General features: G+C 35.7%; 1 protein-coding gene and 1 non-coding gene across 2 annotated transcripts; both read right to left on the reverse strand.

The window, feature by feature from the left end:
• Positions 1-2,210: 2,210 nt before the first annotated feature.
• TRNAL-UAA (transfer RNA leucine (anticodon UAA)) lies at positions 2,211-2,293 on the reverse strand. Its single transcript has one exon. It is a non-coding gene; the product is annotated as a tRNA-Leu (tRNA).
• A 12,462-nt stretch (positions 2,294-14,755) lies between these two features.
• LOC102803334 (obg-like ATPase 1) lies at positions 14,756-58,021 on the reverse strand. The gene is made up of 13 exons (XM_085496095.1): positions 57,934-58,021; positions 56,860-56,986; positions 52,236-52,306; positions 51,435-51,446; positions 39,484-39,544; positions 36,926-37,053; positions 36,466-36,641; positions 35,872-35,949; positions 32,222-32,319; positions 29,908-30,051; positions 19,017-19,113; positions 15,608-15,730; positions 14,756-14,958 (listed from the first exon to the last, which is right to left on the reverse strand). The coding sequence occupies exons 2-13, from the start codon at positions 56,955-56,957 to the stop codon at positions 14,848-14,850; spliced, it is 1,197 nt and encodes a 398-aa protein (XP_085352221.1). The 5' UTR covers positions 56,958-56,986; positions 57,934-58,021; the 3' UTR covers positions 14,756-14,847.
• Between the last annotated feature and the right edge of the window lie 14,068 nt (positions 58,022-72,089).

Below are 72,089 nucleotides of genomic sequence, written 5' to 3' on the forward strand. Positions count from 1 at the left end.
AATTTGCATGGATACATTTATGTGAAAATGTAAATCTCACATTTGTCTGCGGACTTCTGTTGTGGTAAGTTACAAATTTAACAAAACCATGTTAAACCATAGACAGTAGTAGAACATTAATACTGTCTATGCTTAAACTCGTCAGGGGAATATAATGTACTTCTCCTATCACGAGAATTTGATCGACTTTTTCCGAACCCTTTTCAGTTTTATTAATTAGAAAAAGCCGGAAAAAAAGGACCACAATACTCATGATTGCTATCAACCAAATACTAATAATTTCAAAACATTTACATGTAAACAATCCGAGCATTCTATATGTTTTCTTAAAGCGGGAGGGTCGTCACCTGCGCACGCGTGGGAATTGAGTCCCAAGCGACGATAACCACACATGCTAAAAACGCAAAGGCTCATGGGTAGATGTCGCATACGACTTATTTACCACTTCCGTGTCACTGAGAATGTTCTAGAACCGTACTGTGTCTGGGTGGAATATTCTAGATTTTTTTTTAGAAACTGGTTGAATAGGTAATAGAACACTGTAGGAGGCAATAGAAGGTAATGGGACATTCTAGAAATTTGTAGTAAGTTCCAGACTCATTATGTATGCTGATGTAATGGTCTATTTATAGACAGTGGGGTATATATAGGGGAGTTCTTCAGCACTGAGATCAGATCGGAGATCTCGTTGAATTGTATTGGAGTTTAAATATCTAGTTATTGGAGTAGTGGAGTTTTACCGCGTTAATATACTTGATGTTTACAGAGTATAATAATACCAGTACCAGTTGAAACCTCATCTGTTGGCTCCGTGTTCGTGTTTTATCATCGCCGCCAGGGAAGTCTTTTTGTTATTGTTGCTATTTTGGTATTTGAACCATCACACCTGTACTATACCAATTACGGTAATATTACGTTGCGTGTGACAGTAGACGCTTGTTTGTAAACAATGACACGCTATGGCCATCTGACGCATGCGCGGGTGACGACTCCCCCGCTTTAACGTAGTCACGTATAACAATATATTGATCAATGAAAATGCCACGTTTACTATTAACAAAAATCACATTTTGTAAGATTTAAACTGAGATGCCAGATGAAATACTATATATGAACACAGCGGTTGTCTTCTTGGAGATTGTTACAGTGATTGTTACTATGAATTGATCTGTATGGCGGCGTTTGTCTGGATTATTGGTGCCTGGGACGTGGTTATTTTCAGTATATCAGATGCTAAGGATTTGGCATTAGGCTCACCGAGGGGAGGGGAGGGACGTAATGTTCAGGATAGTGTTACTCTAAATTTTGTTTGTTCATAAATATAGTTTGGTTTGTCATTACTCATTGGCGGACGATGTTTTCATTCAAACAATTCTATTTTTTGCTGACGTCACGTCCTTAGTTTGTTTGGAAATATATAAGCTGGCTCAACACGTTGAAATTCCTTTCAATACGTGCTAAGCATCATTGAGCGAAAACCACCAATACAATATACATATAGATTCATATCTTTATTGTAACCATATATTCCTATGGTCTATGGTGAAACTTCCCTGCAAAGTAGTTAATTGACTACACACAATTGACCATATTTTTACAAAATAAAGTACATTCACTTGCGATCGGGGGTACCCCCTCAAAAGGCAAGAACCCATGCAATAAATTGCAATATGTTATTTTATATGATTTCCATTGCAATTTGGTATTGAATTGTACAACTGTTGGACCCCATGCGGCTCCGAAATTGAGGTGCCTATTATCAGACTCTCTTTTTAGGTGAAATATCTTTCGGTCAGTGGGCGTTTTCTGAGTGATTCAAATACTGCATTTCCGCTGAAGCACGATTTGGAATATATATATATGTCAAGATATTTTTTCAGCAAAATGTGATAACCCTTTATTAGATGACCTGTGAGACATTAAACCTTTGAAATTGTCTACATTTCGACTTTATTTTGGGAAGTGATGCATCATGGGAGTAAAATGACAGGCTTCATTACTAAAACATTTATAAACTAAACAACTAAATTTAATATTGCCTTTGTTTCTTTACTTTCAATTCAATAGCTTATGATCCTCATAATAGTGTCCACTGAGTCTATTTAACATTCAAAAACCACCAAGAAAATATGTGACAAACTGTAGCACCTGTCTCATGATTTTCAAAACATTTCGAGAATAATAAATTAGCAGGTGTTAATAAAATGGTATAGTGCGGATGGGATTCGAACCCACGAGGACTAACGTCCATTGGAACTTAAGTCCAACGCCTTAACCGCTCGGCCACCGCACTTACATGGAATACGTTAATTCCTAGGCATTGTATTCGGAATGTATAATTATATCACTTCAGTTGTCCAGTTGGGTCCCATGTGGATCCCATGTGATTTATTAATCACGTGTAACATTCATTTTTTTGGTTATGAAATTTGAGGCGCCTTATGTGAACAGTAATGGATATTTTAATGACAAAAATATAAACGTATTTGGATTCAAGTTGATTTTATTTTACTTACGAATCCATGTACACATTGACTAGCCTTTGACTAAGATATAAATGGTTTATTGGGATGCGACGTCACAGGGTTTCTGTCATTATGGATATCACGATGTCTTCCTCATTGGTAAACTTTATGTGGGAATATGATGCATCATGGGAGTAAAATGACGGGCTTCATTACTATAACATTTATAAACTAAACAACTATTTGCATTTGTTTCTTTATTTTGAATTCAATAGCTTATGGTCGCAATAATCGTGTCCATTTAATCTTGTAATAATAATAATAATTTATTAATTGTATAATGGCCTCCGGCCCATTACAATCATACAAATTAATTATTGAAAGAAATAAATTTATATTACAAAATATGTATGAAAATATAGATGTAGAGGGTGTCAATAGATAATATAAGCACTATATAATGTGATGGGAATATTAATATATATATATACATACAAGCTTATTGAATCTTTTTAATATACAAGACCCTACAAGGAATATATATGGTATAGTGCGGTTGCGATTTTAACCCACGAGAACCCCCTACATTGGAATCTAACCGCAACTACACGTACGTGGCAAAATGAACCAAGTAATGAACACTTATAACACTGCCGGCCACGTTAACAAGGGACGTACTGTGGTTTTTGAAGGTATGAAAATAAATTATCTATTTTGGGTTGGTCTTAGAAGAGAGTACTAGTATGTCAGCTGCAGAAAATGCACTGACTTTGAAATATTGTATATTATAGCAAAGTATATTACATTAAAGCAAAGCCTTTTCATATTTATATGTACAACTATTTTCGAATTGCACACAAACCATTTTTTGCGGCGTTTGGTTGGATTGTAGTGTATGAGATAATCTTTGAGATACAATCAGCTTAATAAGGTGGCCGTTAATCTCAATGCGGGGTAGTTATATTTCTTTGTTTTTTGTTTCCTTTCAACTAACAACAACTATCCCTTTTGTTCATAAATCTAGTTTTATTCTGTCATTCTTGTTCAACATTTTCTCTGTGCAGATGATTTGTTATTTCAAATTTCTCACCCCAGTTTAGTACTTGCTCCCGTTTGATTATTCAGACACATATTAGCTGGAACCAGACTTTGTAATTTCATTCAATACGTGCTAAGAATCATTAACCGAAAACCATCTGTATATTATATGGTACATATTAAAACATATCTTTGTTGCAACCATATACCCCTGGGTCTACGGTGAAACTTCCCGCATAGAGGTTAATTCACTTTAGACTCTTCATCGACTATTGATACAATTTTTACCAAATGAAGTATATCCAATTGCAATCAGTGGGGCATCCCTCACAAAGCAAAGATATTCTACACATTAACGGACCCATGCAACGGAATAATTTGCTATCCGTCATTTTATATAATTTGTATGGCAATTTGGTATTGAATTATGCAACATTTGGCTCACATGCGGCTGAGCAATTCAATTACTCACACTGCCATTTGTTGATATTAACCATATCCCACCTTCGAGAAAAAAGAAGAAGTTAAAATGGTTCTTTGTCCCCTAGAGTTGAAAAGTGCGGATAGTTGGAGACATTCGCTTTTTCTGCATCAAGGACAAATGACACGATGTCGCATTGCGGAACAATAAATACACAAATGTACATTTCATTCGCGAGATGTTTTCGACGAGTTTATTATATGTATTTTGACAGGATCGCACTATAATACAACAACATATGCATCCTTGTAGAAACGATACACGTATTTCACGAAACACGTTCTGAGATCCACCAGACACGTGGTGTTAGGTTTTGAAAAAATGTATTATTGGACGGGGATGATAACAACTGTCGGTTCTGTGTGTTGTGTTAAATAACCCGTGGATATATACTCTCATTTCAGTCCCTCTATCTCAGGGAATGTGCTCGTATGTCACATTTTAAAAGATAGTTCTCCCAAATCTTCCATTGAAGAAACAAAATATAATAAAAAGTATTGTGACGAAGTATTGGAATCTAGAAATATATATAAATTATTTTTCTGTCAAAATGCGAAAGTCCAATATCTGGATAAAGAGCCACCTAAGACAATACTTTCGCGCCTTACAAACAACATATACACTTGAATCAACTTTTGACGTATAGTTTTATAAACCTACTTGTATGTTGAATGTCCTTAGGTCAAACTTCATATTCACAGAAGAGACGCACAATCTGGCTTTACCATATACAGTATAGGTGGGTTTTACCAATAATGGGAAGACGATTGGGAACTTGTCTACCACATTACAGTTGAATAATATGATGTCTTTTATAGTAATTAAATGTGTAAATAACATAGTTATTATTCTATCGAACAAATTAACTGTGAGAGCTGTTTTTACCTATTTAGCCTTGTTGGCAACACTTGTAGGTTACTTCTGATTAACTACACTTCACCCATTAGTCTATGTCTGTCATACTATTTTAAAATAAGTTGGATTCGAAAGCCTTACCAAAGGGGAACGATTTAAAGGCGATCTCTTTTGCAATGCAATCAGTTTTGCCCAATACTCTCCCAATGTAATTGTATATGCTGTCTAGTTAGCTGTATTTGTCAAGAAGATGGGTACTTACAATTAAAATATAGGGTACTGAGGTGCAAGGTTGGGATAAGTGATGAAGGGCCGTAAGGAAGTCTTTTCCAGATGATCAAATGTTCTTCCTCTAATAATGAATCAATAGTCTGTTTATCTGTTAAAGTCACTTGATGTCATATAACCTATGATCAGTACATAGATCCTAGAAACAGTACATGAACCTACGAGTACCACTCCCTGTGAGTACATAGACCACAGGAACAATACATACTGGCACATATACTGCACTACTGTTCTTAGGGACAGTACAAAGACCGTACAGTACAGGGCAAAGATATAGTCAGTCATGTTACACAGGCAGACACAAAGCAGACCGAGGTCATGCCAGGTCATGAATGGATTGCCGAGAGCCGTTTCTACCCAGTTTCTACAGTTGAATACCGCCACCACTACGATGAATTGGCCCTATACATGGCATGATCTGGGATTGAACCCAACACAGGTTAAACTGAGGTGATCCAGAACAGAACAACTAGAGGCCACCTATATCACTGAAGTAGTATTGGGCTCTTCTGAAGAACCTTTAATTGACCATGTCTAGTTACGTTACGGTGTGACTCTATGAAAGAGATGACAGTATTCTGTGACAGCCTCACTCTGTGGCAGGCCACAGTGATACCCAGGCTCCACCTGACAGCCCGTTCAAGATATAGTCAAAGCAGGCCGCCTTACTATGACTGACCGGAATGAAAACGGTTGCACTGCTGCAATTATCATCCCCCTAAGGTCTCACTTGGGTCAATGCAATGCTGAGAAGTGCTTCACATTTTAGTGTGTACAGCTTTTGTTGTATGGCGACCCCATCATTGGAGGTTCCAGTAGATGTTACTATCATATGTGGGAAGCCAATCCCTGGCTTCTCTGAATGGCACCCAACCAACTGGACTTTCGCCAGATCTTATCGGTAATGATTTGAATGACTTAGGTGTTATGTATGGCTCTATTCTGTACGGTAAGATTGGATTAGAGACCCTATTCAACGATTTTCAGTAATTATATGTTCAACTCGTATGAGATAAGTATATCAAACTAATGTTTTTTTTTTTTTACAAACTAGACACAGTGAGTTAAGGCGGCAAATTTGGGGTCTTTAATTACTAGACTGTGGAGCGTTTGGACTGGGGGGGGGGCTGTCCCATCAGACTGTCACACCGAAAATATGTATTATTGGATCGAATGTATTTTTGGAGTATTATTTTAGTATTTCCTTAAACATTACCTACAAACTGTTGAGTACATTGTACCAAATGCCATTCAAATCCATCAGTGGTACTTGAGGTTTGACAGTAACATCTATATACACCTATTACATTACCTCTCTTTGTGTTCTCCACACACTGCAGCCAATACCAAATATAAACTGAATGAATTAATACATTCTACATATTCCAATATCAATCTTTTCAATGGCCCACGGTTTTAAGCAATATTGTATCACTTTTTAATCAGATTTAATCCATCAAGTGAATATCAGCAGTTCTGCTTAAGCATTGTTGATCTATACCTACAAAACATCGATGACAATATCCCACAGAATATGAACGTTTTGTTCGTCTGTTCTTTCAATCCCTGTGACATAGACCATAATATAGAGCAATACATAGTCTATTCAGCATGCTATTAACCGATTATCTTTTAATCTCCTTATCCGATTTAGAGCACAATAAATAATTAATCTGATAACAAGAGTATTTGGGATGCTTCTCTCACACCAGATTGTCAATATTTTATTATACAAAGGCTGAACCACGTAAATGTCACTCACATTCAATTGGTGCATTCAAGTTCATATGAATATTTGACAGTTAAACACGCTTTTTTGGTGAAAAGAATATTCCTTTCTTCCCAATCGTACATGTAACATAAAGGTACTTAACAGAGCATCAATAAGATTGTTTAATACTAAATTTATTAAATATTAGGCAAATGGTTATTTGGCGATGTTAATCCAAAGTTGCACCCTAAAGTGAATGAATCATAATCAGCGACTTCAACACACTCATCCAGGAAACATTTGACCGTGCCAATGAGTCTGTGGTACACTCATCCAGGAAACATTTGACCATGCCAATGAGTCTGTGGCACACTCACCAGGAAACATTTGACCATGTCAATGAGTCTGTGACACACTCACCCAGGAAACATTTGACCATGCCAATGAGTCTGTGGCACACTCACCCAGGAAACATTTGATCATGCCAATGAGTCTGTGGCACACTCACCCAGGAAACATTTGACCATGCCAATGAGTCTGTGGTATACTCACCCAGGAAACATTTGACCATGCCAATGAGTCTGTGGCACACTCACCCTGGAAACATTTGACCATGCCAATGAGTCTGTGGTACACTCACCCAGGAAACATTTGACCATGCCAATGAGTCTGTGGCACACTCACCCAGGAAACATTTGACCATGCCAATGAGTCTATGGCACACTCACCCAGTAAACATTTGACCATGCCAATGAGTCTGTGGCACACTCACCCAGGAAACATTTGACCATGCCAATGAGTCTGTGGTATACTCACCCAGGAAACATTTGACCATGCCAATGAGTCTGTGGCACACTCACCCAGGAAACATTTGACCATGCCAATGAGTGTGTGGCACACTCACCCATGAAACATTTGACCATGCCAATGAGTCTGTGGTACACTCACCCAGGAAACATTTGACCATGCCAATGAGTCTGTGGCACATTCATCCAGGAAACATTTGATCATGCCAATGAGTCTGTGGCACACTCACCCAGGAAACATTTGACCATGCCAATGAGTCTGTGGCACACTCACCCAGGAAACATTTGACCATGCCAATGAGTCTGTGGCACACTCACCCAGGAAACATTTGACCATGCCAATGAGTCTGTGGCACACTCACCCAGGAAACATTTGACCATGCCAATGAGTCTGTGGCACATTCATCCAGGAAACATTTGACCATGCCAATGAGTCTGTGGCACACTCACCTAGGAAACATTTGACCATGCCAATGAGTCTGTGGCACACTCACCCAGGAAACATTTGACCATGCCAATGAGTCTGTGGCACACTCACCCAGGAAACATTTGACCATGCCAATGAGTCTGTGGCACACTCATCCAGGAAACATTTGACCATGCCAATGAGTCTGTGGCACACTCACCCAGGAAACATTTGACCATGCAAATGAGTCTGTGGCACATTCATCCAGGAAACATTTGACCATGCCAATGAGTCTGTGGCACACTCACCCAGGAAACATTTGCCCATGTCAATGAGTCTGTGGCACACTCACCCAGGAAACATTTGACCATGTCAATGAGTCTGTGGCACACTCACCCAGGAAACATTTGACCATGCCAATGAGTCTGTGGCACACTCACCCAGGAAACATTTGACCATGCCAATGAGTCTGTGGCACACTCACCCAGGAAACATTTGACCATGCCAATGAGTCTGTGGTACACTCACCCAGGAAACATTTGACCATGCCAATGAGTCTGTGACACACTCACCCAGGAAACATTTGACCATGTCAATGAGTCTGTGGTACACTCACCCAGGAAACATTTGACCATGCCAATGAGTCTGTGGCACACTCACCCAGGAAACATTTGGCCATGCCAATGAGTCTGTGGCACACTTACTCAGGAAACATTTGACCATGCCAATGAGTCTGTGGCACACTCACCCAGGAAACATTTGACCATGCCAATGAGTCTGTGGCACACTCACCCAGGAAACATTTGACCATGCCAATGAGTCTGTGGCACACTCATCCAGGAAACATTTGACCATGCCAATGAGTCTGTGGCACACTCGCCCAGTAAACATTTGACCATGCCAATGAGTGTGGCACACTCACCCAGGAAACATTTGACCATGCCAATGAGTCTGTGGCACACTCACCCAGGAAACATTTGACCATGCCAATGAATATGTGGCACACTCACCCAGGAAACATTTGACCATGCCAATGAGTCTGTGGCACACTCACCCAGGAAACATTTGACCATGCCAATGAGTCTGTGGCACACTCACCCAGGAAACATTTGACCATGCCAATGAGTCTGTGGCACACTCACCCAGGAAACATTTGACCATGCCAATGAGTGTGTGGCACACTCACCCATGAAACATTTGACCATGCCAATGAGTCTGTGGTACACTCACCCAGGAAACATTTGACCATGCCAATGAGTCTGTGGCACATTCATCCAGGAAACATTTGACCATGCCAATGAGTCTGTGGCACATTCATCCAGGAAACATTTGACCATGCCAATGAGTCTGTGGCACATTCATCCAGGAAACATTTGACCATGCCAATGAGTCTGTGGCACACTCACCCAGGAAACATTTGACCATGCCAATGAGTCTGTGGCACACTCACCCAGGAAACATTTGACCATGCCAATGAGTCTGTGGCACACTCACCCAGGAAACATTTGACCATGCCAATGAGTCTGTGGCACATTCATCCAGGAAACATTTGACCATGCCAATGAGTCTGTGGCACATTCATCCAGGAAACATTTGACCATGCCAATGAATCTGTGGCACACTCACCCAGGAAACATTTGACCATGCCAATGAGTCTGTGGCACACTTACTCAGGAAACATTTGACCATGCCAATGAGTCTGAGGCACACTCACCCAGGAAACATTTGCCCATGTCAATGAGTCTGTGGCACACTCACCCAGGAAACATTTGACCATGTCAATGAGTCTGTGGCACACTCACCCAGGAAACATTTGACCATGCCAATGAGTCTGTGGCACACTCGCCCAGGAAACATTTGACCATGCCAATGAGTCTGTGGCACACTCGCCCAGGAAACATTTGACCATGCCAATGAGTCTGTGGCACACTCACCCAGGAAACATTTGGCCATGCCAATGAGTCTGTGGTACACTCACCCAGGAAACATTTGACCATGCCAATGAGTCTGTGGCACATTCATCCAGGAAACATTTGACCATGCCAATGAGTCTGTGGCACACTCACCCAGGAAACATTTGACCATGCCAATGAGTCTGTGGCACACTCACCCAGGAAACATTTGGCCATGCCAATGAGTCTGTGGCACACTTACTCAGGAAACATTTGACCATGCCAATGAGTCTGTGGCACACTCACCCAGGAAACATTTGACCATGCCAATGAGTCTGTGGCACACTCACCCAGGAAACATTTGGCCATGCCAATGAGTCTGTGGCACACTTACTCAGGAAACATTTGACCATGCCAATGAGTCTGTGGCACACTCACCCAGGAAACATTTGACCATGCCAATGAGTCTGTGGCACACTCATCCAGGAAACATTTGACCATGCCAATGAGTCTGTGGCACACTCATCCAGGAAACATTTGACCATGCCAATGAGTCTGTGGCACACTCGCCCAGTAAACATTTGACCATGCCAATGAGTGTGGCACACTCACCCAGGAAACATTTGACCATGCCAATGAGTCTGTGGCACACTCACCCAGGAAACATTTGACCATGCCAATGAATCTGTGGCACACTCACCCAGGAAACATTTGACCATGCCAATGAGTCTGTGGCACACTCACCCAGGAAACATTTGACCATGCCAATGAGTCTGTGGCACACTCACCTAGGAAACATTTGACCATGCCAATGAGTCTGTGACACATTCACCCAGGGTACATTTGACCATGCCAATGAGTCTGTGGCACACTCACCCAGGAAACATTTGACCATGCCAATGAGTCTGTGGCACACTCACCCAGGAAACATTTGACCATGCCAATGAGTCTATGGCACACTCACCCAGGAAACATTTGACCATGCCAATGAGTCTGTGGCACACTCACGCAGGAAACATTTGACCATGCCAATGAGTCTGTGGCACACTCACCCAGGAAACATTTGAACATGCCAACGAGTCTGTGGTACACTCACCCAGGAAACATTTGACCATGTCAATGAGTCTGTGGTACACTCACCCAGGAAACATTTGACCATGCCAATGAGTCTGTGGTACACTCATCCAGGAAACATTTGACCATGCCAATGAGTCTGTGGCACACTCGCCAAGGGCACGGTGGATTTTGTCTTCGCACTGTGTAACATTCACTTAGTGTACAGGGTATTTGGCTTTTTCACTGAGTCGGTGGCATAAACTCGCCCAGGAAACAGTGACCTACCTTTTTGTCTACAATAGTGGCTTAAGCCTTCCCATTGTGTCTGTGACACTCATCCAGATGGTTTGACCTTCCAATTGCCTCTGTGGCACACTCGTACATTGGATTTATCCTTCCAAACGAGTCTGTGGTTAGGGGGATCTGGCTTCTCCATTTAGTCTGTGGCACACTCGGGGTGGCTTTCATCTTTCTTTCTTTTGTGTTTGACCGCTTTGTTGAACCAACCAGGTCGAATTTGAACTGAAGATCAACAGATCAATGGTGTGGCAGCAACTTCCAATGAGCAACAGGAAGGTTACATATACAGATCTGAAATATTTTGTAAATCACTAATTGTAAATGAGACCTTGCATCTTGGATATGACTGAGCAGGTTCAATGAAGAAGCAATGTCTGGAGCTGACGAGAAGATAGACTTCTTCCACAATTACTGAAAAAGTCGTCCAAAGCAGGGGGTTAGAACACACATCAACTACAACAGATCTAACAGAATTTCTGATGGAAAAAAATGACAAAGTATGCATCTTTTGCAGTTATGTAAATTAACGCCCTTAAGAATTTACTCAACTCTGACCAAAAAAGCATGTTTTGATCTGTAAACGCACTTTCTCATGGCATTTTTTAATACGAATATTACAATTCTGATATTTCTGATCTAAGATTTTAACATATTCCAGGAAATGAAACACATTTTGAGCTGGACTATTTTGTGGAGAGAAGATGCACATTGCCAATGGTGGTGAATATGAATCCCCTTTACATCTCCCGATTCGCGCAAACTCAGCTTCCAAATACCAAGAATTGACTCCTATATCAAATGACACAGCTCTGTTGCAAACTCCTAGCTTCAAGGACTTTGGCTTCTTTGGCACAAGGCACTGTATGTACAGCAAAGAAAGTTCATCATCTGAAAATGTGTTGCCAAGCAACATAAAATCCATCACACGTACACGGTGTGTGATCAATGGAATTTATTTATCTTCATAATACTTGCATTAAAAAGTTTGAAAGTTTTTGTTTCAACAAATAAACTTGTTCTGCATCTATGAATGTTTTGTCACAAGCTATTTAAATGCTATGGCAGACGCATCACATGACAAACGCATCACATGGCAGACGCATCACATGGCAGACGCATCACATGACAAACGCATCACATGGCAGACGCATCACATGACAAACGCATCACATGACAGACGCATCACATGACAGACGCATCACATGACAGACGCATCACATGACAGACGCATCACATGGCAGACGCATCACATGACAAACGCATCACATGGCAGACGCATCACATGACAAATGCATCACATGGCAGACGCATCACATGGCAGACGCATCACATGACAAACGCATCACATGGCAGACGCATCACATGACAGACGCATCACATGACAGACGCATCACATGACAAACGCATCACATGACAGACGCATCACATGGCAGACGCATCACATGACAAACGCATCACATGGCAGACGCATCACATGACAAACGCATCACATGGCAGACGCATCACATGGCAGACGCATCACATGACAAACGCATCACATGGCAGACGCATCACATGACAGACGCATCACATGACAGACGCATCACATGGCAGACGCATCACATGACAGACGCATCACATGACAAACGCATCACATGACAAACGCATCACATGACAAACGCATCACATGACAGACGCATCACATGGCAGACGCATCACATGACAGACGCATCACATGGCAGACGCATCACATGACAGACGCATCACATGACAGACGCATCACATGACAGACGCATCACATGACAGACGCATCACATGGCAGACGCATCACATGACAGACGCATCACATGACAGACGCATCACATGGCAGACGCATCACATGGCAGACGCATCACATGGCAGACGCATCACATGGCAGACGCATCACATGACAAACGCAGGAGAAAACGCCCTCAGACAGGGGAATTAACATTTGTGTTGTTGATTTAAGAGATGCTGAACTGTTCTACTTCATAAACATTGAACCAAAAAATCAGCATTTACAAAAATTAACAAACCCTTATTTTAGAAACCGTGTCCACTTTTGCAAAGCAATGTCCAACTTTTAAATCTGTGCTCAATGAACTGTTCAGTGAAATTTAATTAACCAAACTTTGTGTCATTGGCAACATAGATTGTTTTTGTTGTTTAACATCCACCAGACAACACTCATTTCATGTTTAAATGTTGAGTACATACGTCACATGGGAGAACATGTTTCAATCTCGCTCTCGCATAAGTGTTCCCAACTCAGAACAATACGCATGTCCAAGGTAACTAGGATACTGGGAGGTCAAGGTGGATCAAAATAGCTGCTCACGATATGACGAATTACAAGAACTATATTTTCTGTACATTTTTGATGTATTACATTTTTTCACTATGATAGTGGTAAGTCATGTTTTATTGTTTTATCACAAACCTTGATATATGTCATGTCAGAAGGACATGGCATTAGTCTCGCTATCTACGAGATGAGACTTTAATGGGTTCTTGACATGTCATCATACAGTACTATGCAAACCCCAAGTAATGTACCTCTGGTTCAGTACAGTGTGATGACAGTTATCAAGATGACACTACTAAGTATGCACAATGCCAGTTCTGCATCCCCTTACCGACCATGCAGCAGAAGTCAATTTCAAACATATGGAAACTATGAAGATATTCTTCGACTAATCTTATCTCAGACACATGCCAATAATCTACTGCACGTGTTACATCCTCCAAGGTAATGGTTTCTCTGTTAGCATCATTATGGAAAAAGTTTTCACTGGAGGAAGAACACACTCAATTTTGGGGGTGATCTGGATCATTGTTAGGAATTTTTTGAAGATTTTCTTTATCATAGTATTTTTTGGAATATGTGTATAACTGACAAATGTACAGAGTGTCTGGCTACAACTTACAGAATAACATCCAAATAAATATATTAAAGTTTGATCTGGATCCTGGCAAAATTCTGGATACTATTATTCAGAGCAGAGAAAAATGAGGAAGGTCAGTTGATTTTAAAATACCAAACAACGAAACAGACACACAACTAACAAGAAATTGTCGCCAAAACTCTGCTGAATCAGTACAGACAACAATGTGATGCATCTTCAAGAGTTATAGAGCTTGATCCTAAATTCAAAAAATATAATTTTTTGGCATATAACTATTGAAATAATAGAGATAAAAGTAAAATTCCACATGCATAAGTTTTCATGTTCAAAAAATCTGATAATATGCATAAAATTGATGTAGGGGCATTATTAATTTTAGGTACAAGTTGCAATATTTGGAAAAACGTGCTGCTGGTGGATTGGTCAAAGTTTTGTTTTATCCGAATAAATTGTCAAATAATGAGTTCAACGTCAGCCGATAACCGCTTGAATCGCACACATACTTTATAGTATGATAATGAGCAACAAAACGCATATCATAGAACACAAGGTTATTTGAATCTTGAGAATTAATTCATCATTTTTTTTCATTTCAACAATATTTTGAAATTACAGATTAAAATTGAGATATCTTGATTGTGATTTACTTCTTCTTCTTGTCTGTTAAACCGGCCGCAGTGTTCGCTTTGAATAGAACGATGTCGCCATCTTCTACAACGTAGTTTCTGCCTTGTTGTCTGTACTTACCTGCAGCCTAAAATATAGAAAACATAAACATAGTATTGAGACATGCTAACGCATGATTTCAAACATCATGCAGGCCTATCAACTGGATTGCAAAACTTTGGGTTCGTCAAGACAGAGATGTGACGTCTACTAATAGTTCACAAATGTTTGGCAAAATTTAAACAGGTAAACGTATCTGTTTGGAGGATGTTACAGAAGTTTTCTTTCTGTTTCATGCATTGCATCATGGGAGAAAAGTGAACAAATAAGACATTTTTATCAAACAAAAGCCACAAACTTAGAAAATATCTTGTGACCTATTTCATCAACTAATAACACAATAATGGCAGACATAATAAGACTATTGCTGATTATCTTTTGCAACTACTGTATGTGGACATGCAAATATGCCAATGTTAGCATTACTTAGATAAAAGTTTTTTTGATATCTTTATAAAGATATAAACTGTATATAACTTTGAACGTAATAGATTATATAAACATTTCTTTGGCATTTGAAACAACTACTGTTACCTTTTTATTATTTATTACAATAAAAACATTGATTTTATGCACCACAAAGAAATGCATTTTAAGAAAAAGAGGACAAAGTGCGTTGACCCAGAAATGTTATCAGTTAATGTTGCGTTAAAAATACGATAATTTGTTATTCTCACCTTTGCTGCAGCTTCTGATCCCTCAGCTTTGAAATCCACATACTTCATAACTTCAGCCATAATAAAACCTTTTTCAAAGTCGCCATGTACTCGTCCGGCAGCTTGCGGTGCTTTCGTTCCTTTCTGATACAGCAAATAAGGAGATAATTTGATTATATTCTTTGCACAACTAATATTTCACCAGCAACAATTCAAAGTATCATGGCACAGTGTCATCAGTATTGCAAACTGTAACATCTGTTGTTTTTGTTTTCATCTCTGCATTATCGGAATCATAACATTCAAGGTGACAATGTGCGGGGCAATGTCGCTAATATACAATGAGTGTTTCGAAATGTACAACTTGAGTGTCAGTTGAAGTTTACTCACACCCATAGTTGTAATCTTCTGTACAAGCCAATATGCATCTCAGGAGGGAATTTTCCCTTTATAAATAAATAAACAAATCATCATGGTAATATTTCCTAACATTTATAATGTATGTACCAAAATTGAACGAAGACCGAAAAAGTACTGCTTATGTCATACATAAAGTACTATGCACATGCAAAAAATGAACATTTCAGTCCAGAGGGTTCTGAAATATGACTCTGGACAGATAGACCAGTCGGTCGGACAGAAAGAAGCAGAGTTTGAATGGGAACAAAAGAGGTCACTTCTTCAAGCATATCTTCTCTTCTGAAAGATTGCCCAATGTGTGGTATCGGAAAAATACAACACAAATGTGTTTAATGTATATTGATAAGTTTATTTAAATTTTGCTAGGGGCAGTAATTAAAAAAGAGTTTTTCTCCAATTTTGAAGTAACATATCGTCAATGCAAACATTCATCGACATATACATTAAACCATTTATTTTCACTGGCATTTTATTTCACTATTTTGAGCATAGTCACTGGGTTTAAGTTCACAAATTTTCCAGTGAGACAATGAGTTCTATTGATAGTTTTACATGTTGACGTTAATTTAATTAAGCAAAAAATAGTAGAATTCATTAACAATAAAATTTGTGCTCATCAAAAATTTGTAGTTGGCAACATAAATTTATTGAATAGCCATGCTTTCTCTCCTCGCTACTGACTTCCATTTGTCATGGACACACTGTTCTTCAATAGACTGACTATTCAAATCCATAGTAATTCCACAAATTCCATTCCATCAATAGATGGCGCTATACCGGTAAATTAAGTTGTATATCGTTCCCTGTAATCGCTGTACATTTTTAGACAAAAAAAGAACTGTCAGTCAGGCTTAGCTGGCTGTTATTAAATCAAACGGATTAAAAATTACCTATTGTAGTTCAATAAATGAAGACGAACAAATATTTTTATTCAGAATTTTGCCCATATTGAAACCCCAATGAAATGCTTGACCTTTAAGGGGATACTGAAACAATGCTTGGTTATCATGTAAGAGTTTTTCCCTGACACAGCTGCTCTGAGAAGGTTTATTGCCATAAAACAGCTGTCTTTTTCCAACACCAGGTGTCATTACAAGTTTGCTATCTGAGAGTTTGCGTAAACGCTGCCCCATCGTATTAAATGAGTTAGCAAGCAGCTATTGCGAAAATACAATAAAAATATGAACGCTGTATTACGCTGCGAGCTTGCACACACCTAGTTCAGCAAATTAAGTAACAAATCCTATCTAAACAGTATATAAAATAGATCAGTGAAATAAGACGATTTACTCAAAATTTACTGAGCTAAATACACAGACGTGAAAATATTTCAAACAAAATGTTCAAATTAAATGTTGTGGATCCTGGAAACTGCACCTCATAAGATCAAAGAAAGCTTAGAAAGAACTCCCGTGTGCTGAGAGTATTGAAGACACAGTAAATATTAATTCAAAATTACTTGTACTTGAGATATTGATGGAATAGCTGAAAACTAATTATGTAAATCAGGTAACTGATATGAACAGATTTAAGTGTAAAACTAATAAGGTCTGCACAATGTACCAAGTTTCATTGAAATGTGATTAGAACCCCAAAAATATTAATTATTATGCTAATTAGAGAGTTAATATGAACAGATTTTAACCCAAAATTAATCAGGCTGTCTATTGTCCTAGAGCATTTATGTACCAAGTTTTATTCAAATGTGATGATCAATACTTGAGATATCAGTATTAATTAATTATGTTAATTAAGTGATTAAGAAGCATACATATTTACCAAAAACTAATATGGTGTATAGTCCTAGGTTCATTGAAATGTGATGGGTACTCTTTAAAAGTTTCATTGAAATCCAATGAGTGGTTTGTAGACATCAGTGCAACAGCCATAGAACAGCAAAAAATTAACTAATTATGCAAATTAGGTAATTAATAGGCACAATTATTTATTCCAAAATTAATCAGGTCTCTGCATAGTCCGAGAAAATGTCGCAAGTCTCATTGAAATGTGATGATTAGTACTTGAGATATCAGGTGAAAAGCTGAAAATTAACTAATTATGCTAATAAGGTGATTAATATGCATGAATATTTACCCAAAAACTAATTAGGTCTCTGCACAGTCCTCAAGTAACTATGTACCAAGTTTCATTGATATGTGATCATTACTACTCAAAATATCAAAAGCTGAAAATTAATTAATTATGCAAATTAGGTAATTAATATGTACTGATATTACCCTAAACACTACCAGGTCTGTGCAGTGTCATATGACATCTATGTACCAAGTTTAATTGAAATGTTATGATTAGTAATTGAGATATCAGTGGAAAAGCCGAAAATTGATTAATCATTGTGTAAATTAGGTAATTAATAATATTAACAGATTTTTACCCAAAACTAATCAAATCTGCGCATTAGTTCAGAGCATCCATGTGCCAAGTTTCATTGAAATCCAATGAGTGGTTCTTCAAATATCAGTGGAACAGTCATGGAACAGCTTGGAATCAGTTAATTATCATTCAAATTAGATAATTAATATTCATTGATTTTTACCCAAAACTAATCAAATCTGCGCACTATTTCAGAGCATCCATGTGCCAAGGTTCATCAAAATCCAATGAGTGGTTCTTCAGATATCAGTGGAACAGTCTTGGAAGAGCTAAAACTCAGCTAATTATCATGCAAATTAGCTAATTAATATTCATAGATTTTTACCAAAACCTAATCAACTCTGCGCATTATCCCAGAGCATCTATGTACCAAGTTTCACCAAAATTTGATTAGTGGTTCTTGAGATAACGGTGGAACAAAAAAAGTGACATACATACATACATACATACATACATACATACAGACATACATACAGACAGGGTAACTGCAAAGACTCCCTTTTGTGCTTCGCACACGGGAGTCAAAAAATGAATGCAGATACAGCTGAGAATAGATGCATGCAACAACGTAAAATTATCAGGTATTAAAAATTACACTAACATTAAATAATTTACTTACATGTATTGTCCATGCTCTGACTTCGTCCTCGCCAACCGTGAAAAAGTACTGAAGGTGAAGAGCTTTGAATCCTGTTGTTATGATTTTTGGAAGAGCGCTTAAAAAAAAAAAAAAATATTACAAGAACATTATATATTAATAAAACAAACTTTTAGTAATAAATATTTGGTTCATGCATATACACTGTCAGAGCTTTAAACAAATACAGTAATACCAAGCACCAGTAGCATAGTAGTTGTGACAATACAATACAATACAATACAATACAATACAATACAATTTTATTTCACCAGATAAATTACATTACAAAGTACAAAACGAAGATAGAGATATACATAACTATCTGGCGAGGACAAGAGAGGTAGTTCTAGTAGAACTAATCTAGTCTCTAGCCCTTGCATATTCACTGATAGCAGAAAAAAACTAATAAGGACAGTGAAATCATAAATCATATTAGTACATAATACATAAGGAGAAAAATTATATGAAATATGGTGGTAATAGTGAAATGACAATACTGTAAATTGAATGATAGAGAAATAACAATAAAATTGATGTTCAATCATTTAAAAGAAATTGTTTTAGGGTAAGCTTGAAGCGATTTCTTGATGTTAATGTTTTAATGGAAATTGGAAGATCATTCCAGTGTTTTACTAATGAATATGTTAAACTGTTTTTAGTTGAGCTTAGTTTTACTTTTGGAATTTCAAGTTTGTCAGAAATAACTGAACGTGTCAAATAAGAGTGAGAGATTGAAGAGGCATAATGACCCAGAGAACGAGCATAACGATCGCCCTTCAGGTCATAAATAAACATGCACGTTTGGAACTTGCATACTTTACAGAACCAGTAAGTATGCCACTGACTCAATGGGGAGGCTTAATCCCCTATACCCCAGGTAAGTGCGCCACAGACCACCATAGGGTGGTCACATGGACATGACCTTGAGAGAACACAGGTGCCTCGTTTCTGACATGCCCTTAGGACAGTGCATTATTAAACATTAGCCAGGGCCAAATTTTAGCAAAAACCGCAAAGTTATGTACTAATGCAATTTTATTGTTGAAAATGCTAGTTGGACATGTGTTGATGAATCCGAAATATATTTTCAATGTACCTAATGTTAAATCACAGTGCAAAACATAAAATTGTAAACACTTAAGTTGATTTATACTTGAAACATAGCACAACAATCAAAACCTTGCCCACTACTATTAAATTACCTATTATAATAGTGTGACCCCATTTTATGATCGGTACATTTTACAGCACATATTAAAAACTTGATGCAATTAACATCACTGATAATGCACATGCACACGTTTGGCTGATACAAGAACTTTTTGAATCTTAAACAAAAGTTTTATTTTGGGACAAAACATGACATGGTCAGTTAGTGATATAAATATATGCGTTCTATCAATTTATTCTGTATAGTACAATTGTACTAAAAAACTAAAATTCACAACATGCTGATAATCTACTCTTAACCGTGAATATAATCTAGATTAAACTCCAGTATTTGGATACTGGGTCTATCTCAGGCTCCTTATAGTGTACATTTATTGGCAAATCTTACATATGAAATAAACCTGCGTGTGTTGTGTTGCAATTGTGTTAAATTTCATCGTACAACGGCAGTACGTTTGTTGTGAAATATAGATTATGCAAATTATGGGTGTGGCTATTTCGACATATAAACAAACAAAAATGATGACAAAGCACATGTAAACAACATTCAATCAATGGGCGTGTCATTACATATTGTTGATATATAAAATTTCATGCAATAATTATTCGATTGCCCTGATGTAATGTACTGTAAAATTCTTTATTTTAGCAGGAATTAATTTTCGCTGAAAAGACTTTTTTGGCGTTTTGTACGAAATTTATTTTCAATCCATTTTGACAAGTTGAATGTAAAATATAGGAAAAATAGCAAAAATAAAGTATTTTACATAAATGTGGTTTTTGATGATGCTAATTAAAAATAACGCTCAGGGGTGATTGGGTAGCATCCTACAGATTTGTCATCGTCACATGCCTATCAGCAAATGTAAGAAACTCGCAACAGTACACACTTTTACACTTAAGTTTACTATTAAACAGAGATGGCCACATAGCTCTGCCATGCAGTTCTAAACATAGATATGATTTTGGTGATAAAAAAATATATATATACAGTTAGTATTTGCACCTACAATAAAGTCAAGCCAAAGGTTTGAAAGTCAAAAGATCATTGAAAATGAAACAGTCCCTGTTAAATTTGTGATCTCATTATGAAACAAACTGAAATGTATGATGTATGTGCCAAATACAAATGAAAATGGTACATAAATCTTGGAAATATAGTAATAAGGCCAACAAGTCAGATGGCTGTCAATCGGCCATCCTTGATCCGATTTTGAAACAAATTATCATGGACATGTACCCTAACATGTATAAAGTATGTGTAAAGTTTGAATGAAAACTGACAGAGCTCCTCTTGTAAGTTCCACTGTAGACTATGGGTAATTCAACATGATGTATAGGATTGGACTATCAACCTAGACAAGTGGGTAAACCACATCTCAGTAAGGAAGCACCGAAGAGGTTTTCTACAGGAAGCACCGAAGAGGGTTTCTACAGAAAGCACCGAAGAGGGTTTCTACATGTATAGGTCTTAAGCTCGCAAAATTCTAAACATAGTTTTTAGAACAATACTTACAAAACAAAACCACACAAATCATGAACAAATCACTGAGTCGGCAATCAGAATATTCTTTACGAAACAGACTTCACATCTTTTTTCACCACCAGACTTCTAGCTCAAATTTTTTGCCACTTTTTTCTTATATTCTTCAATATTTCAGGAAATGAACCCTAATTTTGGAGCCAACAGACAAAATTAGAGACAATTTTCAGATTTTACTAAAAAATTTGGCTATTTTTGTCCCAATCTTCTGAAGGAAAGTGCGGACTATAAACAGACAATTTTGTGAATTTGTGAAGAAAAGAGAGAACTGGTGGTAAAAAGGTTGAAGCAGCACATAATAAAAAATAGAAAATCAAAAATTTATTAGAATTAATCTCAAATTATCAAATGTGGGGAAATCATTTTAAACTGCTGACAGTTAATTTTTTTAAGACACCATCAAAATATCCTTAGTTTAGATTTTGTAAAATGAGAAATCTGCATTAAGACTATAAAACATTTTGTAAGCCACAATTTAATCAAACGTAGCCAAGATTCTATTTGTATCACATATAAAACTTGAACAGACTGGAGACGAAAGAAAAAATCTAACAATACAGAAAACAACACTGAGCATTCTGTCGAAATAGACTTTACAAAAAACATAAAAGAAAATTGAAATTTCCTGTTGGATTTGCTGCATTTGCATATTTTTTTGGAAGAAAAGAAGATGGTACTGCATTATATTGATTTTAGGTACATCAGTGGAGTCATTCTTAGGAAAGGAAATCTGTCGTTATTGTCAGTAAAGTCACCAGCTGACGAGACGTCAATGAACAAAACATCACTTTCAGTCATGACAGCAAGACTGAAGACACAATTTAATGTCCTTCAATAGCCAAACATACTACACAGAGTTTTAAAAAAAATGCTAAGCAGGTTAATTTGACACATTTTGACTAATTGATCATTTGATAACACGCTACATCAAAAAAAACCCACAAACGCTGTGCACGCAACATGAAAAGCAGACAGTAACCACTTAGAAACGTGTCACAATTAAAAAATCCATAACTTAAAACACATCTAATGCACCGATCAAAGAAACAGAAAATCACAACAATGTTTAAACAGATTCGTTCTTTCCGAGATCGGCACTGTGAAGACACTTAAAAAGACTTCCACTGCTTTTCACCGGTTTTCAATACCGATCATTCAACATATGTTGTCACGAAGGATTGAATTAATCTTTAGATTAAAGATGAATAACCAATATCCGATTCCATGTGGCCCCATTTAGTGCTCTCTAATAAAATTTAGAAGATGGAAAACACACAATAAGATTTGAAAAACCAATCTAGTGTAGGGAGAGCATGTATTCAAGTGCTTTTTGACAAAATTTAGATGAAGCGATTTAAAAAAGATAAAACAGCTAATAGAAGTAAACAAACAGGACAGGAAGAGCCAAAAGGTTACATGTTATTTTGGAAATTTATTTTACATGAAATAAAACAGAACAGGAAAGTAAAGCATTAGAAATTTTGAAGAAAAATACCATTTTTGAGAGGGGAAAGGGCCAGCTGCTCCCCTCTAAGCCTTATTTTTGTGAAATTTTCTCAGTGAGGCTCAAACATTTTTCTGTAAATTGATAATTTGAGAAACTACCAAAGCATACAGAATATGCCAAGATTTGAATGAAAAGCTGACAGCTTTTTCTGCACTTTTGACGAGTTATCAGGATAGTCAATTCAATAAAAATTAGACAGAAAAACAAAGCATACAGAATATGTAAATTAGCTTATTAATATGCCAAAATTTGAATGAAAAAGCTGACAGCTTTTTTTGCACCCCTGACCAGTATCAGGATAGTCAATTCAATAAAAGTTAGGCAGAAATACAATGCATACAGAATATGCAAATTAGCTTATTAATCATAGAGCCCCATGTTAAAATCAGCTTTTTACCTCCCCTGTTTCAAGCAAAAAAATTATGGTTATATTGTTGGCCATTCCAATAACTTTACTGGGTTATGAAGAATTTGTTTTCGAATTTTTCATGTTTTTGGCTGCAAGCTGTCTAACTGTATGAACCAAAAAGATAGGTAGGTGATATGTATGTATAGGAATACAGAGCATACAGAATATGCAAATTAGCTTATTAATATGCAAGGTTTGAATGCAAAAGCTGACAGCTTCGTCTGCACCATCTGACCAGTAAAGTCTATGCAATAAATGTTTGATTGGAATACAAAGCACACATAATATGCAAATTATTTTTATAATTATCAACATACATGTACTCAATTTAATCAGAGAAAGTGATTTTCAGTGAATTATAACCAACAATGCCCGAAAAGTATAGATTTATAACAAATTTAGGCTGAAGAAAACGTGCCAATCATACTTGCACAGAATGCAAGACAGTTGGTAAAAAGAATCCATCAATTAGAATTAAGGAGATATATCACCAATCAAATGGAAGAAAGGAAAGCCAACAGACTCTTTCACTTTGCGGTTCAGGATTGGGTTGATTAACTATTGATCTATCATCAACCACAGAATACGTCTCAATGTCTGAAAGTGATCGAATGGGCACAGACGATAAGGATGTTTTCAACATCCACAGCGTTAATATTTTGTAGCGAGTTATGAGTAATTTGTTGTGAACACCAAGGAAATTTACCGTCTGCAGAATGACCTTGCAGCATATTAATGTCACCACCATTACAACTGTACATGTACGTCTAATGATATTCTAGTTTCTTTAACAACACGGGTAATTAATTACGACCATTTTTAAATAATTTGTTTTTAAAAAAACGGGCAGGGTTTTAGAATACAAAATAACGATAATCGGTAAAAATTCAAAAAATATAAATTGCAGATTTCTCCCCAGGACATTATATAGTAGGTATTCCCATCTGTTAAATTTTGAATAAACAATGACAATGAATACAATAGATGTTTTTAACATATTATAATGTTATGCAAATTAGCCGATATTCTTTTCTATTTTTCTGAGGAAAACACTGAATTGGGTTATACTGTCGCATACTTTATTTTCGCTGGAATTAATTTTCACTGAAAAGGCTTTTTGGGCGTTTTTTATGGAATTTATTTTCACTGATTTTTGATGAGTTTAATATGAAATATAGGAAAAAAAGTATATTCACTGGATTTTATTTTCACGGAATCATCCCTTCCGCCACAGAATGTGCTTCAGTGAAAATAGTGAAAATAAATTTTAAGTGAAAATAAAGTATTCTACAGTACATAGTTTTGTGGTATTATATTGCATCAAATAACTTGGTATACAAGTTTCTATTTTTCTAAAAATTCTCTAGAAATTATCATAGAAATAAACAATTTAGAATTCCTTAAAGATTCTAAATCAAAAGTTTTGGTATTGACATATAACTGAATGGGAAATCAACAGGGTTCATGTTTTTCAACTGATACTTTGTGATCTGTGCAAAGCATATTTGATCTCCTTATATGACCCCTCCCCATTGCCTAAAATATGAAGTCATTTCAAAATGGTCAAAATGAAACAGTCCAACTGAGAAAATATAAATGGTTTAGTTGAATAATAATTTAGAAGATTATACGGGAAATCAAATCCAAACAATATAAAATATTTCATTCATGGTTTTAAAATATTTTCACAAGTTCCCATTTGATAGTTTTTAACTATACATATAAAAAAATAATAATTAATAAAATAATTACATCATGCGAAAAGGGTAACCATACTTTTATCAAAACATACGTCAAATGTCACACAAATATTTTATTTTGTTGTCAATTCCATGTTGAAGTTGCCATTAACAGTAACAAGTCTGCAATGAAAATGCAATGACGGCGAGCAGATGTGAAATACAACAATAGACTACAAAAACTGTAACAGTTCGGCACATGCTGCTACATGAAACAGAAGCTATTGTGTAGTGAAAAACCACAAATGCGTTTTTATTATCATATCGATGTCACGTTTTGACGCACAGGAATGTCTAAGCTATCCATTGTATTGCTACTTAGTAGATACGCTACAAACAAACTAATACAGCTAAATGGTCAACATCAACGTCACGCCTATTGTTAACAATCACAAAGGGTTGTCTGTGTAAAATAGAAAGCTGTCGTCAACTTGAAACATTAAATCAATCAAGCCAACCGCTGTCAGCTGGGTGACACCGGTGTTCATTTTATAAAGTGACCTTAGACTCAGAACATTACTGTTTCATTAAAACTAGTTTTTTACAGCCCCCCCCCCCTATGGCGGCATTGTACTGTTGTCTATTGTCAAGAGGAAGCAACAGATGTCAGGCAGTCTTCCATTAGTTTAAAAATGTTGTATAAACTAGAGCAGCACATGCCACATCAGCAAACAAATCAATCACAATTGAAGAAAAAAAAAATAGTTCTAAAAATAAAGTTTCCCATAAACGAGTAACTTTCAATTATTTCCACAATGTCCAATATAATTTTTTCGAAAGAATGGGTTATTTTTTTTAAATAGAGAAAAAATGACTTTAATGAATGAAGAATGCTTCTACTAGATGAACCTCTCAATTTTATCTACCATATTTATCCGGGTAAGAGCCCAGGGTCCTGAACATGGAAAATCGCCAAAAAAAAGGGGTGGGCGTTTGTCCGGATATCCCTGGCGAAAAAGAAAAAAAATCACGAAAATTGGCAACATGCAGATCGAACTGCGACAGGGAGTAAAACAGCAAATGAAAACATGCAACGGAAATAAATGAACAATATCCAGCATTAGAAGGGTGACAAGAAAAAATTTATTCCTTAAAATGAGACAAATAAACCAGAAATAATAAAAATCGACAGTGAAGAATCATTTGAATTAGAATTTCCCCGCCGACAAACATGGCCCCATATGTGTGAATTATTTCTGTTTTTGACAAATACCAGATCAACAGCCATACAAGATCAATAAGAATTTACGCAGTAAAATTAAGATAGTTTATAGTTGTTTGAAAAAAACATCTCAGATCTCTATTTGTACGTTCATTGCTATCTTCGTAAAAGTCAAAACCCTGAAAGTCCAAGTCGGCGTCACTGTCGGGATCGAACAAAATCCTTACAAGATGGCAAAAAAGTTGACAGTCTTCGGCGTGACATTGCAAAATTGCTGGCCCCAGTTATGGATTAGCAAACATTTTATAAAGCCAAAACAACGTGCTTTCAACCACTCTGGTACGGGTTGCAATATTGCAACATTGGTTTCATTGTCGGCGACGTTAAAGCCTAATGAGTGCGACACTTGCTTCGCGGCTCTCGATTTACTGCAAGCTTGAATCGCGCTGCTCTATTTATGTCACAGCTATTTTGCGTCCACTCCTTAGTTTTACGCAATTGACATTTATTTTTCAATTTTTTGGATTAAAATCACAACAGACTGCAAGGAAGTCAACTGTTAATACAACGAACAAAAAAAGGTTTTTGTTATTTTATTTTATTACAGGCGTAGAAAAAAACCTGAGCGTTTGCTAGGATATGACCTCAACTCCTTTATTTTATCAAAAGTGGGAGATGGGCGTTTGTACGGACATGGGCTCTTAGCCGGATAAATACGGTAATTAATCTTCTTCTTTCTATCCAGCAGCCAGGTTTTTATTGTAAATATTTGATTTTTAGTAAAATCATAAGTTGACATGAATACTAATTAGTACTATGATGTTCATAATTGTAAAAAATGAACAGGTTTTCCATCTCTCATCGAAGGTTTTATCTGTACACTGATTAGAGACATTCTGCCTTCAGGTCCATTACATCATCAGAATGGGGGGTTGGAGAGGTTGGATCAAAACCGATTTCAATAGATAGCATTTTAAATTTTGCAAGTGAAATGATGAGAATAAATATATATGGTATATGTTTTCCAGGGTGTTAATAAGTCAATGTTTAACACTGTTTTTGAACTATTTAGAGTACATTTTTTGAAACATGGCACCTGGATGCTGGTTTAAATCAACTAAATTCATAACTCCACATTCATCACATTGAAACATTGTACTTATTGAAACATAAGTAAGCACATGTCACTATTGAATGTTATGAAGTTAAAATGGAATATTTTTTTCACTAGCAAAATGTCATCAATACATATTTTGATCACATGCTTCAATACTCCACAGTCACTGTGTATAAAAACTAGTATTGCAGACTAACTTACCCAGAAACCCCAAAAGGTGAGGGGCATTACCATAAAATTACTGACTCAATCAAATTAAAAATGTCCATAATTACTCATCATTCACATACTAGTCGTTGTGTCGGCACAAACCTGTGCCATATGACGCCTTACTAGCCGATTTTGGCTAAAATAGCGCTCCGCCGCCTCTTTACACTAGTGTTTATACGGAACTTGATAATTTTTTTCCAATTTAAGTTGCTTTTTAATCGCATATTTTAGTGAAATATTGTTCAGTGAGTGAAATATTAATGTCATAAATAATTAAATCGTGGAAATAACAGAAACTAAGACATGATAACGATAATTAAATTTGTGTTTGATGTTCGAAAGTAATTTCCGGTTTCAACTAGTTCGAAAATAGAACGTCCTTGAACGCGATAAAATCACGCGTAGAACTCGCAGAACCACACTAGCAGCCGTAAACTCATTGCAAATTTGCGCAATGATGGGGCTAGTTTGTTCTTACAATATTTCTAAGTTTAATTTATCATTATTTAGTAAACAGGCCCCTGAAATGATTTAATATATCCGTAAAATACGTGCCAATCGACGATTAACTTTCAAACGTTCTAAGTCGTCAGATCGGTGTTGAAAAAACGCCTACCTGCAGCGTCAATGCATACTAGTATATACTTTTTGTGTATTCGGCGCTCAAAAAAAAAAATTCCAGCATTCAGACACTAGAGGGCAGTATGACTAAAAGGTACTACAATATCGAGTGAAAATAACTTTTCACACGATGTAATCAGTTTTCATAGCAACAAAATACAAGTTACAAATTGAAAATTACATTATTCGACAACAAAACATGTCATTTAAGTAAGTATTATTCTGAGAAAAAGATTATGTAACATATACAAGTTGTCTTTAACTTGTTTCATAAATTTCATTAAAATTACTATATTGAGCAACTTTAATAGTGTAAACTGTATAATAGCACACTCCTAGATATTGAAACTTTCCCTATCAGCATTCAATTATTTAATAAATTTTTAAACTAAAAAACAAACGTACCAAACCTTTCAGTCACCAGAGGGCAGTATCACTACAAATCCTGCAGAACAGTGACAACAAAGTCAACAGTTCCAAAAACGTTTTACAAGCAGTGTCCGTGACAGTACAATTTTTTATCCTTTTGATCAAAATACAATAAATTGTATTAAAATGATTATTTTTGGAAATAGGTCAATATACAAAAATTTGGTTTTGATATATAATTTTAATACGAGGCACAAGACTCTTGAGACCCCCTAGGTTACAATTTATTACCATTTGGTTGAATATCCAGAATATTCATTAAGGATATTCTACCAGTTACCCCCACAATATCAGATTTAGCAACTCAGAGGCTCTAGTAAGGAACAAATACAAATTATTAAGTTTAATAAATCTGGTATTGTAGGGTAACAGATTTGATACCCTATTTATTCATATAAATATTTCATAACTATTATGACTTTAGTTTGTGAGCGCATATTCAAAACAACATGAATTGTTGCTCATTTTCATAATTGATCTCGGTGCAATAATGCTGATCGCCGTCAAATTTATCCTGTTGCGATTAGGAAATAATAGTTCTTTTTGGGACCCAGTATATTTCGGTTTCTGGGAAGCATTGGTAATATAATTACTAAAATTTGAGGTTGAGAGAATTAAAAATGAATGACTCACATATATGTAAAACGGCCAACGTCTTGAGATAATGGTTTATATTTTGTGATAATCGGCATGAAGTTAAAGGTCAATCTGCTATCAAGGGCCCATCAAATAGCTGAGATTGTTAACACATAGTATGGAAATAAAAAAAATTATTAAACTAAACTGCCATGATATATGGGTTAAATATGGTTCTTAGTTTACCAACCATTCTCCCCTCACCTCACTCATCATCATCTATAACTCCAATCCCATCATCACGCAACTTCACCATCATTACAACTTCATACACCACTCCAACCTCGCCCATCATATTTCACCTCACTCGCTCATCACCAAACTCACCTTGTAGCTCCTTTCTCTTTCATAAAAGCTTCTTTTTCCTCATTAGTATCTTTGTCTAGAATGCTGTATTCATATATTCCTGAAAATGGAATAGCTATTGCTCCGGGATCATTAGCATCGATCCATTCCTTTATTTTAACAAGCCTACATGGAGATAAAATTAAATAAAGATGTTACCACAGTTTTCTCTCCAGAATAAAATTGAATAAACAGAGCTAAATAAATATCAATTTGAATATTAATTTACATAATAGTCACATATTAGTTTGAAACATTAACAACTACTATGTTTTGCAACGAACTAGTCGTCTTGGTTTGCATAATTGTGAAGCAGCAAACAATGCACTGTCCTAAGTGAACCATTTTCTCTATGGTAGTTTCTAGTTTTCTTCCACATTCTCTCCTACTGTTAAAATCCTATTATAAGCCGCGGTTTATATTACAATGTATCAAATACAAAATTGGGATCAACAGCTCAAGTTCGGGGTGCGGTTTCTATTACGTACATATTGCAATAACTAAATGGGCGTGGTCATTTTTCCCCCACATCACTTGCACAAAATAAACAATACACCGTACATCTTTTGAATATAAGGGTAACTCCAATTTAGATGTCAGGGAAGAGTGATAAGGGTCACGTCGCAAAAAAACTGTTCACATGAAAAAAAATACTCAGTATTTTTATTGTAATATGCATTTATTTTTTTAATTTTCTTCGTAACGGAAAGTATATTCTGACAGGAGTTTCAAATAAAAACAAGCACTAAATAAGTACGGTACCGTGGGTACAGTAACGCAATCCGGCCATGCTTCGGCTCACAAGTGAATAACTTACTTGTTTTCGAAGTGTTGAAATTGTTGATTATTACTCGGTAGTAATTCTAATAACGCACGAAAAATAAATTTGTTGAATTGTTATCAAATGCAAGTAAAATTCAACTTAGTTTCACCGTAAGCAAATTATTTCGGTCACATGTAAACGATCGATGCAATAAGACATCCGCCATGTAGTTTGAATGCACACGACACGTTACTTGACCAAATAGGTCAAGTCGCTAATTAACCAATCAAAATGCTGGATGGTGCCCACCTGTTCAAATTACCTTGGCTCATTTAAATATGTTAATGATAGGTCACCGACTTCATGGTGAACGAAACCCGGAAGAGATTTACCGATAGTGTCGTGCGATCTTTTGGCTTTGATTTCCATGGAAAAACGACATGACTTTTTTTTAAATTAAGAAATTAGTTGTTTTTGAAAGATAAACTGAGCATTGAAAAAGCATTTAACAGTTTTTCGGTGATAACAGCTCATTGTCGAAAATTTGTGACACGTGGACGTATTCATAAGGAGTATTGACAAAAGTTGTCGCAAGAAAAATCAGTTTCACTGCGTGTTTGACATCCTAACACGACTGAACAATAAAGAGGTGTGAATAATTTTAGGCACGTTGTTGAAACAAATGAATAGGATTAGAAACAATGTACCAGCTGGTTGAAACAAAGTCAGTCACGGTCTTGTTGAATTGGGGGTGCGGTTAGTAATAGGTACTTTTCATGTTTTCAATTTTTGTTGAGAACTCTTTAACACTGAAGCCGAAATCCGGGGTGCGGTTACTATTAGGTATGCGGTTTATAATAGGATTTTAGCGGTATTCGTGGGAGCAAACATCTGTGCATTTTTATCACATGACAAACACAATTGGTGGAAAATTCTCTGAAAACTGTACTTTGCACTAGTTGTTGAGACTACGTATATAAATGTTGTTCCAGATTGTCTCATAGTTGAGTTGTTTTCAACGGCTCTTTGACTTGTGTTCCACAGAACAGAGCCAACACAGAATACCTGGTACAGTGCTGTACATCTTAGCCATACAGAACATTCTGTGATTTGGATCCATAGCACTAAGAGCCAAATGATTTCCAAGACTTTTCCAGACCTTTTCCCAGACTTTCTTGCACCCCCCAAGACATTTTGACCCTTAATTAATGCCAACATCATCACCAAAGCTCATCAAAGTTCTGAGGATATGGTAGTTCTCTGGAGAAAACGGGCCTTTCTAAAATGAATTAATAACTATGAAGAAATTTAAAGACTTTTCAAAGATAATTTTATTTTTCTTGTAATTTAAAGACAACTCAAAGACTTGCCAGACCTCAAAAAAAACCAAATACTTTCAAAAGATTTTCCCAACCCTGACCCTGGTGATCGACATAGCTTTGCCCCCAAATTTATACATACATTTATCTAAAGAGCTCTCTTTGCCCACTCAAGCCAAACTCTGATTTTTAACCACATAAATCATATACTTACCATTTGTTCTTTTTTCTGAGAAAATCTTTTTCAGATAGATTAATAAGATAAATCATTGGTTTTGAAGTCAGCAAAAGATGTTTATTCAGAAGTTCAATCTAAAAACAAAATGAATCAAAGTTAAACTGTAAATAGCTCCCGTGTGATCAGAGCATGTATTATAATGGTATAGGCTTTGCTTAATAAGTGAATGTAATTGCATGTAGGTCAATCCATCAATAAAATTGATCAAGATGTCTGAGAATCTATGACATACTGTATATGGAAACACATGATTTTGATATGGGCATTTTGAAAAACATGCAAGGACACTATACTTGTAAACAAAGGGCACTAATGAGCACTCTATGAATGAGGTATTTCTAGAGGTTGGGGTTTGTCTCGTCTGCAGTTGAATAATTTTTGCTTTGATTTTCTTATGGGTTTTTTTCCCAATGCGACTTAATTTCACTTGTTTTTTTTAATTCTTGGTAATTAGTGTCATTAGCAACGAAGTAGTAAAAACCGCAATTAACCTCAGTGCAGCAAATCGGGATAGATCTTCTTGACGCTATGGGCAAATTTCGCTATTTTCGCTGACAAGTAAAATCTGCTAAATTAAACCTACGTGAACATGTAAAGTAACAACAGATTGTTTCCTTGACAGATTCTTGAAATTAAATCATCAAAATAGTACAACTAAAAAGATAAATAAAAACATCATAGTTTAATGTTCGTCCGGACTTTGAGCCCTTGAAAGTAAGTGATCCAGCCCTTACATACACCAACAATTGAAATTTGTTTAATTGCTATCAAATTATCACTCAAAAAAAATATTTCATTTGTGAGACATGCTTTTGATACAAAACGAAGATCGCGATCGACCCTACACAAAACTACCGCCATTTTGCCTTCCTTGTCCTCGTTCGTCAAAAACAAAAAACTTGCATATTTACTATTTGTATATTTGAGTGCATTTTTGTTTAAAAATATCAAACAAGAATAAACACTAAGTAAAATAGGAATCAACTGCTTCGTTTTATTTGAGAAAGATGGAAACCATGCGAAAACAAATGTGAAACATTACTATCTGCTCGAGGAGAAGACACTAGGAGTTGTGTGCAAAGAGATTGTTTACAAATTAGATCACATTTATATAGAAAATTTATATCTTGAATAAAACTGACAAACTTCCTTGCTGTTGCTGTCGGGTGTCTGCCTTATACATGGATTAAGTGTAGACGCGGGGATTTAGTTTTCCTTTTTTCTGCTCATGGCATCCCAATAGCGGTGAAGGCCAGTACTGGGTTGAACCAACAGCCTGGCCACTATATTTTGAATGATCATAAATAATTTTTGAACCCAATAGTAGTGATCACTGTGATTATTATATAAATTTCTTGCAAAGTCTGAAACGATACTGAAAAAAAATAGTTGATTTCCTTCTATATTCATGCTTGAAAGTAGGCCGAAGTATCCGCAGGTGAATAGGAGTATCCAGATAATAAGTTAGAATCGATCAGTTCACACAAATTGTTCTGTTCTGATTCATGATTGCAAAACAATGGCCTGGAAACGGCCCAGCTTGAGGGAAACAGTATCGTGGAGAGAAAGAACAGTATCGGACCCGATACCCTTAAAAGACCTGATGAGAACACTGCAGAATCGCGGGCGAAACGAAAGTTATGCGGCTATTGTCTAAGCGACACAGGCCTGAGGAGAACACTGTACATGTAACTAGCACATTTACGAATCAAGATTGGCAGAAAGTTGTACGGCATCTGTCTTTGATTTTGTCTATTGATGAATATGACGCACAAAGTGAAATTGAACTTGCGTTCATGAAAATCGGAAAGGGTACTGCCTTTTCGTCAAACTGAAAAAATGGCCGCGTCAGTCTTGTAACTGCGCATGCATACTCCCCATACTCGCATACATTTGATGTTTTTAGTTGCTGTATCTGCTCAAATAACATCCATCATGATATAATAAATCATTTTATACTAAAATTCGCAAATTTGCAGACCTTCCAATGAAATATTACCAGTTTTTTTTTGCGACAGAATACGTTATTGAAATATGCAAATTAGGCTACTCACCCTAGTCAAATATTTGTTAAAAACTTTAAAGACTCTAAGTTATAAATTAACAAGCCATGCCTGGCACAGTCCTCGTTAGTTATCAAATTTAAGATAAATAGTTTTGTTTATAGTAATATGGCTGGAATATAACCATGTCAGGAATATGATTTTTTAACATTAAAATTGACATTTGTATCTGATCGTCAAACAAGTACTTGTCCATGATGAGAGAAATTGCTCTAGAACAGCATTCAAAATCAGCCATTTTGAATACATGTATATATATAACGTGATGTATAACGAATATATAAAATTTGAATATAATCAGTCAAAGCATTTCAGAGATATGGCTCTAGAAGCCCAATCATTAAAACAAAATGGCCGCCAGTCAGCCATTTTGAATCCAATCTGAAAAATATAATGACGTGCATCAGGAACCCGTAATGTCTAATGTATGTACCAAGTTTGAACAAAATCCATCCATAAATGTCAGAAATGCTTGATATTTGATGATTTGTTAGCACAAAAATTACCACCATTCGGCCATTTTGAATAGGATCGTCAAACCAATATATCTGTTTATCTATGACATGATGTATAATGAATATTTAAAATTTGAACATAATCAGTGAAAGCAAGTCAGAGATATGGCATGAGAACCACATTCATTAAAACAAAATGGCAGCCAGTCGGCCATTTTGAATCTTATCTGAAAAACAAAATTATTTACCAAGTTTGAACAAAATCCATCTGTAAATAGCCAAGAAATGCTTGATTTTTAGGATTTGTTAACACAAAAATGGCTGCCATTTGGCCATCTTGAATCAGATTGTAAAACAAAATGATGTGCATCAAGGTCTTATAATGTCTAATGTATATACCAAGTTTGAACAAAATCCATCTGTAAATAGCCAAGAAATGCTTGATTTTTAAGATTTTTTAACACAAAAATGGCCGCCATTCGGCCATCTTGAATCAGATTGTAAAACAAAATGATGTGCATCAAGGTCTTATAATGTCTAATGTATATACCAAGTTTGAACAAAATCCATCTGTAAATAGCCAAGAAATGCTTGATTTTTGGATTTGTTAACACAAAAATGGCCGACGTTCGGCCATCTTCAATCAGATCATTAAACAAATTGACGTGCATATGTATAATATTATGTATGATGTATGTGTGAAGTTTGATTGTGATTGGTCCAGGCATTTCTAAGATACAGATACTGCGTCCGGGGACTAATTAATGCAATAATTGACTACTTAATATGCATGGAATTGCACCAAAATCTAATCAGCGCATCTACACATCATATATTAGCTGTGTGCCAAATTTCATTTGAATTGAAATTGCAGATCTTGAGTTATCAGTGGAACTGGCTGCCAGTTTAATATTTTATATTTAGTTTAATGTTGTCAACTGACAGAGAGACATATTAGCGTGTGTCATGACAAAGAAAATATAAAAAAAGATTTTAACAAATCACACATTCCAGAGAACTTGCCTAGAGTACTCTGAAACTAATTACATCATCTTGGTATATGTGGGCCCTTGTTTATCAGCCCTTTAATACAAGCCAGCATACATACCTCATTACCAGTCCAGTCAGCAAACCGAATCGGTTTCTTTTCTTCTTCTAATATAGTCCTGATTTTCAGTAAACATTCCTAAAAAGTGAACGTGTCATCTTAGTATGCAAACAGTACTTGTCATCCTAGTTTGCGGACAGTAGGTGCCATCTAGAAAAATCACTATGACAACCATCCAGAGTATAAAAATTTAGCACAACTTAGTTTTAAATTGGCAATTATTAATTGAAGAAATTTTTGTTTTCCCAGTTTTTTAAGAACTTATCAGCAAATTTCTAATATTTTTTGACATTTTCACATGACACATCTGATCATTCACAAAAGTTATAATTTGATATCATTAATAATATGCAAATGAATGGTAGTTCATGAAACCATGGAGGTAAAAGACAGATATCTTACCTCCATGATGAAACAGACACGGTACCTACATATCAAGTATCAAAGCAATTAAGGCTGCAGTTTGTTTGTTGGTTTGTTTTTACCAAAAATTGGCTGGAGACCTTTTTAAGGCTTTTGAGACTATGACAAAAATATACTAGAAAAACTCATTATTTGAAACAAACCACTCAACAACAACACATGTACACTTACATATTCAGGCTTCTTTGCCTTATCAGCGCCACGTAAAACTTTTTTCTCCAAGTCTGCTATCCGATCTTGCAAGTACTCGATATCTTTCAAGCGCAGTTCGTCAAAAATAATTTCCATGTCTCTGACTGGATTGATATCGCCTTCAATATGCGTGACTTCATCATCGTCAAATGCCCCTTCACGAGAAAAAAAAAGTTTTACCAAGAACATTAAAATTCACGCAACATGAATGGCTGACAAATAGCTACAAAAAAATGATTTCTGGGCAATATTTATTGCGGGAGTTCAAAGTGTTTTATTATAACCATAGCATATGTATGTAATATTGTGTTACACATAATCATAAACAATTTGACATGATCGTATGAATATTCCTAAACAAATTCCTATAATACGTTTTCCAAAAATTAAAGCAGCAGAAACATTCATGAGTTCAAAAGATGAAAGTTCATTCACTTACTCGTCATATGAAAGATGGCGTCACATGCCTTGATATTCGAAAGAAAAGCGTTACCGAGTCCTTGACCCTCGTGTGCTCCCTTCACTAAACCAGCAATGTCAACAACTTTCAAAAACGCTGGAATTTTGCTGAAACAGAAACAAAAACAAATTAACCGTTATGTTTGATTAACTCTGTAAAAAAAAAACATGAACCTGTGTCGATGACAAATTTATTACTATAAATATTCAAGTAACCACCCTGGGGCCCGAAGATGAGTAATTTTGTGAAAAATACAAGGTGACCTATTGGTCAAGACAGCTTTGCCGACATATCTGATGATTCATCAAATTTATAATTAGATAGCAATAATGGGCCCTTAATCATAGGAAATGGACTGGTAGCTCATGAAACAGACACGGTACCTACATATCAAGTATCAAAGCAATCACGCTGTAGTTTGTTTGTTATTACCAAAAAATATTCGCTTAAAAATAGAGAATGAACAAATCGAGGCATTTATGAAGTTGGTACTAGCTCAGCATGAAATGCGCCTGAAAATGAATAATTTTATAAAAAATAAGGAGTGGGCCTGAACATGAATATTTTTTTTAAATAGATGTGGTGGGCCTGAAATATTCAATAAAATGTGCAAAATTTTACACCAGAATTTTGGCCATAACATTTTTTTTATTTAAAGTGCCTGTGCAATGCCCACTCACACGCTTCTCATTTTAGATCTGTGCCCCACTGAAATGGGCAATTATTGATTTTTTTGCTGAAAATGATTACTCGTATCCAAGTAAATTTGAGATATTTCCCGTGCTGTAGCCACGCCCACCTATCCTGAAACGGTCGACTGTTTCCGGATTTCCGACTCTCGCCGAAAGTGCGCCACCAAATGCAAAAATATGAGAGGAAGCCATACCCCTGAGCCGTACTTTTATATCACTGTGTCATTCAACGTACAACTGTACTTTTAAACGATATACATTTTTTAATCGGCGTATCTTTTGTCTGTTTAATTTTATTTTTGAGAGAGCGAATTTTTAGAAGTTGTTTTCACAACAAACATTTATGATGGTTAAACGTTGTGTTGTGGGCGGTTGCAGTAATGCGTATAGTCATAGTGTAAGTATTTACACGTTTCCAATCGATCTGAAGGTGCAAAATCGGTGGACGAAAGCCGTGAAAATAACGAGAAAAGGTTGGGGTGGACTTCCTCCTAACAGCGTCATATGCAGTGTCCACTTCACCTCAGATTCTTTTTTTTGTGTGTGTGAAAAACTGTCCTTGTCCATGACAAAACAACTAGGTTTTAACGAGAAACGCCGAAAATACAAAACGTTTTCGAAAAAAATAGATTCCGAACCAGCCCATGATCACTGAGACGGATTTCAGAAGGAAGAGAGACGTCGAGTATGTGTTTCAAATGATTTGATTTTTTTGCAATCCCGATTATCGCTTTATAGAGACCACCCGTGTTATGGAAAAGGTAGCAGTAATTTTGATAATGACACGAAAACGAAGCGTCGGACAAACAGGAAATTACGCAGCCCTCAGGCTTTTTTTCATTTTCGCAGGCTAAAATTGTCTGAATTGTTCGGTTATTGGTGTTGAATGTCGAATTCACACGTTTGTTGCCTTTACTTGCAGCTTGATCGGCGTAATAATTTACGGAATAAGAATCCGGGCTTGAGCTGTCAATGTATTTTTTTAATATGTCATAATCATGAAAATCACGCTAAATCCACTCTGAATTTGTCTGTATGCGAGTCACTCTCAATTATTTTTGTTATCCAATTAAACGCTGTCATTCACGCACTTGTCCCCCTCATGACCCGACGCGTTCACCCATTACAACGCGGCAGTCATTTATTTAGTAACTGTGTTTTGTCGTTTTTTTTTTTTTAAATTAATCACTTTATTTTATTAATCAATAGTGTCTAGTAACTTGCTAAATAACAAGACGATTCAGCCGTCAAATTTGATTTTGTCCAATGCCGGAGTCCAGCGACAGTGTACAAACGTGCTGCTCCGGTGACGGTAACGACCACGGTGACTAGCTACACCAGACCGGACATATTTCGCATCTGACTCAACCCCATGCAACAAACTAGAAACTATGTGTTCATAATGGTCCATTCTTCATCGACGAACAAGTACATAAATGGCAATTTAGTCAAAGACGAGAAAACAGCACAAGAAATTTGCCTTATTTACACGTATCGGCAATGCAAGCTACCCAGCAACTTCCCCTTCTGACGTCACAGGGGGAATTTCTGTATGCAAATAAGAAGCTAATGAGGAGCCTCGTTTTAAAATACGCAAAAATAAAGTTTCCGTAGACTGAGTTTAAACACATTTTTTCACTTAAAAAAAATATTTATGCTTAGAAACATAAAAAATAATAATATTTATGTATTAATGGGTAATTTTAGGCGTGAAAATAGCAGCCATTTCACAGGCACTTTAATTAACTTTTTCCAGAAACAATACTGGTTATTAGTTTCATGTTTTCATTTTGACAGAAATAATGTTGCAAATATGTTAATATAAAATAAACAATACTCCCTTACCTTGCTGGTTTGTGATATTCACATAGAAAGTCAAACCTTTCGTCTGGCACGGGCACTCTACCTAGGAATTAATAAACGATGCTTAATTGAGACGTACAATACTTACAGGAAAATAGGGTTTGATAAAGGATGGTGGTCGTCACGTTTAATTGTGAATAACAGTTTTCGCCTCTTCTTTTTGTTTCATGTCTTGTTTTGTCAAAACATGCATTTCATCCATCACCTTATCTATGAGTGTATATTGGCTCAGGATGTATACTGTGAACATCACATACAATATATACCATGACCTCATCATAAATACTATGATATCAGCATATATACCATGACCTCAATCATATATACTATGATATTAGCATATATACCATGACTTAATCATATATACCATGACCTCATCATAAATACTATGATATCAGCATATACACCATGACCTCATCATAAATACTATGATATCAGCATATATACCATGACCTCATCACAAATAATATGATATCAACATATATACCATGACATCATCATAAATACTATGGTATAAGCATATATACCATGACCTCATCATAAATACTATGATATTAGCATATATACCATGACTTAATCATATATACCATGACCTCATCATAAATACTATGATATCAGCATATACACCATGACCTCATCATAAATACTATGATATCAGCATTATGCATATATACCATGACCTCATCACAAATAATATATCAGCATATATACCATGACCTCACCATAAATACTATGATATCAGCATATACACCATGACCTCATCATAAATACTATATCAGCATATATACCATGACCTCATCACAAATAATATATCAGCATATATATCATGACCTCATCATAAATACTATATCAGCATGTATACCATGACTTCATCATAAATACTATGATATCAGCATATATACCATGACCTCATCATAAATAATATGATATCAGCATATATACTATGACCTCATCATAAATACTATGACATCAATATATATACCATGACCTCATCATAAATATTATGGTATCAGCATATATACCATGACCTCATCATAAATACTATATTAGCATATATACCATGACATCATCATAAATACTATGGTATCAGCATATATACCATGATCTCATCATAAATACTATGATATCAGCATATATACCATGACCTCATCGTAAATACTATGATATCAGCATATATACCATGACCTCATCGTAAATACTATATCAGCATATATACCATGACCTCACATAAATACTATGATAGCATATAAACCATGACCTCATCATAAATACTATATCAGCATGTATACCATGACCTCATCATACATACTATATCAGCATATATACCATGACTTCATCATAAATACTATATCAGCATATATACCATGACCTCATCATAAATACTATGATATCAGCATATATACCATGACCTCATCATAAATACTATATCAGCATATATACCATGCCCTCATCATAAATACTGATATCAGCATATATACCATGACCTCATCATAAATACTATGATATCAGCATATATACCATGGCCTCATCATAAATACTATGATATCAGCATGTATACCATGACATCATCATAAATACTATGATAGCATATAAACCATGACCTCATCATAAATACTATATCAGCATGTATACCATGACCTCATCATACATACTATATCAGCATATATACCATGACTTCATCATAAATACTATTTCAGCATATATACTATGACCTCATCATAAATAATATATCAGCATATATACCATGACCTCATCATCAATACTATATCAGCATATATACCATGGCCTCATCATAAATACTATATCAGCATGTATACCATGACCTCATCATAAATACTATATCAGCATATATACTAGGACCTCATCATAAATACTATGATATAAGCATATATACCATGACTTCATCATAAATACTATGATATCAGCATATATACCATGACCTCATCATAAATACTATGATATCAGCATATATACCATGACCTCAACATAAATACTATGATATCAGCATATATACCATGACCTCACATAAATACTATGATATCAGCATATATACCATGCCCTCATCATAAATACTGATATCAGCATATATACCATGATCTCATCATGAATACTATATCAGCATATATACCATGACCTCATCATAAATACTATGATATCAGCATATATACCATGGCCTCATCATAAATACTATGATATCAGCATGTATACCATGACATCATCATAAATACTATGATATCAGCATATATACCATGACCTCAACATAAATACTATGATATCAGCATATATACCATTACCTCACATAAATACTATGATATCAGCATATATACCATGACCTCATCATAAATACTATGATATCAGCATATATACCATGGCCTCATCATAAATACTATGATATCAGCATGTATACCATGACATCATCATAAATACTATGATATCAGCATATATACCATGACCTCAACATAAATACTATGATATCAGCATATATACCATTACCTCACATAAATACTATGATATCAGCATATATACCATGCCCTCATCATAAATACTATGATATCAGCATATATACCATGGCCTCATCATAAATACTATGATATCAGCATATATACCATGACCTCATCATAAATACTATGATATCAGCATATATACCATGACCTCAACATAAATACTATGATATCAGCATATATACCATGACCTCACATAAATACTATGATATCAGCATATATACCATGCCCTCATCATAAATACTGATATCAGCATATATACCACGATCTCATCATGAATACTATATCAGCATATATACCATGACCTCATCATAAATACTATGATATCAGCATATATACCATGACCTCAGCATAAATACTATGATATCAGCATGTATACCATGACATCATCATAAATACTATGATAGCATATAAACCATGACCTCATCATAAATACTATATCAGCATGTATACCATGACCTCATCATACATACTATATCAGCATATATACCATGACTTCATCATAAATACTATTTCAGCATATATACTATGACCTCATCATAAATAATATATCAGCATATATACCATGACCTCATCATCAATACTATATCAGCATATATACCATGGCCTCATCATAAATACTATATCAGCATGTATACCATGACCTCATCATAAATACTATATCAGCATATATACTAGGACCTCATCATAAATACTATGATATAAGCATATATACCATGACTTCATCATAAATACTATGATATCAGCATATATACCATGACCTCATCATAAATACTATGATATCAGCATATATACCATGACCTCAACATAAATACTATGATATCAGCATATATACCATGACCTCACATAAATACTATGATATCAGCATATATACCATGCCCTCATCATAAATACTGATATCAGCATATATACCATGATCTCATCATGAATACTATATCAGCATATATACCATGACCTCATCATAAATACTATGATATCAGCATATATACCATGGCCTCATCATAAATACTATGATATCAGTATGTATACCATGACATCATCATAAATACTATGATATCAGCATATATACCATGACCTCAACATAAATACTATGATATCAGCATATATACCATTACCTCACATAAATACTATGATATCAGCATATATACCATGACCTCATCATAAATACTATGATATCAGCATATATACCATGGCCTCATCATAAATACTATGATATCAGCATGTATACCATGACATCATCATAAATACTATGATATCAGCATATATACCATGACCTCAACATAAATACTATGATATCAGCATATATACCATTACCTCACATAAATACTATGATATCAGCATATATACCATGCCCTCATCATAAATACTATGATATCAGCATATATACCATGGCCTCATCATAAATACTATGATATCAGCATATATACCATGACCTCATCATAAATACTATGATATCAGCATATATACCATGACCTCAACATAAATACTATGATATCAGCATATATACCATGACCTCACATAAATACTATGATATCAGCATATATACCATGCCCTCATCATAAATACTGATATCAGCATATATACCACGATCTCATCATGAATACTATATCAGCATATATACCATGACCTCATCATAAATACTATGATATCAGCATATATACCATGACCTCAGCATAAATACTATGATATCAGCATATATACAATGACCTCACATAAATACTATATCAGCATGTATACCATGACCTCATCATACATACTATATCAGCATATATACCATGACTTCATCATAAATACTATATCAGCATATATACCATGACCTCATCATAAATACTATGATATCAGCATATATACCATGACCTCATCATAAATACTATATCAGCATATATACCATGCCCTCATCATAAATACTATGATATCAGCATATATACCATGGCCTCATCATAAATACTATATCAGCATATATACCATGACCTCATCATGAATACTATATCAGCATATATACCATGACCTCATCATAAATACTATGATATCAGCATATATACCATGACCTCATCATAAATACTATGATATCAGCATGTATACCATGACATCATCATAAATACTATGATAGCATATAAACCATGACCTCATCATAAATACTATATCAGCATGTATACCATGACCTCATCATACATACTATATCAGCATATATACCATGACTTCATCATAAATACTATTTCAGCATATATACTATGACCTCATCATAAATAATATATCAGCATATATACCATGACCTCATCAATACTATATCAGCATATATACCATGACCTCATCATAAATACTATATCAGCATGTATACCATGACCTCATCATAAATACTATATCAGCATATATACTAGGACCTCATCATAAATACTATGATATAAGCATATATACCGTGACTTCATCATAAATACTATGATATCAGCATATATACCATGACCTCATCATAAATACTATGATATCAGCATATATACCATGACCTCAACATAAATACTATATCAGCATATATACCATGACCTCACATAAATACTATGATATCAGCATATATACCATGCCCTCATCATAAATACTGATATCAGCATATATACCATGATCTCATCATGAATACTATATCAGCATATATACCATGACCTCATCATAAATACTATGATATCAGCATATATACCATGACCTCATCATAAATACTATGATATCAGCATATATACCATGACCTCATCATAAATAATATGATATCAGCATATATACTATGACCTCATCATAAATACTATGACATCAATATATATACCATGACCTCATCATAAATACTATGGTATCAGCATATATACCATGACCTCATCATAAATACTATATTAGCATATATACCATGACATCATCATAAATACTATGGTATCAGCATATATACCATGATCTCATCATAAATACTATGATATCAGCATATATACCATGACCTCATCGTAAATACTATATCAGCATATATACCATGACCTCATCGTAAATACTATATCAGCATATATACCATGACCTCACATAAATACTATGATAGCATATAAACCATGACCTCATCATAAATACTATATCAGCATGTATACCATGACCTCATCATACATACTATATCAGCATATATACCATGACTTCATCATAAATACTGATATCAGCATATATACCATGACCTCATCATGAATACTATATCAGCATATATACCATGACCTCATCATAAATACTATGATATCAGCATATATACCATGGCCTCATCATAAATACTATGATATCAGCATGTATACCATGACATCATCATAAATACTATGATAGCATATAAACCATGACCTCATCATAAATACTATATCAGCATGTATACCATGACCTCATCATACATACTATATCAGCATATATACCATGACCTCATCATAAATAATATATCAGCATATATACCATGACCTCATCAATACTATATCAGCATATATACCATGACCTCATCATAAATACTATATCAGCATGTATACCATGACCTCATCATAAATACTATATCAGCATATATACTAGGACCTCATCATAAATACTATGATATAAGCATATATACCGTGACTTCATCATAAATACTATGATATCAGCATATATACCATGACCTCATCATAAATACTATGATATCAGCATATATACCATGACCTCAACATAAATACTATATCAGCATATATACCATGACCTCACATAAATACTATGATATCAGCATATATACCATGCCCTCATCATAAATACTGATATCAGCATATATACCATGATCTCATCATGAATACTATATCAGCATATATACCATGACCTCATCATAAATACTATGATATCAGCATATATACCATGACCTCATCATAAATACTATGATATCAGCATATATACCATGACCTCATCATAAATAATATGATATCAGCATATATACTATGACCTCATCATAAATACTATGACATCAATATATATACCATGACCTCATCATAAATACTATGGTATCAGCATATATACCATGACCTCATCATAAATACTATATTAGCATATATACCATGACATCATCATAAATACTATGGTATCAGCATATATACCATGATCTCATCATAAATACTATGATATCAGCATATATACCATGACCTCATCGTAAATACTATATCAGCATATATACCATGACCTCATCGTAAATACTATATCAGCATATATACCATGACCTCACATAAATACTATGATAGCATATAAACCATGACCTCATCATAAATACTATATCAGCATGTATACCATGACCTCATCATACATACTATATCAGCATATATACCATGACTTCATCATAAATACTATATCAGCATATATACCATGACCTCATCATAAATACTATGATATCAGCATATATACCATGACCTCATCATAAATACTATATCAGCATATATACCATGCCCTCATCATAAATACTGATATCAGCATATATACCATGACCTCATCATGAATACTATATCAGCATATATACCATGACCTCATCATAAATACTATGATATCAGCATATATACCATGGCCTCATCATAAATACTATGATATCAGCATGTATACCATGACATCATCATAAATACTATGATAGCATATAAACCATGACCTCATCATAAATACTATATCAGCATGTATACCATGACCTCATCATACATACTATATCAGCATATATACCATGACTTCATCATAAATACTATTTCAGCATATATACTATGACCTCATCATAAATAATATATCAGCATATATACCATGACCTCATCATCAATACTATATCAGCATATGTACCATGGCCTCATCATAAATACTATATCAGCATGTATACCATGACCTCATCATAAATACTATATCAGCATATATACTAGGACCTCATCATAAATACTATGATATAAGCATATATACCATGACTTCATCATAAATACTATGATATCAGCATATATACCATGACCTCATCATAAATACTATGATATCAGCATATATACCATGACCTCAACATAAATACTATGATATCAGCATATATACCATGACCTCACATAAATACTATGATATCAGCATATATACCATGCCCTCATCATAAATACTGATATCAGCATATATACCATGATCTCATCATGAATACTATATCAGCATATATACCATGACCTCATCATAAATACTATGATATCAGCATATATACCATGGCCTCATCATAAATACTATGATATCAGCATGTATACCATGACATCATCATAAATACTATGATATCAGCATATATACCATGACCTCAACATAAATACTATGATATCAGCATATATACCATTACCTCACATAAATACTATGATATCAGCATATATACCATGACCTCATCATAAATACTATGATATCAGCATATATACCATGGCCTCATCATAAATACTATGATATCAGCATGTATACCATGACATCATCATAAATACTATGATATCAGCATATATACCATGACCTCAACATAAATACTATGATATCAGCATATATACCATTACCTCACATAAATACTATGATATCAGCATATATACCATGCCCTCATCATAAATACTATATCAGCATATATACCATGGCCTCATCATAAATACTATGATATCAGCATATATACCATGACCTCATCATAAATACTATGATATCAGCATATATACCATGACCTCAACATAAATACTATGATATCAGCATATATACCATGACCTCACATAAATACTATGATATCAGCATATATACCATGCCCTCATCATAAATACTGATATCAGCATATATACCACGATCTCATCATGAATACTATATCAGCATATATACCATGACCTCATCATAAATACTATGATATCAGCATATATACCATGACCTCAGCATAAATACTATGATATCAGCATATATACAATGACCTCACATAAATACTATATCAGCATGTATACCATGACCTCATCATACATACTATATCGGCATATATACCATGACTTCATCATAAATACTATATCAGCATATATACCATGACCTCATCATAAATACTATGATATCAGCATATATACCATGACCTCATCATAAATACTATATCAGCATATATACCATGCCCTCATCATAAATACTATGATATCAGCATATATACCATGGCCTCATCATAAATACTATATCAGCATATATACCATGACCTCATCATGAATACTATATCAGCATATATACCATGACCTCATCATAAATACTATGATATCAGCATATATACCATGACCTCATCATAAATACTATGATATCAGCATGTATACCATGACATCATCATAAATACTATGATAGCATATAAACCATGACCTCATCATAAATACTATATCAGCATGTATACCATGACCTCATCATACATACTATATCAGCATATATACCATGACTTCATCATAAATACTATTTCAGCATATATACTATGACCTCATCATAAATAATATATCAGCATATATACCATGACCTCATCAATACTATATCAGCATATATACCATGACCTCATCATAAATACTATATCAGCATGTATACCATGACCTCATCATAAATACTATATCAGCATATATACTAGGACCTCATCATAAATACTATGATATAAGCATATATACCGTGACTTCATCATAAATACTATGATATCAGCATATATACCATGACCTCATCATAAATACTATGATATCAGCATATATACCATGACCTCAACATAAATACTATGATATCAGCATATATACCATGACCTCACATAAATACTATGATATCAGCATATATACCATGCCCTCATCATAAATACTGATATCAGCATATATACCATGATCTCATCATGAATACTATATCAGCATATATACCATGACCTCATCATAAATACTATGATATCAGCATATATACCATGGCCTCATCATAAATACTATGATATCAGCATGTATACCATGACATCATCATAAATACTATGATATCAGCATATATACCATGACCTCAACATAAATACTATGATATCAGCATATATACCATTACCTCACATAAATACTATGATATCAGCATATATACCATGCCCTCATCATAAATACTATGATATCAGCATATATACCATGGCCTCATCATAAATACTATGATATCAGCATATATACCATGACCTCATCATAAATACTATGATATCAGCATATATACCATGACCTCAACATAAATACTATGATATCAGCATATATACCATGACCTCACATAAATACTATGATATCAGCATATATACCATGCCCTCATCATAAATACTATGATGTCAGCATATATACCATGACCTCACATAAATACTATATCAGCATATATACCATGACCTCAGCATAAATACTATGATATCAGCATATATACAATGACCTCACATAAATACTATGATGTCAGCATATATACCATGACCTCACATAAATACTATGATATCAGCATATACACCATGACCTCATCATAAATACTATATCAGCATATATACCATGACCTCACATAAATACTATGATATCAGCATATATACCATGACCTCATAAATACTATATCAGCATGTATACCATGACATCATCATAAATACCATGATATCAGCATGTATATCATGACATCATCATAAATACTATGATATCAGCATATATACCATGACCTCATCATACATACTATATCAGCATATATACCATGACCTCATCATACATACTATATCAGCATGTATACCATGACATCATCATAAATACTATGATATCAGCATGTATACCATGACATCATCATAAATACTATGATATCAGCATATATACCATGACCTCACCATAAATACTATATCAGCATATATACCATGACCTCATCATAAATACTATATCAGCGTATATACCATGACCTCATCATAACATCATAAATACTATTATATCAGCATATATACCATGACCTCACATAAATACTATGATATCAGCATATATACCATGACCTCATCATAAATACTGATATCAGCATATATACCATGATCTCATCATAAATACTATATCAGCATATATACTATGACCTCATCATAAATACTATGATATCAGCATATATATCATGACCTCATAAATACTATATCAGCATGTATACCATGACATCATCATAAATACTATGATATCAGCATATATACCATGACCTCATAAATACTATATCAGCATGTATACCATGACATCATCATAAATACTACATCACATATATACCATGACCTCATAAATACTACATCAGCATATATACCATGACCTCATCATAAATACTATATTAGCATATATACCATGACCTCATAAATACTATATCAGCATGTATATCATGACCTCATCATAAATATGATATCAGCATATATACCATGACCTCATAAATACTATATCAGCATATATACTATACTATAACCTCATCATAAATATGATATCAGCATATATACCATGACCTCGTAAATACTATATCAGCATGTATACCATGACATCATCATAAATAATATATCAGCATATATACCATGACCTCAGCATAAATACTATGATATCAGAATATATACCATGACCTCATAAATACTATATCAGCATATATACCATGACCTCATCATACATACTATATCAGCATATATACCATGACCTCATCATAAATACTATATCAGAATATATACCATGACCTCGTAAATACTATATCAGCATATATACCATGACCTCATCATAAATATGATATCAGCATATATACCATGACCTCGTAAATACTATATCAGCATGTGTACCATGACCTCATCATAAATACTATATCAGCATATATACTATGACCTCATCATAAATACTATGATATCAGCATATGTACCATGACCTCATAAATACTATATCAGCATATATACTATACTATGACCTCATCAGACCTCATCATAAATACTATGATATCAGCATGTATACCATGACATCATCTTAAATAATATGATATCAGCATATATACCATGACCTCATAAATACTATATCAGCATATATACTATACTATGACCTCATCATAAATACTATGATATCAGCATACCATGACCTCATCATAAATACTATATCAGCATATATACTATGACCTCATCATAAATACTATGATATCAGAATATATACCATGACCTCATCATAAATACTATATCAGCATATATACTATACTATGACCTCATCATAAATACTATGATATCAGCATACCATGACCTCATCATAAATACTATATCAGCATATATACTATGACCTCATCATAAATACTATGGTATCAGCATATAAACTGTGACCAGAGATTGTGTATAGTGACATTATAATATCATTTTGTATATATATACCTTTTGGTATATGACCTCAGCATATATACTGAAAACTTAGTCATTCATGTTTTTTTAGGAAACATTAAACCATCCTTTTAATTATGTTAAAATGTACTTACTTTCATTTGGCTCTGAAAAGATAAGAAAAGAAAAAAGTTGTTATTTTGATAATTTTATTTAAATTATTTAGAATTTTAACAACTTCACAGTCAGGTACGAAACATAAATACGTTTTGTTTTGTTTGTAAATCAAACCATAATGACCATAGCATAATTTATCTCTTCATATACAGAGATTGTTTATGTATTTGGATGAAAAGATTTCTCGCGATTTACATCTATCTTCTACCCTCTCTTTAAATAAGACACCAAACTTATCCAAAAAGATACAGACCCTCCACATATATGGCATCTGTATTTTACACAATAGACCCATTTTTTTAGAATTATGTTGGTTTTTTATATCTCAAATTTGACTGACAATAATATAGTTGCTGATATTTTAAATTAAATGGTTTAAAGCACTTATTTCATCATCAATCAAGCACACTCCAGGTTGAAAAATGTTTTAGCCAAACAGCTCACCAAAAGAACATCTTGTCATCTTATGGTCTTATCATAGGAATAATTGTAAATAAAAATTCAACCAAAATAGATCCAGTTACCCCAGCAATAAACAAATTTAGTTATTGACTGATTAGAGTGGAAAACTATCTGAATGTATTGTATTTTCTTTTCATATTAAAAAATATTTGCAAGAGACAGCATTTTCTGATATTTTGTTTAATTCATGCAAGAACCACAATTTACCATAACTAAAAACTGTCAGGTCAGACTAAGATGTGTTGAGGGAATATTTTTTTTTGTACAGGTTTTAAAATCTTTAATCTTTGGCGACAGAAATAAACTGACATACTAACCTATTGTACAAAAAGGAAAGTTTTCAGCAGCAGCTTGACTTTTTGTTAAAACATTGAAAAAAGTAGATTTCCTGCAAGAATGATAGATTGAATAATTTATTCATTTATCTGTTCAAAAATTATCTCCAGAAGAGCAGCAGACTATACACTATAATTTGACAACAACAAAGCAGGGAAAACAGAACTAAATATGCCATGAATAGCTTGAGCATGTGCACGATATTAAAGCCAGTAAAATAGAAATCAAAACTGTGATGAAATCTGGATATGTTGATATGCACTAAATGGCGATACATCATACAGTACCCTACAACGTAAAGCTATGTCATGATATACCCAAATATGGGCACGGGTGTATAAATCAAAGTTTTAAGGTAGCGAGAAGGGTTTTGTGACGTTTTTAAATAAAACATTCTCTGTCTGTTGTCTCGTTGAGAACAGTAATTTAGGTTATATATTTCAAAAGACTAAGTATAGAGGTACAAGTTCGCACAAACTAGACAGTCATTGTTTACATAGTTATCACGTGACATCAAAAATGGCGAACCTTGTAAAAATGACTAAGTACGCGATTGCGAGAGCACACTGCGGAATTTCCTGGTGAAATTTACGTCATGCATTGTCCGTAATCAAGCCCATTGAAATGCGTCTCCGATAATCAAAAGAGCTATTATTCCGATTTCTATGCAGGTTTGTTTTTTTGTCATTTAAATTATTTCATACTTGGCACCTTTAACAGACTATTATTCTGTGACAAAGCATTTTCTTTAAAAACCCAGACATATTTCGCACCATCATTATCTTTTGAACGATAACTGCGAGTTTGAATGTCCTAGTCCGAACGCACTTGATTTGGCGGCGGTCCCAATGAGTCGTACTCGATCAAAACTTCAACTCGAGAAAAACGCGAAAAACAGTTTTGGTTAATAAAACACTGTAGATTTGCTGCATTATTATAAATATACACTAAAAATGGCCAAACATATTAACCACTGATATCATAGAACTCATAAAGAGTGTCAGATAATGAATAATTTCAAGCTCGAGCGTGAAAAATGAAGAAAACTGCTGGCATTTGAGTCCGTACTCAGGAACGTTCGGGTTTTCCATTGTTATGCAAACGAACAACGAAGGATAATCCTCTGACAAACATTACTGTCCCACTATACACGCTGACAGTTTACAAACAAGCTAATCCTTCAAGTGTCTCTGATAAGACATCTAATAAAACGGTTTTCATGGTGAAACAAAATGGCCGATGTTTGAAAAAAATTGCTGTGTCAGAGTGCGACACTGAGTGGCAGATTTTTCTTTGCCTCGTCTGTCAACGCTTTCTTTCTTTTCTTCCCCATTGCGTTAGAAAAAAAATGTATTAGTAAAATAGAATATTGACTTGGAAAATAAAACGATTTAAAAGAAAGTTGTGCAAAGTTACAGTACTCCTTTCGCACAACCTCCCGCCCGCTTCCGCTTTCCAATCACCTTTTTCTCTCGCTTTTGCGACTGCTTGTTGAATTCGACCGGACAATTTCCGCTTTATTTTCGACCGCGCAAACCCTGAAATATCACCGCCCATCTGCTCGCTCGTGCGCATTTAAAATTCGGACTAACAGAATAATTTCCGAGGTTCACATTGTCTTATAATTGTCTTTTTGTTTTTTATAGATGTTGAACAGCTGACAAAAGTTCAAATACTTTTTGTTTTAACTATCTATAATTATATGCACGCAACCTGACCCTTTGACCTCGATTTGGCCTGGACTGAATATTTTATTTTAAACAATATTCTGACGTGAAATACAAAATGTATTTCAACACAAGTACGACATGGTTGTCTGAGGTTTCTTTCCCGATTGTTGAGTCTTTGCAATGTGTTTTATATAACTATTGTTGTTTCCCCCGATGCTGAAGGACCGTAAATCTAAATGGCAGTTACATGCATGGGCTGAGTGAAAGAAAATATTTCTAAGCCTAAAATAAAACCTAATATTACACCTCTTTGTGTATTTGTTAATTTTACATATGTTTGTCATGACAGTATGTTTGTAAATATCTAGAAAAATCTCGTCTTTCGTTGATAATTTCGATTGTTTGTTTGCAATGTCGATCCTCGTTGGTTTCTCCATACTCAGGCTGAGTTTAGAAAGAGCGTCGATCAACACCGTGACAATCAGCCGAGAGAAGACAAACATTGACCGTAATTCATGGGGATCATGTCCGTAATTTGTGGGCTGAAACCCCAAATAATTAAACAAGTATTATTATTTTAATATATATTTTATTTTACATTGCAAAACTAAACCATGCAAAAACAGAGCTAGAGTTGTTCGCGGTGAAACAACCGCATTGAAGATAATGCAACTTCAGCTAGCCATTTCTTACCTTGAAATAAAAAAAATAAAAATTCGAAGAGCATCGGGGAAAATATTAATAATCATCCTTATCAATCGCTTGCTTTATTTTATTCGAATCTATGAAATTCACGATTTTTGTTTATAGTTGTTGGCAACTTCCGCGCTAAAAAAGTTATGGCTATAACTAAATTTGACACGTTTTTCTTTTAAGCCCAATAAATTATTCATACATGTCAAGCTCTGTTCGATTCTTTCAGGGCATATGGCCGTTTTTAGTCGAAAATATTTGTTGTGGGAACACTTTTATGGTACGTATACGGTATAGACCGAACTCGTTCAATGATCGTGACTTAATTTTAAAAATTCAATGTCAAATTTTACCAGACGTGGACCGATGTGGATTCGGTATCGTTATTTTTGGAATTATTCACTAACATTTCCTCGTTTCTCTGCTCTCTCAAAAGGAGTTACCTAGGCTTTTTTCACGTAACTGTCTCATTAAAAAAAAATATTACATCTAGAACAAGCACCCAAAACACGTAACAAGAGGTCCCAGTTCAGTTGCTTTCACGATACAAGTGTAATACAACTATTAGATTTGAAGTGTCGTTCAGAATGTAATAATAGTTAATACTAGTTGTATGTTCACACTTTACTATCAAAACCACCATTTCGACCACCCATGTGCCAGTGATCAGTGTTTGGGCGAGCGGTCAATGTTTTCAGTGAGCGAGCCAGCGAGCGAAAAAAAAACGCGATTAAAATGCGGTCGGTTTCCGGTCGGACAAAACCGCTTGGTCGGAAATTAAGCGATAAGCGGTCGATGTAAAAGCGGAAGGTTGGGCGAAATGAGTACTGTATGACCATGTTTTTCGTTCGAAGTCTCGACTGACAATAATGCTGACAATGGACGTTAGATAAACACGCATTGTTTGCAACTGGAAGCTTATCACCCGTTATATCAGAATCGTCAACAACAGAGTATACAGATAAGATGTTATCATTTAAACCCTTTCAAAGATAAACATTATGCAAATATCCAGGAAACGCCAGTTGTAGTCTTTTCTGCTAGTGTTTTAAAACACTAATTTGAGCAACGTTATTTCGCAATTTCGATCTTTTGTAAACCTGGGGTGATGTATTAAGGTCTAAAGTAACCCAGCTGAAGTAACCGTTTTATCAATTTGTGAAAAATCAAGAAAAAAGTGAAAATTTCCCTTCTCGCTACCTTAATGCTTTAATAATATTACACGATTATTACAAGACGACGATAGAATCAATCAACGTGTACCAAAGGGCCTGTAATACATAGTACCCAAGTGCAAACTTTGTGGTATTCTTACGATAAGCTTATTAATATACAACTTTTTACTGTTGGTAGAAATAATTTAATAATGAGAGATAACAGTCGATATGGTGACAAATACAATTCTGCATTGTTCTAACATTGCATTCAGTGATGGAATTCTATTTCTATCACAGACTACTGTAGAATACTTTATTTTCGCTTGGAATTAATTTTCGCTATTTTCGCTGAAGGAATGATTCAGTGAAAATAAAATCTAGCGAATATAACTTTTTTTCTATATTTTACATTCAACTCATGAAAAGTCAGTGAAAATATATTCCATACAAAACACCCAAAAAGTCTTCAAAGAGAATTAATTCCAGCTAAAATAAAGTAATTTACAGTATATCGCTTCTGTGTTTGATGTAATCAAAACAATAAGCTTGAATTTGAAGTAAACAAACTTTTTCGTAACACTTTTGAGAACCAAGATTTCACAGAACATGAATTCTATTGTTTTTTTGACATCAGATTTATAATAATATGAGGTTATTTCGAGGATACCTCAAAGTATGCACAAAGTCAGTACAGAGAAAGTATCGACCGACGCGAAGCGGAGGTCGATGCGACAGCGTACTGTCTGAGTGCATACTTTGAGGTATCCTCGTAATGACTATATTAGATACATCTTTTCCTTCAAAGGATACATCATGGAATACTGAAATCCAAAAATGTTTAGAACAGAATCAGCGAACTTCTTTGTGTGGAGTCCGGTCAAACCCTGGTGGCAGCCATGTTTGTTTTTATTTTTAGGGGACGCTTATGTGTGTAATCATTCCATATTAGGAATTCGCATTTCCTTATATGGTAGGATGAAAATACCCTGTAAAATACTGCAAAATTACAGCACGCTGTAACTTATGGTGTTACGGTGACAGATGTATAATAAAGTACCGGTAATATTTGATCATTAGTTACTTACCCGACATTCGGTAGTCCCACAATTCCACATTTTAACGATGTTCCAACCCTACCAATTAATGGTTTACTTGTTGGTGCTTCCTTCTTTTTGGGAGGCATAACTTCTCATAAATTTCTTAGTCTATTATCTTAAACAGAATTCAATGATGATTTTAGTTACATTGTGTCAAGACTTTTTTGTGACAGTACTGAACACTGAGGGCTCTCTTAACTCCTAATATATTTTTTTTTGTATATTGCTAGTGTTTGGCTAAGCGTCCACATACTGTATTATTTCTAAAAGAAGTGTCTCTGATAAATGCACTACTGAAAGAAGAGAAAACACTCTAGTGAATTTTGCAACCATCTGAAGACTTGAATGAATTTATTTTTTCAAAACTTTCTGACATTACAGTACTAGTACTTGAGGTATAAGCATGATGACATGATGTTGTGCAAGACGTGAGACCCAGCGATGTGAGTGACCTGCCCCCATCACATAAAAAGGGTAAGGTCAAAATGACCAACCAAACTTGTAACGTACATGCTCACTGACATGCCACAAATATGTACTGCATTCTATTCATCAAAAGTTAACCGATAATAAAGTGAAGTGACAAGTGACTAGTGACAATCAGACATAAATAGTGTTATTTTGTTTTAAAGATGACCGTTCGATCTCCCACTATCGACTTCGACTCACTGACGTGCGATTTCCGTACGATAACCATTTGGACAATGTACTGATGATGGAATTCGCGTATCGCACGCCCGGGATCGCGTGTTAAATGATTACGTACGCCGTCATATTGATTCGATCCAAGACGGATAAACTATGGTAATGACCCCCGGGGTCCACCATTAAGTCGACCAATCACCAAGGTTACACCTACCCCACCCGGAATATTGTACGACGACGTCAACAACACATGTCATACATGTGGCAAACGTGTGGAACTGTCCACCATATCGGAATAAGTTGCATACGTTTCATAATCAAACTGCGAGATGACCGTTTTCATGCCCAATATAGAGTATTTACCTAACTCGATACCTGCAAAAACGATAGCCCACAATAAACATGAATGAAACTCACCTCGATTTCTTTTGCAAGAATATTCTTGCACCAGGTCGGGAAATCCAAAATGGCGGATTTTATTTTTCTGCGCATGTCTGGTGAAATTCCTGGCACGATAATCCTCAAGAGGGCGGTCTTCAACACTCATCTTTGATTCGAACTGATATTAATAACAACACTTCAGAGAAAACGCAAACGCGACGTTATATAGTAAGAGAAACTACCCTGGTAAGCGATCATGTTGCTTCGCCACACGCCCCCTAGAGGTGAAGTTCACAAAGTATTTAGACGGCGGAGAACGTGTGTATGTATCGAATAGAGCTGAACACAGCGCCACCATTAAAATTGTTTCGTACGTATTTGTCATTGTCATTACGCAGTTGTATGGTTTCTTGAAAGTGTTTGTTTAGAGTACAAATAATAACAGTGAATACAAATATTCGTCCAACTCACTTCACCAAATAAGCGATTATAAGAAGTATTCCATTTTCAAAACGTCATATTGTTTAACGTTCATCAAAGATACAACACGATCTACCAACGCATTCCAAGCAAAAATTTTGATTAAAAAAACCCGCCGTTGTTAGCGCTGTACGTGGATAATTAAAAACGGAGACCATTCATAGGAACACATTCGCATCCACTAATCAGAAGCCGGAGCCCATGTAGTGCCTATTAGCCAATGGATTTTTTCTCACAATTTTTTTCTGAAATGCTAAATGCGATTTGTGAGAACCCTCTTAAAATAATGTCAGCTATTGGACTGTAGGGTTGTTTATGGATAGGCATTAGTGACCCGTGAATCTGGGCAATTGTTGATTAACACTGCTAAAATGATTGTTTTTTTCTGTAGAATTCTGTGTTCTTTGATTCCATATTTTTTGTAGGAGTTTGAGCTGGACTATATGCGTATTTCTGACATGAACTAGATTCCAAACATATGGCCTGGACAATTTTAAACATTACTATTATTACTGTGACATTTGACACTTTTATAGGGAGAGGGGTAGAAATGAACCAAACGCTAACATTGTTGTTCATGTGAATCTTATTAATAGTGCGAAACTTTGACGTATCCCCGTCTTCGTGTATCGCGTTCGAATTTCGTGTAAATAAACAACGTATTTTACAGGCGTCGTGTATGTCACACTTATGGGACCCACATCGATCAGAACGCGGGTGAAAATGTTAACTACACCATCAGTTGATGGCGGGATACTGAAATTAAAATTAAGCAATATATCAGCCCAAAACTATAATGTTTCAAATTAATTTGTTAATCAAATAAAAATACCCTAGACATGACCTTGATAATCGAACTCTGCCGTCTGCGTTGTTCAATTTGATTAAAAATCGATAACGGTGGTTCTCCCGCGACGATTTTTTTGCCCACTCTAATAAAATATTCACAGCGTTTTGTATTTAAAAAAAAAATCTTCCCTACTCAGAAGATGCATTATGTTTAGACATTTGAGAAAACGTGCCACACCGCGCAGCCGGGCGGAATGGACAAACCAACCAAAAAGATTAATGATAGCACTGAATAAAAGAAACGAAATTGACATCAATTTGAAAAGGGACACAGCGCCCACAGATGAGTTCGTCTTGTTAGTCCTTTCATGGAGGGAGGCGAACCGGAACGATAACGTCAGTCGAGTCGCTGGTCGCCTATTTGAGGCGTTAATTTTGAGACAGATTGATAACAAGCAATTTTCCGATCCAACGCACGTGTCAGCATTGAACTTGGATTAAACCAAACTAAATTGTCAATAACAACGGGTTATGATCCTCTGCCAGGCTCTTATCTCCCATGTATGGTAGTACATTGATTAGCCCCGGTGATAAGGGCGTATCGGCTAATTGGCGACAATTTTCGAGCTTGAATACCCCATCAACGCGTTCAGAAATCGAACCTTCTCAGATGATGCACGAATCACCTCCCACAAAAACAGTTAGTGAAATCGTCCCCCTAAGCACTGTTATATACCTTGTTATTGAATATGGTTTTCGTACTAGCTGTCCTACAACAAAACGTGCCTATCGTGTTTCCCATCCTATTAGCATAGAGCTAATACCTCCATGCTATTAATATCATGGATATTCAGTTATATTTATTTACAAGGCAATTTGTGGGTGGCAATTTTCCTATAAAAATACCCATAAAACCTTTTTTTTTATACGAAGGAACAGCAATGGATGTACCGGATATATGACGGCATTATTATTATAATTTTTTTAATTCAACATTTTTGTAACAAAAAATGTCTTAAACTACAGAATAAAATACAGAATATGTTACTTTTGATTAGTATGCTTCCTTAAGTTGCCTCCGAATAAATCCAAATCGTCTTCCCGTACTATATGCATGAAAATGGCAGACGACTGAATCGTAAATGCAAATTAACCAAAATGTGTCAAATTTGAGGTTGTCTGGCGGCAAATGAAATAAACATTACTTTTAGGTAATACAATTTCTCGGTTTGGTGGTTTGTTACGGCAAACGGTTGGTTACTCGTGCGGGAAAGGTTTAATCACGGCATTCCGGGCGCCAATTTTTTTTTTTTTAACTTTTTTAATATCGTACGAGATGGTGGGCGTGTAGAAGGGCAGAACGCATTTACTTTATTTTCACACAAAAAGTGAACCTTTTTATTTTTCACGCGTTTTCTTTTTTAAACATTACCTACTCTATGATGACACACTCAAAACGTATTAGTATAAAAGGCGGGAATATCTACACCCCGATCATCTCTATCACGCAGAAAATCACATGACTGGTTATCAAGTAGCGAATTATATTATCAAGTATTGATAATAATATCTGAAAACGATCTTTACATTTGCAATGGACGAGTTTAAAACAACGCATTGCACATTTGGAAGATTAAATGAGTATTAATTTCTGTGTTCATTCTTCGCCGGTCACGATTTGGCAGCCTGTTTGGTTTGATTTCTTCGGCGGATATGTTTCGTTTTGGGTATACCAAGTTTAATTTTTGTACAGAATGCTTTGTGATACACTAATAAATTATGTACACACATAATGTTTTTAATAAACATGACCATCATATTAAATTATCTGCAGCATCAAGTACCGGGAAATTGGAGTGACTTTCCTGAGCAATAACAAATACTCCACGGTGCTGTACACGGCACGTCGCGGTAAAATTCTAAATTACGACGTGGTTGTTTGTGAACTCAGCGGCGGGGGAAAAAACCCTTCATCCGATTCGGGTCTCGTTCCTCCTCTTGTTGTTGTTATTATTCGTGCATTTTATTTATTGTATATCTATATTTTATTTATCGTGAAACTATCGCTTAAAAATCAAATATTATTATCCGTTTTCAGCATAGAGTACTATAAAAATGCCCAGTCCGAAATATGCGAGTAATACTCATATCGAGTTCCGGGCGTATTGGGCGCGGTTGGTGCGAATTGTATGATATCATTACGGAACAAAGCGAATGGTTCGGAAATGAAATCTTATACGAGGTCCCAAACCACAGAGCGTGGATATATTAAACCCATTGAGAAGAAGCAATACCGGGAATCAATCTATCTATGGTTCGTTACCCACAGTGGCGTAATGCATATTATTAATATCAGGCGCAATGCACTACTGCTCGCTCGCGTCTTTTAATGACTATGGCGCCGAACCCTATTTAGCGGGGAGGTTTGGCCCTCTGACAATGTTGGCCTGATTAACCCCGCCCTCGGCCAAACGCATCGGTAAATAGCCAGGTGACTGGTTCTCTAACGCGCGGCTTGCTTTCACGAGGTCTCGGCGGGATGAACACTTGGCCCATTAGCGTAACCCACGGGGAAACAGAATGAAAAGGGGGAAACGTGTTCACTTTTTTCTCTCTCGTGTGATTTTTTTTTTGCCCATGAGCGATTACGGGGCTTTATTGACGAAATCGTTTTTAGAAATTAGTTAGGTTATTTTATTGATGAAATTAGCGATATACTTTGATTGCTACGTTAGTTGTCGTGATTAGTTTCAGGCGACGACGATACCAAATCCTGGGACTTATTTTTTTTGTCTGCGCGAAATTTTAATTGTTAGCAACCTTTCACTGAATTTTTGGCATACTAGTATTTTGAACTTATGTGGCCGAGAATTTTGCTTTGAAGATGATGCATTTCACCGTAGCATCGAACCTACCGAGTGTATTCTTCATCCATGCAGATTGGAGAGAAGTAGAAACAAACAAACTATTAGAGTTTAATTGTTTTACATGAATTAGAAAAACAACATCTGACATTACTCGGAGAAATTAATGTAAACGGCTTCACTTGCTGTATAGCGCCCTCTATCACACAAACCGATTTCCAGTGTCGTATTAATTTTGCTGGATTGTATGCTATTCCTCTCCGTGTATAAGGCTCGATCATTACCTCAAATGTGATTCGTCATCATATGGCTCACAGGGATACGAAGAATGATCTTTTGTTAGATTTTTTCTTCATATTTGTCTATCTGAATATTTCGTAACAGAATCCGTTAAAATATACTTTTAAAGTGTCACGCTCGTCGCGTCATATCGTGTTTGATTTTTTTCGTGTTGTATTTATTTTCTTCGTCTTGAACTTGGCGCACGCACAACAATATGTAACAAGCTCCCGAAATGATTCCGTGAAATGACTCGTTCGAACGATTGACAGTCAAGGCGCTCTTTCCAAGCCGCTCACTGGCAAACGGCAGCTTTATCGGAAATTTAATAACGATGTTGTTCGTTTTAGAGATTAACCTTACATTCAGGTGGAAATGAAATGAAAACAGCGATGCTTATGCGATAAACCAACAAAGAAGAAACACGCACGAAACGACGAATCGAAACAAAATGTCAAAACGCGGCAATTTTCTAAAAAGCATAGAGTCGTACTCTGATTAAGCATTTAAAGTAGAAGTCGTTACAATTTTCCAATACAGTCTAATTTGTATCCTCTTTAAATTCAAATGCGTGTTGATGAATCACCGCCAATTTGCTTGCCAGCGGTAAGCGATATTACAGTTCATCTTTCCATCTTTAATTTCTGTCTCTAAATAGTCCCTTCTTATGATCAACGGGCTCAGTTATTTAGAAATCACTTAAAATCTGTGGCGATTGTGTAGTTTTTTTTTTTTTGAACTCTATAAAGCACCGATTTGCGCGTGAATTCGCGTGCGTGGCGCAGGAAGGTCACGTGCTTTATATATATAGCGAGCATTGTCAATTTTTGAAAGAAATCGATATCGTTCTGGCCGCTAGAGCGTTTCTTGTCTGTTTCTATTTCTTGCGCTCGGGAAAGTTTTTAGAAAAATATATTAATTAAACACCAAATAGGCGGCTCTCCCAAAAGGGTTTGTCGGCGTCGTTTTTCAAAAAATGGCAGGCAGAGAAGGGTCAAGACCCGAGAGTTGTTTGGAGAATAAGCGCATCACCATGCTTGTCTGGTCGTAATTTGGAGTATTCATGAGTAGAGGAGAGTCCTCGGGCGTGATTTCCCAAATTGCACAGCTGAATTCTTTGCTTGAAAAAAAAAGTACCAGTAAAAGTGTCAATCCGACATTTCAGAGGCCCAAACCGATACCACGCTGTCATCTCAAAGTAGAAATGCATGTAGCCTTTCTGGTGGTACGTGTTGCTCTCGTAACCTCCCAGAATCGGGCACTTATTTTGCCGCGGGGGAAAAAAGGCGGGAAATTTTGCCGTCTGCGCGGATAGTTTGGCGCCAAGTTACGCGACGGTAAATTAATAGTCTATGGGTAAAGTCGACATCGCAGTCATTGTATTTTCGTAAAAATCTACCCAACCATGAGTGATGGGGATGTGGAGTAACTATTACAATTAAAATTCACAATATTTTGATGAAATTATGCCGGGGTTATTCGTCATATACAAACGAGAAAAGAACATCGTAGAAATAGACACTAATTCCAAAAATGATATCACAATTTGGCAGTTGTTTCCACCCATCTATCCCTGACCCCTGCGTGTCTCATGGGTCCACGGGTAAGAGCTATTTTACCTGAGGCTGCGTCACACAAATGTGTGTAATATCGCACTAGAGTGGAAGCCCCAGAAGGGAAGTGAACGAACTCGGCGGAATTTGAAATTCGAATGCCTCACTCAAATATTAGACTGTTTGCGAAACCTCCGCCCATACCTGAGCTGTGACATCGAGGTATCCCCACTTAAGAGTATAGCGCCCTCATTGAGAATTGTACGAAATTGTTACTGACAGTTGAAACCGACACTAATGTAACCTATGAAAGAATATGCCACAAACTAATACATCAGGTACCACGGCAACGTAGCATCGTATAATAAGTACAAATCCTTTCGTTTTTTTTATTTACAGGCAAACATGTTCTCATGCAAATTAACATATTTTCACATATAGTTGTTTAGACGAAGACGAATAAAAATAAAAATTACATGAATTTTCTCTAGAATTTCGAGGCTGTAGTTAAATGTAATTACATTCGGGTACACGCTATGCTATGCTATGCTATGCTATGCTATGCTATGCTATGCTATGCTATGCTGTGCTGTGCTGTGCTGTGCTGTGCTGTGCTGTGCTGTGCTGTGCTGTGCTGTGCCGTGCCGTGCCTTGCCGTGCCGTGCCGTGCCGTGCCGTGCCGTGCCGTGCCGTGCCTTGCCATGCCATGCCATGCCATGCCATGCCATGCCATGCCATGCCATGCCATGCCATGCCATGCCATGCCATGCCATGCCATGCCATGCCATGCCATGCTATATACTATGCTATGCTATGCTATGCTACGCTATGCTACGCTACGCTACGCTATGCTACGCTACGCTACGCTACGCTACGCTACGCTACGCTACGCTATGCTACGCTACGCTACGCTACGCTATGCTATGCTATGCTATGCTACGCTATGCTATGCTATGCTATGCTATGCTATGCTATGCTATGCTATACTATGCCATGCCATGCTATGATATGCTATGCTATGCAATGCTATCCTATGCTATGCTATGCTATGCTATGCTACGCTATGCTACGCTATGCTATGCTATGCTATGCTATGCTATGCTATGCTATGCTATGCTATGCTATGCTATGCTATGCTATGCTATACTATGCCATGCTATGCTATGCTATGCTATGCTATGCTATGCTATGCTATGCTATGCTATGCTATGCTATGCTATGCTATGCTATGCTATGCTATGCTATGCTATGCTATGCTATGCTATGCTATGCTATGCCATGCTATGCTACGCTATGTTATGCTATGCTACGCTATGCTATGCTACTAGGATGCTATGCTCGGATTCATCTCATTACATCACTTCCTGTCCCCTCATACATTATTCATCCCTTATCCCATAATGCTCCACATGTTAGCAAAGCACATATCTGCTATAACCAATTGCAAATATACAAAAATGAGCACTAAAGCTCCCGAACAGACATGACAAAACCAATTCCCTGTTCCCTCCAGAGTAAAGCTATTAAATATACGCGATAAACTGTACCCGAATAGAACGCCCATGGCCGTAAAGTTGCGTCGTGGACACCAAGGGAGTGTTTTAGATACACCAGGCAGGTGGGGTGAGCTATTAAATCTTACGCTACAAATGAAATTGACTTTATTGGGGTTTGGACATCAACTTTGTATTTTGATTTACGATATATCAAAACATCCCTTGACGAATCCAACCTTGGACAGGTTTTATCGTGCAATTATTGCCAAATCATCAATTCTATTGTTTATTTGTATAACAACATCTGCGTTGTCTTTTGTTCAAGTTGCCCGGCGTTTGCAGTTTATTGGCAACACATCGAATCAACGGAGTTATTGTTTTATTCAATGCAAAGCACGTTTACGAGAATTCGAGATCCAAGGCGAGAATTTGTTTTTTGTTGTTGTCTCGATGTAATTGATTGAGTTGTTTACGTTTTTTTCTCTAACCGATGTGTTCTCAATAAATCACCCAAAAATCAACACGTATTTTAGTGATTAGCACTGTTTGTTGTTTCTTTTTCTTCTTTTGTCGCTCTATTACAATTTCTGTTACACACTGAATTAGTAGGCTCTGTATTTTGTTATATTCATACTTTCCTCTGAATCGTTTATTTACTCTTTTTTCATGTCCATCTTATTCCTGCCAATGAACCGTTCAGAGTCAGAGTTCCTGGTCATAGATTACGTCACACATTGCGCTTTGAACAAATAGTGCCAAATGTTGCAAAAGAAACGAGCCTTTGGAATTGCGGAAGAGGGGGCGAAACGAATTTCATTTTTGTTGTATAGGATTTGAGGAAGACTAGGGGATCCATAAACGATGGCCTTTCCCTCCATTTTACATTCTTAGAACTAAAAAAGTGTCAAATATTGCAAAAGAAATGAGCCTTTGGAATTGCAGAAGAGGGGACGAAACGAATTTCATTTTTGTATAGGATTTGAGGAAGACATTTCTGTTCACTTATGACTAGGGGTTTCCATAAGCGATAATATTTTTCTCTATTTTACATTCTTAGAACTCATACTGACTACAAAATCACTATAACCACAGGGACTGTGCTTTAACACACTCATCATTTGCGATATCGCTCAAATGTTTATTGTATGTCACGGTTAGCGATGTATTTGAGTTCAATGTCACAATACAACAATAACATTTCAAACAAATATAAACTAGCAACAACTATGACGAGACTCGACAAGGACATCTTTGTGAGGCGGAGGCGAAACTGTGCACATGTCGGACTGGAGAACGCACTTAAATACGCAAGCGTAGTGACAGGTTGGCAACAGACGTCAAAGGGAACCAGCCTATAAATATTGATCAATACGAACCAATATAAACTAACGCCCATTCTTAGACTAAGTGATGAATGTAGCGTTCATAGGAAATTACAGTCATTGTTAATACCGCTTTTACAATACAAAAAGGAAGCTTGTAGCCTCTCCCCAAAATGAAAAGTGTACGACCATTGAATAATTGTTTTAATATATGAAGTCAAATTGACGTATATTTGTGTTTGTTCTAAGTTCAATCGATGTCCATGTACGGTAGATGGTTACGGGGGGGGGGGCAATTGTACCTGGCATTAATGTAATTAACTGAGGCCAAACTTAATAATTTGAATAATAATAAATATAGTAAAAATAAAAAATAACAATGTTACACTCCAAGATTCACCACTTAGAATGTCTTGGGTCGTATCGTCATAGCAACTACCGTATCAAGTTTTGCAATAATTGACCAGGTCGTGAAGATAACAAAATCGGCGTTATTATAAAATGTCAAACAAAATTGAGGTTTACGGTGAAAAAAAAACAGTCGATTGCAGTATTTTTAAGCACTGAAAAGATTTTTGATTTCGAAAAAGAAACACTTCTTAAATTACAGTTGAGTCGACATTTATGTAAGACCCTTTATTTCACCCAAAAAAGGTATACAGTTCACGGCGAAGTGCAAAAATAGTTCATTTTTACTTTTAGGGTATAACGTCACATATTTTTTAAAAGCAGTTGGCAGATTTTCCTTACATAAAAATGATATGATATAACAGGGAATAGTAGTTTTGGTTAAAAAGATCTGAAAAGAAAACCTTTTTTTGTACAATATACATTAACAGTCAAGTGTGAAAACCAAGAACAAGTACTTTTCCTTTGAGATCAAGTGTCATCACCGAGACGATTAATGCAGTCGCTAGCTCGTTACTAATCGACGACAATATACTTGAAACTGGCCATCTTTCAATAATGGAAGTTATAGCTCGTACCATGGCACTGAAGTCAACTTAATTATCCTTATCAGAGATGAGCACGTGATCTGGGAACAATAACGTGTCTATTTCAATGTCAAATGAACAATAACGTATCCCTTTCCGTTCATGAAAATAAAAAAAAATGACGCTTAATCTCCCTGTGTACGCATTCATCTTTTTTTCTGAGTTGATTTATTTCACTCTATTGGTGGATTCAGCCTGAGGCAAAAACGAAGGGGATGAGATGGGAAACGACTTAGTGGTCGCTACGACGATCGAGCCACCTGCCAACGATAATGACAGCAACATTTCTTGTTTAAAATTGACGATCTTTTGTTATTGTTCGACTTTCAGAAAATCAACAATTCGGCACACCTGATATTCGATGTGCGGCAGAGGAGACTAAACTTGCATTCGATATTACAATAATGCATACATGTACAATGTCAGTAACTAAGGAAAGATTTAAGCGTAAAAATAAAGGGGTAACCTTTTTGAAAATTCGAGGGCTGGATTTTGAAAAAAAAACAGAGCAGAAATTCCGAAGAACCTCTTATTGGGAAAAAATAATGTTTAGAATGCTCTGAGGAAAAAAATCGCTAAAAAGTATGCAATTGACCAATTTCCTCCAGCCGTACCCCAACTTTTAAATGGGTCACGGTCACCTCTAAAGAGATTCTTTTCTTTTAACAAGTATCGAGTTAGGTTTCAGTTTCTTTCATTGGGACAGCATTGATTATAGTAGTTTCGCAACTAAAAAACACACAAAGGTCGTACACATGTTGTGCATTTATAGTATTTTAACATTAATCTGCTTCTTGATATGGACACGGATTGTTTCACGCGTCATAAGAAGTTCTACGTACATGTACGGTGTCCCCGTATCATTAGCATACTCAGTACTGACTACGAGTAGTATTGTTTATTTGCCGTTCGATGGAAGTGGGCGGTGCATTGCAAATCTGTCGCTTTGAAGAAGCTGTGTATTAACGTTATTCAATTTTGAGAAAAAAAATCAACCGCTCTTTCCGGGATACGGATAAATAACAGTTGTATATAGAGGGAGTGTAGCGAGTTGAATCAATAACCCCTCCCAAGAATCTCCTTTGTCCGCGTTCTCTAGACGGCGCCCTCATGAATCAGTAATTTAAGTCCCTCGGGCTTGAAACGTACTAGTACAAAGGAAGTGGCATATACCTGTGTCCCAATTTACGTTTACCACGGAGCAATGTCCGTATATGTACAAATGGTAGCATGTGGTTACGGTGATGCTGCTGGGGGAGAGAAATGGGGATGGGGCTTACCCACTTTTTACCATCATTCAATTAAGTACGCTCATTAATACTTTTTATGATATTATTGATCATCTTGTTTAGTGGTTTCCTTTAAAAAGTGTTAAGGTTTCAGAGAATTAAAAAGCAAAACCCCTGTTAAAAAAATGATATCACGATGCTACTCGACTCTGTTTATCATAATTTCTAGTGGCTGCGGTGTCGTGACACACAGTACCCATGCACAATCTCCTCCACCTTCACCGTTTCTAGCTTCCCCGACAAACTAAACACATCGTGAGAAAAAAAAAACGTCGCATATTTCCTGGGATTTAACGATACCCAACGTTGTCACGCTCGCTAACACATTCACGTCTACTTGAAAAACGGGCCGTATAGTAGCACGGTGGAACAAAGCTAAATAACATTAGCGGTTTCGTCTATGCGTTGACCGATCAATCGCCGTCGCCAATCACCCGTATAAGATACCATAAACAACATACGTATTTGATTAACGAGTAGACCGATCATAATTTATATCTTATGCCGGTGAGTACAGACATGGCTCGCTACATTGATAAACACAATTATCATATATAACAGATCAATCTTATCTGCGTTCTTAATTATGATGGATAATTTTAAACTAATTTATTCAATAATAATAATATTATGACCAATTTAGTTAAATGTTTAATCCGTGACACACCCTGGGAAGACGATTATTGTTCATTTCCCATACTGGAAGATTACGTTAACGTTTGGTTGGTTTTAATCCAGAAATAATCTCTAAGTCAAACCACTTTCAGGTACCTGTATTGTATTTTTTGTAATCCCTTAGCTTAATGACCATCACCACAAGCATAATGTTGAATGCAAATGAGTTCTACGTCATACTTTGATTTCGAACTGCTGACCACAGCCATGCAAAACTCGTCACTATAGACGTCATCTGCACGACCACAAACTTTCTGAATCCAGAAATATTCTTAAAATTTAATATTATTTAAAAAAAGTATGACCACCATGTTTCGACGTCACGTGATGTGCACATGCGCAGTTCGACTTCTGGGTTTCGGATGAGAGTTTCATTTACTTGAATGAACGTGTTAAACTCACCTGAATCAGCATGTGTGTGCTACGTGTTTGTTCAAATGTCATGCACTCCCTAATATCGAAACACGTGTTTTGTATGCCTACTCACGGTTAGTCAAAGTCATATTTAACACTTTCATTAGAGAGATGTGGCAACACGGCTAACGTATGCAAACATCCAAACGAAAGGATAAAGTTAAAAAAAGATATTGTTAAGTGAGCTTTAAATTTCAGGTTTTATTTCAGAGTTGGTTATTGTCATGGGTGATAATCCTTTGCGTCATATACCTTGTACACATCTCTTTTTTGTCACTTTTCGTCGATGTAGATAGGTTTAAAAAGGCGGAGTTTAAAGCCCGTTGAAGGGGTATCAACACCAGCATAACTAACCATGCAATAGTCACATTGGCGTAAAAGCAGATGGAAGCACGTTACACTATCGTAAAGCGGCTTAGTCAGTTTAGATTGCTATAGACCTTATATGTTGTTAAATTCGAAATATGCCGACTGGTTACAACATATAGAACTAAACAGAGATAAGCCCCATGTTCTAACAAGTTTATACGTATGTATATTATTATGACATTTCACATGGTCCGGAAAGGTTAAAGAGTGGTAGTCGTCCTGCCGCGTCCTGTTCGATATGGGACTCATAGTGACGTATACAAGCGTGTGAAATACATTGTTTATTTGCATGAAATTCGAACACGCGCTGCGCGACGACCACCGCGCTTTAACTCTTACTGCCCGAATAAAAAGGTGCGCAAAAGACAGAAAGAATTTGAAAGAATTCTTTGTGTAAACGCGAGATCCTTATCTTTTTTTATACCCCGGCACAACTTACATCGACGTAACTGTTTCTAGTGTGAACACGGTGATAGACCACTGCCCAGGGTGAGATTCCAATAAACCGTTTTGCAACTATATTAAAATTAACGAAGCTTGTAGCAAATTTTAGCACCTACATATGAACTTCTCCAAGTCAAGGTAATGAGCACAAAAATCATCGTAATATATTGGCCTTTGACATTCCCAAGGCCGGTGGTTTGAACGTTGAAAATAGCTCCTGGTTCTGAGGTGTCAAAGCGAAGCTGCTTGCAAGATTGCGCCTGATTGGCTGACCATCCCTAACACCTAACATTCAGACCAATCAGAGAGCTTGTTTGTTGGCAGTTTTTTTTCGACGAATCAAATTCTGCCTTCTATTGTATACTTCGACTCAACTGTGGCTTTGTCCACATTTTGGAAAATAACATCTTGACAACGCTGAGAATATACCACATTATACGTCACGCCGTTTCTTTGAGTCGGAAACATTTTTAGATGAGGCTCAGAGAGCGAGCAGTAAACGAAGTAAATGACCTCTGACCCGTCTACACTCAGACTTTTAAACAATTTGACTTATTATTAAAAAGACGGAAAATATCAATTTATTGTATAGTGCATATTATAACAGCTTTGTGCCTGCTTCCTCTCATAATGCATTGAGATATATGTTTCTACACTGAATATGTTTGATGATGATGAACCCCAAAAAAGCGCATGCGCCTTGCGTTACTGGTACGTATTATTAATTAAATGTACGAATTTTATTGCCAAATAACCAGTACAGACAATGAAAAAAATAGTAATGAACTTGGAAATTTGTTTTTGCTCATTTTCAATAATCTTCAAGTTAAAATACGACGGATTTGATGTATGATTTTGCTCAGATTCAGTTTTCATTTGTATCAGTTTCCATCCCATCATCACGGGTTCTCATTCCATATTTGCCAAATCAGCTTCCAAGCACCGAATCCTAACGTTCACCCGAAGACAAACGGTGTTGTACGCTTATTTTGTTTTGCTTTGAACATTTTCAAAAATATCGTCGTATTAAAAAAAACAAAAACACGTGCCACGTGCCAGGATTCAAGGGCACGCCCTCCCACTGTTCTATGTCCCCCACCGTTTACTAATGCTACTTGTTCTAGTAATTTACAATATAAACATTGGTTCAGTAACGATGCTGATTTGACAGTAAATTATGGTATGCAGTCCCACAAAAGTGAATCAATTCAACCACCAACTGA

This window comes from Saccoglossus kowalevskii, chromosome 22, assembly GCF_978046115.1.
Source record: "Saccoglossus kowalevskii chromosome 22, keSacKowa6.1, whole genome shotgun sequence".
Classification (NCBI taxonomy): domain Eukaryota; kingdom Metazoa; phylum Hemichordata; class Enteropneusta; family Harrimaniidae; genus Saccoglossus; species Saccoglossus kowalevskii.

What these genes read in the sequence shown, in the direction of transcription:
- LOC102803334 (XM_085496095.1), bottom strand. Translation starts at nt 56,957, where the DNA reads ATGCCTCCCAAAAAGAAGGAAGCACCAACAAGTAAACCATTAATTGGT. An exon ending in GAATATCACAAACCAGCAAG is followed by an intron (nt 37,054 to 39,483) that starts GTAAGGGAGTAT and finishes TTTCTGTTTCAG; the next exon opens with CAAAATTCCAGCGTTTTTGA. An exon ending in CTGACTGGACTGGTAATGAG is followed by an intron (nt 32,320 to 35,871) that starts GTATGTATGCTG and finishes TTTTGTTTTTAG; the next exon opens with ATTGAACTTCTGAATAAACA.